This window comes from Nicotiana attenuata, unplaced genomic scaffold, assembly GCF_001879085.1.
Source record: "Nicotiana attenuata strain UT unplaced genomic scaffold, NIATTr2, whole genome shotgun sequence".
Lineage (NCBI taxonomy): Eukaryota > Viridiplantae > Streptophyta > Magnoliopsida > Solanales > Solanaceae > Nicotiana > Nicotiana attenuata.
The window spans coordinates 280,754-352,842 of record NW_017670572.1 but is presented as its reverse complement, the minus strand read 5'-3'; the positions used below and the strand labels follow the sequence as shown (position 1 = coordinate 352,842).

At 39.6% G+C, this 72,089-nt stretch overlaps 2 protein-coding genes across 2 annotated transcripts; both read right to left on the bottom strand.

Moving 5' to 3' along the window:
* Positions 1–20,037: 20,037 nt before the first annotated feature.
* LOC109241116 (kinesin-like protein KIN-5C) lies at positions 20,038–28,688 on the bottom strand. The gene is made up of 23 exons (XM_019407837.1): positions 28,484–28,688; positions 28,210–28,339; positions 27,448–27,606; positions 27,011–27,360; positions 26,710–26,848; positions 26,399–26,496; positions 26,146–26,302; positions 25,272–25,341; positions 25,075–25,151; positions 24,693–24,746; positions 24,523–24,603; positions 24,334–24,445; positions 24,176–24,262; positions 23,913–24,088; positions 23,581–23,742; positions 23,363–23,470; positions 23,047–23,205; positions 22,894–22,977; positions 22,617–22,822; positions 22,299–22,400; positions 21,220–21,329; positions 20,852–21,003; positions 20,038–20,570 (listed from the first exon to the last, which is right to left on the bottom strand). Exons 1-23 carry the CDS (start codon positions 28,540–28,542, stop codon positions 20,370–20,372), a joined length of 3,033 nt encoding a protein of 1,010 aa, XP_019263382.1. The 5' UTR covers positions 28,543–28,688; the 3' UTR covers positions 20,038–20,369.
* A 23,118-nt stretch (positions 28,689–51,806) lies between these two features.
* Positions 51,807–52,612, bottom strand: LOC109241114 (auxin-induced protein 15A-like). The gene has a single exon (XM_019407834.1). It carries the CDS (start codon positions 52,514–52,516, stop codon positions 52,118–52,120), a length of 399 nt encoding a protein of 132 aa, XP_019263379.1. The 5' UTR covers positions 52,517–52,612; the 3' UTR covers positions 51,807–52,117.
* Between the last annotated feature and the right edge of the window lie 19,477 nt (positions 52,613–72,089).

The following is a 72,089-nucleotide window of genomic DNA, read 5'->3' as shown; positions in this document are numbered from 1 at the left end:
CAGTAGCTTTGTATGTTCAAAACTTGACCTAATTTTTTTAAACTAATCTATTTATACAAGGCTGAAAATCGCGAACGAAAATGCCCCTTGGGAGGTTTTGCGGCCGCACAATTCCATGTGCGGTTCACAGATTTCTTCAGTTGGCAGGAAAGTGAGTTCTGCGGCCGCACATTTCTAGACTACATCCGGAAGGCAATCTTCTACGGCCGCACAATTCTTGTGTGGTCCGCACTTCACAAAGGCTCCTGGACTTGGTCTTTTTGCATACTCTCTAATCTTTGACTCTTAAGCCTAGTTTTGTGGCCACACAATTCATGTGCAGTCCGTACAATTCATGTGCAGTCCGCACAGTTCATGTGCAGTCCTGTTGAAATTTTCTTCTTGGTTTACGGACGCATATGGAATTCTACGGTCCGCAATTTCTTCTGCAGACCGCACATTTGTGCTTCTGCGCTCTTTATTGCCTTGTGCTTCGAGACACTCCTTTTGAGTTGGATTTCATCTTGACAGACCAAACTTCCAGCATTCCTACAATTTGCACAATTTCATTAGTTTCGGGAACACAATTCAATATTTTCCGACTAAACCAAAAGCTAAAAGGTTCTAATAAGCAGTCAAAATCCCCACTTATCACCCGCTCACATAGCAATTCCCAAAGATGCCCATTGTTTAATAGACGAGCTACTTCTTCCCTTAGCTGTCGACAATCTTTGGTCCTGTGACTGTGAGTACCGTGGTATTTACAGACCAAGTTGTGATCCCTCTGTGCGGGATCGGATTGAAGTGGCCTTGGTCATTTGGTCTCCTTGATGTGACCAATGTCCGACACTATACTCGCAGCATCCGTGTTGAAGTTATATTTTGATAGTCTCGAGGCTCCCGTACCCCCAAGTGATCTGTTGAAACCGTTCTTACTCATCAGAACTCGGTTGCTAGGTCCATGGTTGCTTCTCCTGTCGTTCCTAGCTGGGTGGCGACCGGGTCTGTTCCCCCTTCTATCCGAGTTGTATGGCTGATACTGATCTGAGGCCGGCCTTGGCTCCCGGTCCATAATTCATTTAGACATGTCGTTCACTCTATTGGGGTAAACAGACCCCCAGGGGCCCCGAGCTGGTCGTCCTCGACTCTGATCTATGATTGGTACCTGTTATAAACATCAGCCCAAGTAACCGCCGGGTACTCCACCAAGTTTTGCTTCAGTTGTTGAGGAGCAATGGAACTTCGGGGGTGAACGCCTGAACGGCCCAATCATCTGCGATAGGGGGCAGGTCCATCCGTTCTATCTGGAACCTTGACACGAACTCCCTAAGATTCTCATATTCTGTTTGCTTGACTTTAAAGAGGTCCAATTTCCTCGTCTTAACCTTGATAGCGGCGGCATGTGATTTAGCAAAGGCATCTACGAGTAGGGGTATGCATTCGATTTATCGATTCGATTTTGACCCTTATCGATAATTACTTATCGATTATCAATTTGTACATATGCTTATCGTTATCGTTTCAATAAGGTTTCGATTTTTTCGATTTGATTTATCGATTTTGGGGGCTTATCGATTCGGTTATCGATTACACCAATAAGAAAATTTGCGGGATTCCACGGAAAGTATATCGCTATAAACGCGCCTAACTAATATGGACAAAAAGAAGCTAAAATAAGACGAACACCATTTATAATATAAAAATTGTGCCAACAAGCACATGCAACAAAACTAAAGTAAGGGATCAAATGTATGCCACCAACACTCCAACGGTATAAAAAAAATAAAACAAAACAAAATACATCATCACGGCTAATTCTGTTTTCCATTAATTTGAACTCCATTCCCTTGATCTTTAAATATGATCATTCCTTAAATGTGGTAGAGGAAATAATAGGGTAAGGGACTTAGGGTAAAGGAAAGGGTATAGATTAGGGAAAATAATATTGTATAGCCGCTTTCAAAATAGTAGCGGAATATATATACATTCTGTATGTTATATTAATCTACACAAATAGGTAATTACTCATTTAACAAGTGTCTACAGTCTAGGGGTGTGCATTCGATTTATCGATTCGATTTTGACCCTTATCGATAATTACTTATCGATTATCGATTTGTACGTATGTTTATCGTTATCGTTTCAATAAGGTTTCGATTTTTTCGATTTCGATTTCGATAACAAATAATCGATTCGATTTATCGATAAACCGATTCGAATGCACACCCTTATCTACAAGCATAGCAAATGAATCAATAGAATTTGAAGGTAAGTTATGGTACCATATCATCGCCCATTTGGATAAGGTTTCCCCAAATTTCTTCAACAACATTGACTTGATCTCCTCGTCTTTTAGGTCGTTGCGTTTTATTACGCACGTGTAGGAGGTTACATGTTTGTTTGGATCTGGGGTCCCGTTATATTTAGGAATACAGACATTCAAAATCTCTTCAGAATTGGCTTCGATGCCGCATTCGGGGGGGAGGTTTCTGAATGAACTTTTCGAAATTCGGCCCTATCAGTATTGGAGGCGCTCCCGGGATCTGATCGACCCCTCGAACTGTAAGTTTCCACCTTATTGTCATTTGTCTCTATCTTCTTCACACCAGACTCCACCCGCTTTGTTAGCGCTTCAAGCATTTTCAATATCTCGGAAGTTTCTCCAGGTCCGAACTCATCCGGTTCTGCGACAATCCATTCATCTCTCCGAGCGTCTTCTCTAACCCACTCGGGTTCGGTCGTGTTATGGGCGTGATTTTGAGTCTGTAGTTGTGCTATTGCCACCTACTGAGCTTGTAGCATTTCCAAAATCAATTGTAATCTAACTCCATCACCTTCCCCTTTGGGTGCTTCTCGAGCCGATGGCCGGGGTGCCCTGCGAACGCTATTTTTGAGATCAGTTAGGTTGATATTGATGGCAACTTGTGAGTTAGCGTCGACTGGGTCAGCCATTGGGACACTGTTTAGATCAACAGGGGTACGTTGTTGCTTGGTACCACGTTATTGTTTTCTCCATGGTGGCCTGACTCGGCGTCAACGTTCAAGTGAGCAGACTGAGAATTTGAAATTTTAAATAAACTTGAAATCAAACTTCAAAGAGCAAGTGTAAAATAGGGTGTGTTATAGAGATTCATATTAAATCACCACTATTATCCTTAGCCTCACGGTGGGAGCCAAACTGTTTGCCCTTAAAATGAGTAATAATTGAATTTATACGCGGTTTAAAGGATATGTGATTTAATTTAACACGAATGATCTAAGAACAGTAAATAATTGAGTTAAAGGAAAACAAAATAAGCAAACCAAATATGATGGATGATTAAGTCTAACTTTATGATAGATGCTAGAAATTGGTCCAGATCCATCCCCCGGAATGGGCTCGGTTACAACTCAATAAACAAATTAAACAATATCTAAAGAACAAAAATTAACTTCATTGGTATGCGTGCCAACAGTGGTCCTCAAAATAAAAAAGTTCTCCACATTATATAGTAGGAGAGTTTTAATCCTAGTACAAGTCTAAGTAAGGTAAAGATCTTTTTCTTCCAGTAAACGTTATTACGCAGTTGATATCGGGAGAGATTTGCGCCGTAATATCCAGTTGAGGGCAGATATTTTGGCCCCTTGTTTTTCCTGTCTAACCGTCTTTCCCTTAGCCTCGGTTCTTCACTTTCCTCGAGCTCAATGCTTGGCCGTGTCTGGTTCTGGGCACACCATTCGTCCTCCCCGGGCTCTGGTCTGTGGAAGCCCTCGGCTTTACCCGAGGCCATATCAGGTCGTGCTATCCTCTCGTTCCTTTACCGAAAAATCAGAGGTAATTTTATCCTCGACTTTACCCGCTCACAGATAGAAAGAATAATATTCTATTTCAGATCAAATTGACCTCTCGTTTAGAACATGAATTTGAGCGTGGAACAATTTAAACTCACTTTAAAACTAAGTCCTACATATTTATGACCAATAGAGATAGTGGATTTTCGTAGACAAAGCGGATTCGGAATTGTCTTTCATTCCAAGGCATAACTTGTATCCATGCGCTTCATATTCGCCCGGAGTTCGCTCCCAGAAATATAGCCATCCCTGCCCCCTCACGTCAATCCCACGAGCCTCTTATCCATTCTCATTGAACGACGGCGGGGGAGCAAATCCAACTAGAAAAACTCACATGTCGGATTCCAACACAAGTGACTCTTGATAGGTTTTTTTATTATTGTTTGAATAATATCTTTTTTTAAGCTATTATTTACTTATTCGAATATAATTAATTGTTGCATTTTTCTTTAAAGGGTGTGAATGGGAAATGGAAGAGGCACCTTTTGGATTGCACCTCTCCATCTCACCCTTCCTTTGTCTATAAATTTAGAGGCTTGGCCTCAGTTCTCATACATGGAAAATCTGAAAAACTTCTCCCCTCTTTTCCATTGTTGCATTATTTTCTAAATAAACATAAGTGTCAAGTGTGATTTGCTCCGTTGTTGAGTTACTGAAGTTCTGTGATTTGAAGTGCCGCTATCACAGAATAGTTATTCCGTTCTATCCTGGGAGGAATTAATCCGTATACCTTGGGCAACAGTGAGGGGATTAAATTCCTTAAGTACACACTGTGCATTCAGTGGACTCGGAATTATTTTACGATTTGTTTATCGAACTAACGTTTGATTGCTTCTCTGATTTTTTGATTTTGAACACAGTAATACCAACAATCTTAAGGGATTTAATATTTTCGGATGATTTATAGAGAAAAGAAGCGGAGCGGAAATCTTGTTTTGTGATGACTAAACCAACAGTATTGTTAAAATTGTTGTCTTAGTTTTCTGGAGTCAAAACAACTGCCATCGTTTCATTTTGATATAATGAAAGAGAAAGTAAATTGCAATATTTTCTGTACTGAACCATTTTCCAACAGAAACTTTGGAAATGCAATTTGCAAAAGGTTAAACATTACGGAGAAAAGAAGAATTGCAAAAAAAACTTCATGTTGATGAAGAAGTTAAAGCAGTCGATGCTTCAAAAAGACTGGAAACGCCAACTATTGGAGTACCATGGTCACGGAAAAATTTGAAGTCGGAGTATAATTGTCTTTCTGGCAGGGAACTAAGAAGTATTATACTTCTAAATTTAAGATGAAAGATCAGAAAAAGAAGTTGCACCGGGATGTCTTCTGAAATAGAGGTGTTAATATGGGGCATAATTAGGCAACTCCTTTAGATGCTGTATCTCTCTAGAATTGAAAGAAGAGAAAATTTGCACTCAAAGTCAAAAGTGGTACTTTCATGACTTCTTCTATTTTAACATTCTCGTGGGCTAAGAGTCTTTGTCTTCGATTTCCGTGTTCGATGCTTAACTTTTATGGAAGTTGACGACATCGAGAACTAAAACATGAAAAAGGCAAAATTCAAGGTGCTGAAGGACGCTCTATATAAAGGAACCAATATAGCAGAATGGTTGTTCGTTAAACTACTAATGGAAATCAATTCAGGAAACAAGAAATGTTTTCCTTTTGACATTGAGTATGGTCACGGCCAAAGCCACAATGTCATAGCAATGAATTTTGAAGAAAGTGATAAAATAGGTTCTACTTTCTTAACTTCACCTATCATTTATTTTTACAAATGTTAGGATAAAAGTTAATTTTGTGATGATCTCAAAGTATATTCTATTTGCATGCCATAAAATATATTACTTAGTTGGTATATAATTTGGTAGCATGTATGAAATTATATGACATTATTTTCAAGATTGTAAGACATGAGTTAGGCTTACAGTAATACTTCAAATATTCTTGAGATCATGAATATAATACATGTAAAGATGAACATATATGTGTTTGATTAGAAAAAGAGATTAATTTATTTAAAGTGTTAATGGTTTAGTTGGAAAAAATAATTTGGAAATGGAAACTTTATACTCGTTTTGGAGATTAAAATCTTAGTGATTTTCTACTCCAATTTATTATTCGGTTTGAAGACTAAAAACTTCACCGTTTATTTAATTTGATTGTGTCACATATTATTCGTTTTGAAGATTAAAAACTTCACCGTTTATTAGATCTAGTTGTATCAGATGTTACTCGGTTTGAAGATTAAAAACTTCACCGTTTATTAATTCTGGTTCTGTCGTGACACAAATAACAGTTCTTGTGGTTGGCTCTACAACGTAATAGGGGCATCGAATATGAATCTCCTTTTGAAGAATTGTTTAAAATGTGAAATTATTCACCAAATGACCGCCCGTTAGTCACCGCAATCTAATGGAATTGCGGAAAGAAAAAATAGATTGTCAAAGGAGACGATGAATGCCTAGTTGATAAGTTCTGGTTTACCCAAAACTTGTGGGGGAGGAAGCTATATACTTACAGCTAACTGAATACTCATTCGCGTTCCCCATAGCAAGACACAATTCATTCCATATGAAAAATGGAAAAGAAGAAAACCCAACTTGAAATATTTCCAAGTGTGGGGGGGGGGGGGGGGGGTATTTGGGTAAATTGCAAGTTCTTAAACCCAAAAGGATTAAAATCAGATCGAAAATTGTTGATTTCATTTTCATAAGATATGCAACAAATAATAAGGCATATCATTTTTTGATTCATAAATCAGAAAATCCCCACATTCATATTAATACGGTAACGAATCAGATAATGCTAAAATCTTTGAGAATATTTAACCATATAAAAAGGAATGTGAGTCGTCTAGTAAAATATCTAAGCGAACTCAAAAAGAAGCAGTCAATAGTGAGATAGAATCCATATTAAGTAATCATACTTGGTAATTGGTTGATCTTCCTCCAGGAAATAAACCTTTTGGTTCTAAGTGAATTTTCAGAAGGAAAATAAAAGTTGATGGTACTATTGACAAACATAAGGCAAGATTAATTAAGGGTTAAGACAACGAGAAGGTCTTGATTACTTTGACACATTCTCACCGGTAACAAGAATTACATCTATTCGGATGGTAATAGCGTTAGCCGCCGTGTATGGCCTTGAAATCCATCAGATGGACGTCAAGACGACCTTCTTAAATGGATATTTGGAGGAAGAAATTTATATGAAACAACCTGAAGGGTTCGTGGTTCCTAGAAAAGAAAGAAAAGTCACTTTACGGACTAAAACAAGCACCCAAACAATGACATGTGAAATTTGACTAGAAAATGTTGTCAAATGGTTTCAAACTAGTGTATTTACATTAAGAATACTCTAAATTATGTAGTCATTGTTTATTTATACACGGATTATATGTTGATAGAAAGGCACATGAAACATGTGAAATGTGGGAGCATTTAGTTTATGCATAACAAAAGCTAATGTTAGACGAGATGTATATTATCTAGAAGAATTAGATGATATAATTCTTCGAACCCCAGGAATCCTTAGGGATATTGATATGGTAGTCGGTGAATTCATTAATTGTTCAGTCTTAGTGATGACTAGTGATGACACTACAACTTCGAAAGTTGTTTAAGTGTCGTTCCAGAAATGATTTGTTCTTTCTTGAACATTTATAATTTTTAGCTCTTCTATGAAAGGGTGTCACCTGGAAGGCTGTGACTTTTCATGAAAAGTGCGTTTACATGTTTTGTAATAACTATGACCGTTCATGAACAATGTATTAATACATTGGTTATAATGGGTGAACCAACGATGAACATGACCAAAATCCATTCCAAGTTGGATTTTTTCATGAATGAAGGTGCTATAATATGCATATCATATAGACGTATGAATAAATANTGATTGCGAAATGTATTTATATTAAAAGGTTGTGGCCACAACTGATGCCAATCATTCCAGCTGTTGTTATAATATACTATTACTACATTAAGTGTCGTCAATAATTTGATATGCAATCGAAAGCCGAGACGTATTACTCAGAGCTGAGGTTCCTCCTATTGAGTCTGTGCCTGTTGTTCGTGAGTTTCCTGAGGTATTCCCTTCAGACCTGCCGGGTATGCCACCCGACAGGGATATTGATTTTTGCATAGATTTGGCTCCGGGCACTCAGCCCATTTCTATCCCGCCGTATCGTATGGCCTCACCTGAGTTGAAAGAGTTTAAGGAGCAGTTGCAAGACTTGCTTGAAAAGAGTTTCATTAGACCCAGTGTTTCGCCTTGGGGTGCGCCGGTGTTGTTTGTTAAGAAGAAGGATGGATCGATGAGGATGTGTATTGATTACCGGCAATTGAACAAGGTTACAATCAAGAATAAGTATCCGCTGCCGAGGATTGATGATTTATTCGATCAGCTTCAGGGTGCCAAGGTATTTTCAAAGATTAACTTGAGATCTGGCTACCATCAGTTGAGGATTAGGGCATCCGATGTCCCTAAGACAGCTTTCCGCACTCGGTACGGGCATTATGAGTTCTTGGTGATGTCATTCGGGTTGACAAATGCCCCAGCAGCTTTTATGGACTTGATGAACTGAGTGTTCAGGCCTTACTTGGGTTCGTTCGTGATAGTCTTCATTGATGATATTTTGATATATTCCCGCAGCCGGGAGGAGCACGAGCAGCATCTTAGAGTGGTTCTTCAGACTTTGAGGGATAGTCAGTTGTATGCTAAGTTTTCGAAGTGTGAGTTCTGGTTGAGTTCGGTTGCATTCCTGGGTCATGTTGTGTCAGCAGAGGGTATTTAGGTTGATCCGAAGAAGATTGAGGCAGTCAAGAACTGGCCTAGACCAGCATCAGCTACAGAGATCCGGAGTTTCTTGGGTTTGGCAGGCTACTATCGTCGGTTCGTAGAGGGGTTTTCATCTATTGCAGCCCCGATGACCAGATTAACCCAGAAGGGTGCCCAGTTCAGATGGTCGGACGAGTGTGAGGCGAGCTTTCAGAGGCTCAAGACAGCTCTGACTACGGCACCGGTGTTGGTTTTGCCCACAGGTTCAGGGCCTTATACAGTTTATTGTGATGCATATCGCACTGGACTTGGTGCAGTGTTGATGCAGGATGGCAAGGTCATTGTCTATGCTTCGCGGAAGTTGAAGATTCATGAGAAGAACTATCCGGTTCATGATCTGGAGTTGGCAGCCATTGTTCATGCGTTGAAGATTTGGAGGCATTATCTGTATGGCGTGGCATGTGAGGTGTTCACGAACCACAAGAGTCTTTAGTATTTGTTCAAGCAAAAGGAGTTGAATTTGAGGCAGAGGAGGTGGTTGGAGTTGTTGAAGGATTATGATATCACCATCTTATACCATCTGGGAAAGGCCAATGTGGAGGTTGATGCTTTGAGTAGGAAGTCAGCCAGTATGGGCAGTCTTGCTTATATTCCGGTCGGTGAGAGACCGCTTGCTTTGGATGTTCAGGCTTTGGCCAATCAGTTCGTGAGGTTGGATGTTTCTGAGCCCAGTCGTGTGTTAGCTTGCACAGTCGCTCGTTCTTCATTATTTGAGCGTATCCGAGAGGCAATATGATGATCCCCATTTGTGTGTCCTTAGAGACACGGTGCAGCACGGAGGTGCCAAGCAGGTTACCCTAGGTGATGATGGAGTTTTGAGATTGCAGGGTCGAGTTTTTGTGCCTGATGTGGATGGTCTTCGAGAGTTGATTTTAGAGGAGGCCCACAGCTCCCGGTACTCTATTCATCCGGGCGCCACAAAGATATATCAGGACTTGCGGCAGCATTATTGGTGGAGAAGAATGAAGAAGGATTATGTGGCTTGGTGTTTAAATTGTCAGCAGGTTAAGTACGAGCATCAGAGGCCCGGTAGTTCATTTCAGAGGATTGAGCTTCCCGAGTGGAAGTGGGAGCGTATCACTATGGACTTTGTTACTGGACTCCCACGGACTCAGAAGAAGTTTGATGCAGTATGGGTCATTGTTGATAGGCTGACCAAGTCAGCGCATTTCATTCCTGTGGCAGTCTCCTATTCTTCCGAGAGGTTAGCTGAGATTTATATCCGGGAGATTGTTCGTCTTCATGGTGTGCCCGTGTCTATCATTTCGGATCGAGGTACACAGTTTACCTCACATTTCTGGAGAGCAGTTCAGCTAGAGTTGGGCACACGGGTCGAGTTGAGCACAGCATTTCATCCTCAGACGGACGGGCAGTCCGAGCGGACTATTTAGATTTTGGAGGATATGCTCCGAGCTTGTGTCAACGACTTTGGAGGCTCGTGGGATCAGTTTTTGCCTTTAGCGGAGTTTGCCTACAACAGCAGCTACCAGTCGAGTATTCAGATGGCTCCTTATGAGGCTTTATATGGTAGGCGGTGTCGGTCTCCGGTTGGATGGTTTGTGCCGGGAGAGGCTCGGTTGTTGGGTACGGATATGGTTCGGGATGCCTTGGACAAGGTCAGGATTATTCAGGATAGGCTTCGTACAGCTCAGTCCAGGCAAAAGAGTTATGCCGACCGCAAGGTTCGAGATTTGGCTTTCATGGTTGGTGAGCGGGTATTGCTTCGAGTTTCGCCTATGAAGGGCGTGATGAGATTTGGGAAGAAGGGCAAGCTTAGCCCTAGGTTCATTGGTCCATTTGAGATTCTTGATCGAGTGGGAGAGGTGGCTTATAGACTTGCATTGTCGCCGAGCTTATCAGTCGTGCATCCAGTGTTTCATGTGTCCATGCTTCGGAAATATCACGGCGATCCATCCCACGTGTTAGATTTCAGCACTGTCCAGTTGGACAAGGACTTGTCTTATGAGGAGGAGCCGGTAGCCATTCTAGACCGGCAGGTTCGTCGGTTGAGATCGAAGAGTTTTCCTTCTGTTCGTGTTCAGTGGAGAGGTCAGCCTCCTGAGGCATCGACCTGGGAGTCCGAGTCCGATATGCGGAGCCGTTATCCCCATCTTTTCCCCAACTCAGGTACTTCCTTCTTCTGTCCGTTCGAGGACGAGCGGTTGTTATAGAGGTGGAGAATGTGATGACCTAGAAGGTCATTACTTGTTTTTAAAATGAAATTCTACGTTTCGAGGCCTTAAAAACCTCTCTTAGCATCACCTCAATTTGCGTGCACAGTCCGGACGCGTAGCCGGAAAGCCTAAATGTGAAAATCTGTAAAAAAATGATAAGTTTTGACTATAAAATGAATTAATTTGACTTCGGTCAATATTTTGGATAAACGGACCCGGAGCCGGACCCGTGATTGACGGTCCCGGAGGGTCCGTAGGAAAATATGGTACTTGGGCGTACGCCCGAAATCGAATTCCGAGGTCCCCAAGCCCGAGAAATGAATTTTTGAAAGAAATTTTTTTCTGAAATTGTTTATAAGGTCTGGAAATGAATTTTGATTAGAATATATTGGTATCGGGCCCGTATTTTGGCTTCGACATCCGGTATAGGTCTTATATATGATTTAAGATAATTCTGTGAAGTTTGGTAAGAAACGGAATCCATTTGACATGATTCGGACCTTAAATGCAAATTTGATGTCTAAAGAAGTTTTGAGAAATTTCATTGATCTTGAGGTTTAATTCGATGTTCATGATGTTATTTTGGTGATTTGAGTACACGAATAAGTCCGTATGATGTTTTTGAGGTTGTGTGTATATTTGGTTTGGAGTCCCGAGGGCTCGGGTGAGTTTTGGATAGGCCACGGGGTGAAATTTTGGACTTAAGGAATTGCAGGCTTCGCATTTCCCAAACCTCCCTTCACAATTCCCAAACCCATGTTCGCAATTCCCAGGCTTCGCAGTTCCCAAACCCATGTTCGCAATTCCCAGGCTTCGCAATTCCTAAACCCATGTTCGCAATTCCCAAGCTTCGCAATTCTCAAACCCATGTTCGCAATTCCCACATCTAAGACCTGCAACTTTTATACTTAGCCGAATTTTTAACCCATTTTCATATTCTCTCAAAACATAAACACACTTAGGCAATTTTTCAAGGATTTCTTCTTCTCCAAATCAATTGTAAGTCAATTTCAACTAACTTCCTTCAATTCTTAACATCTTTTAACATGATTTTAACTTCAAATCAATGATTTTCATGGGGGAAATTGGGTGTTTTAGGTAGAACCTAGGTTTTTCAAAAAATTGGGGATTTGGACCTCGATTTGAGGTCCGATTTCAAAACAAACTATATATTTGAGTTCGTGGGGGAATGGGTGATCGGGTTTTGGTTCGAACCTCGGGTTTTGACCATGTGGGCCCGGGGGCGATTTTTGACTTTTTGGGTAAAACTTTGGAAAACTCATTTTCATGCATTGGGGTTGATTCATTTAGCGTTTATTGATGTACTTAAGTAACTTGTGACTAGATACGAGCGAATTGGTGGTGGAATCAAGGGGTAAAGCTATAATTGAATCGTGAATTGTGTTCGCGGCATCGAGGTAAGTGTTTGGTCTAACCTTAGCTTGAGGGATTAGGAGTTGTGTCTATTTGCTACGTGTTAATTGTGGAGTACGACGTATAGGCATGGTGACGAGTATCTATACGTCGGTGTCAAGAATGCCCGTGAGTCTTGTGTTATACATTGTTATGACTCCGTTTTGGTTTATTGTGCCTCACATGTTATTATTACTATTGTTCCCTTGTCGGGATATTATTGAGATATCATTGTTCCCTTGCCGGGATGTTTGTTTGATATTATTGTTCCCTTGCCGGGATTCCTTGTGATTATTGTTGATAATAAAATGGGAGCGGGTGGTACGCCTACCACAAGATATAATAAAATGGGAGCGGGTAGTACGCCTACCACAAGATACATGAAATGGGAGCAGGTGGCACGCCTGCCACGAGATATATGAAATGGGAGCGGGTGGTACGCCTACCACGAGATACATGAAATGGGAGCGGGTGGCACGCCTGCCACGAGATACATGAAATGGGAGCGGGTGGCACGCCTGCCACAAGATATGAGAAATGGGATCGGGTTGTACGCCTGCAACAAGATGTGAAAAGAAAGTGAAATCTGCTTTTGTTTCCTTATTCTTGTTAGTGGTTGGATTTTGATCCCTTTATAGTTCTCTTGATATTCTATTTTTACCTGTTATTCCCCGAAGCATGTTTCCCCCTCCCATCTTTACTTGTTTACTTCTGTATTTCTTTTCCGCTGTATATATTTGAACTGCACAGGTTTATGTGGGTAGTATGGTCTAGCCTCGTCACTACCTCACCGGGGTTAGGCTAGACACTTACCAGCACATGGGGTCGGTTGTGCTGATGCTACACTCTGCACTCTTTTGTGCAGATCCCAGTGATGTTGACTTCGGACAGTAGATCAGTTGGCTACCTTCAGTCCACGCGGAGATCCAAGGTAGACCTGCAGGCGTCCGCAGGCCCTGGCGTCTCCTCTATCTTCTATTCCCTGTTTCATTTTCCTTATTTCAGAAACAGTGTACTGTTATTTCTTCAGACCTTGTATGTAGCAATCTTAGACCGTCTGTGACACTGTGACACCAGGTTTTGGGTGGTTAAGGCTTAAGTATTTGTAATAGTTACAGTTTTCATAAATGTTATTGTTGTCTGCCGCTTAAATTTGAATTTCCGCTGTTATCACGTTATCGCCTTATATTTGTTAAAAGGAAATAATTGGTTAATGAAGTATTTAGATTAAAAGTTTGGCTTGCCTAGCTCACATTAGTAGGCGCCATCACGACTCCCGAGGGTGAAAAATCCAGATCGTGACAATTGACAAATATAAGGCAAGATTAATTAAGGGTTAAGACAACGAGAAGGTCTTGATTACTTTGACACATGCTCACCGGTAACAAGAATTACATCTATTCGGATGGTAATAGCGTTAGCCGCCGTGTATGGCCTTGAAATCCATCAGATGGACGTAAAGACAACCTTCTTAAATGGATATTTGGAGGAAGAAATTTATATGGAACAACCTGAAGGGTTCGTGGTTCCTAGAAAAGAAAGAAGGTGTGTCGACTTGTTAAGTCACTTTACGGACTAAAACAAGCACCCAAACAATGACATGTGAAATTTGACTAGAAAATGTTGTCAAATGGTTTCAAACTAGTGTATTTACATTAAGAATACTCTAAATTATGTAGTCATTGTTTATTTATACACGGATTATATGTTGATAGAAAGGCACATGAAACATGTGAAATGTGGGAGCATTTAGCTTATGCATAACAAAAGCTAACGTTAGACGAGATGTATATTATCTAGAAGAATTAGATGATATAATTCTTCGAACCCCACGAATCCTTAGGGATATTGATATGGTAGTCGGTGAATGCATTACTTGTTCAGTCTTAGTGATGACTAGTGATGAAACTACAACTTCGAAAGTTGTTTAAGTGTCGTTCCAGAAATGATTTGTTCTTTCTTGAACATTTATAATTTTTAGCTCTTCTATGAAAGGGTGTCACCTGGAAGGCTGTGACTTTTCATGAAAAGTGCGTTTACATGTTTTGTATAAACATGACCGTTCATGAACAAATGTATTAATACATTGGTCTATAATGAGGTGAACCAACCGATGAACATGACCAAAATCCATTTCAAGTTGGATTTGTTTCATTAATGAAGGTGCTATAATATGCATATCATATAGACGTATGAATAAATATCATGCAATTGCTTGAAAATGGCAGTGTGATTGCAAAATGTGTTTATATTAAAAGGTTGTGGCCACAATGATGCCAATCATTCCAGCTGTTGTTATAATATACTATTACTACATTAAGTATCGTCAATAATTTGATATGCAATCGAAAGCCGAGACGTATTAGTCTACGACATAAGAAAGTTTGCATTGAACTTTCATGACAATGAGACAAGTTTTGAAGTATTTGGAATATACTCCAAATTATGCTTTGCACTACAATAAGTATCCGCGATAATAGAGGGGTATAGTGATGCAAATTAGATCACCGGTTCAACCGATTCTAAACAGTCGGTGGAGGAGCGATGTCTTGAAAATTGTCCAAACAAATGTGCATTGACTGCTCTACAGTGGAGGCTGAGTTTATAGCTTTAGACAAGGCCAGTGAAGAAGTTGAATGGCTCCGGAATTTCTTAAAAGATATTCCATTTTGGACCAAACCTTTGGCACATATATGTATACATTGTGATAGTCAAGCAGCAATAGGCAGGGCAGGGAGCGTTATGTATAACTGAAAATCTCGTCACATTTGACGGAGACACAGTACTGTTAGACAACTACTCTCTAGTGGTGTTATCATGATTGACTACGTAAAGTCAAGAGATAACGTGTTGGATCCACTTACAAAAGCCCTATCTGAGAGGCAGTTGAAAAATCATCGAAGGGAATGGGGCTAAGGCCTAGGACAAGTCATCATGGCAGTATCTCTACCTAGAAGACTGGAGATCCCAAGAGCTAGGTTCAAAGAGATCAAACAAAGTTATGAATGACGGTTCAACATTGTCAAATAACTCAACCCATTCTCATGATGAAGACAGTATTCAGAAATCAAGGTAAAGTACTAAGGCTTTTTGATGAGTCAATAAAGCTTAAAGCTTTTTAATGATTTGCTAAGTCTGGCAGGATATGACCAGATAGTGTGTCTATAGGATTACACGTTTAGAAATACCTATGTGAGTGTGAAGTGTAAGCCGCTTTAAGGGGAATGAAAGTAAAGGCCCATTCTCTAAGCACTCATGAAACCAGGCGGTGTTCATGGCTGAAACGAATACAACCGTGAGAACCAAAGACGGTTAAGGATTGATTGTGTGACTTATGGTTGTCTAGGTATACACCAAAGCTCAAAGGTTCAAAGATATCAAATCTACCGATTGACCGAGTATATCCGACATAATTTCACTACGGAAAGTTCAAAGGGAAACCTACTTATCCAGATGCGATTAATCCTTACTTGTGAATCACACAGTATTTTCATGCATGTTTTTTCGCATATGTCCATTCCCCATTCATGTGGGAGATTGTTGCGTTTTTCTTTAAAGGGTGTGAATGGGAAATGGAAGAGGCACCTTTTGGATTGCACCTCTCCATCTCACCCTTCCTTTGTCTATAAATTTAGAGGCTTGGCCTCATTTTTCATACATGAAAAATCTGAAAAACTTCTCCCATCTTTTCTACATTGTTGCATTATTTTCTAAATAAACATAAGTGTCAAGTGTGACTTGCTCGGTTTGTTGAGTTCGCTGAAGTTCTGTGATTTGAAGTGCCGCTATCAGAGAATATTTATTCCGTTCTATCCTGGGAGGAATTAATCCCTATACCTTGGGCAACAGTGAGGGGATTAAATTCATTAAGGACACACTGTGCATTCAGTGGGCGCGAAATTATTTTACGATTTGTTTATTGAACTAACGTTTGATTGCTTCTCTGATTTTTTTGATTTTGAATACAGCAATACCAACATTAATTGGGTCATATCTATAGAGAACGTAAATACATGACACAATGTGACAATGACCGGTCACTTACTTGAATAAAAGAATTAATATACATTTACCAATTGTAAATACTACAACATTGAAGAAATGAACATGTGCTCTTTAATTATTTCGGAGTCTCTAAATTAGATCTCATCTGAAAAGTCAATGGATGCGTGAATCATTTGAAGGGGACAGAATACTTATCTGAAGAAAAGAAGTAACATATAAGACTTTATCTGTTACAACATTCAAATAAAGAAGCATGGGGTCTATGTATTAATAAATTCATGGCAACTTTCTGAAACAAGAAAAAGGAGAACTCTATATGCGCTTGAAAGTTTGTATTTTACTTTGATTAATTAGAAAACAATACTGAAATCGAAAAAGGGTCAATACTATCGATATCATTTAATAAATGGTTTACAGATGCCCTTCGTCCACTTATTCGTCCAAGAAAGCACATGATGTTAATTTTATTAACAAAATTACCCCCGCAACTAATGGCAGAACTTGTGGGCCTTCTATTTAATGAGGTGGCATATTTTTATTGTGCCACGTGGCATTTTGGATCAGACAGCACATATGGGTTTAGTACCCGCCCCATAAGAACCTGCCCCAATTCTTTTACAATCCGGCTTAAAGAATAACCTTTCCGGCTTCTTCTTCCTCCTCTGGTTCATCCTTCCATGACTTCTATGGTCTACCCCTTTTCCTCACAGGTATCTTTTCTTCTTCGCTATTTCCAAGATCATCGCGAACAGATCGTAGTACAAAAGATGAGGGCATAAAGCATTGAAACTATAAATTTAATTTGATACTTGAAGAGATCTGAATTATACAAATAGACATATGAATCAAATTGATGCGTGATTTGTGTCTAAAAAACAATCAGATGCCGTTCTACATCGAAGATGAACATCTAAGATCATAGAATACCACATACAGGCACCAACCTTAACTTCAAATTTTCCCCAACCCTCTTCCTATACTTCAAAAGAAAGATTAAAAAAAATGAAACATTATTGCAGTAAATGGTTCAAACTTCAAAACATAAAATCTGAAAGTTAAAGTAATATATTAATAAATAAATCAAGAACATCAAACCACACAAGATAAGAAGAACCACTTTACATTCAAACAACACACTAAACGCAAAAAAAGATTGAAAAAATCGTAATTGATCGGCCTATACTTCCGGTCATGTCCGCTCCTTCTTAGTTTTATCAAAATCCTAACAATAATATGATAAATTCATAAGTCAAATCTGCTTAGCAGAAACTCTTTTTCCGTAATGGGGTAAAAGAATGTTGTTTAATGTAATTTTAACCCAAATAAAAAAACCTAGGGTCGGATACTGTTAGTAAGTCAGTTCGACCCATTTACCTTATCCAAAATAAAACCCATCAGTTCAGATTTGAATTGCCATGTGGCCCAGTAAAAAATCATCATGTCACTAATTAGAACGCTCAGAGGTTCCGCCGTTAGTTGCGTGCTTAATTTTATTAATAAAATTAACGTCGTATATATTTTTGGACGAATAGGTGAACGGAGGACATTTGTAAACCATTTAGTAAACGATAGCAGTAGTTTAGGCTCTTTTTCCGTATTGAAATTATCAGTCATTACCCAAATAAACAATGAAATTATTATCTATTTTCTAGCTAGAAAATATCTGTCAGAATCTGTTCTCTACTCAAATAGTCATGATTGATTTGCTCAGCTTATAAGCCTCAAAATGGATAAGCTCATTATTTATTGACAATAGAAATTACTTAGAAAGGAAAAGATGAATAGATGCTGAATAAGCACATGAAGTGCACAGCACATCTTAATTACATATTAAACTTCCCACGATTCAGACGAATATAATCAACACAAAGTTTAAATACTTAACTATTTGTTATAAACGTTTTGATAAATTTTGGCAAAACCTTATCGCGAGGACTGAGTGGGTCGTCTAAATGTACAAAAATATAGTTTAGTTTTGCGTATACCAATTCTCGTGAATCACGTCAAGAAAAGAATATCACATATGTGATATGACACAAATTTGAGGACTTGAATAGAATAGTAGTAATAATAAATACAGTCAAATTTCTCTATAACAGTCTCGTTTGTTCCAAATATTTTTGGAAGTTATAGCGAGTTGCTGTTATAGAAAACATATATTATAACAGAACATGAAATTTGAATTCGGAAAATCTTGGCTTTTATAATAAAGTTATATAAGGATGTTGTTATAGAGACGTCTTACTGTAGTTAGGGGCGTTCAAAGCCGATCTGAAACCGAAAACCGAACCGAAACCGAAGCTTAATGGCTTATTGGTATCGGGTTAACGGTTTAACGGACGGGGAACGGATTGAAATTTTATATATATATATATATATATATTAAATATCAAAAACCCTTCCACTTCCAGAGTTCCAGTGCTTTATCTCTAAGACTCTAACGCTTAAGTCGTAACGCCTAATTCCTAAATAATCAAAAAGACAGAAACGTGTTCAGTTTTGGAATTTAATGTGTTCTGTTTAGAGGAGGCATTAGTGTGTTCCCAAGCTAGATAAGAAATCTTCTTTCTGAGTTCTCACAACTTAACAGACATGTGTAATTTCGATTTCTGAATGTGTAATTTCGATTTCTGAATTTGTAAGCTGAAATTTCTGAATGTGTAATATAGATTGAATTAGGTCGATAACCCGCCCGATAACCGCCCGATAAGAGCTAAACCGATACCAATCCACCCGATATCTTATCAGGTGGCTAGCGGATTAATATATTTAAAAGCCGATAACCGATAAGCCAAACCTTTAAGAATAAATAACCGCCCAATCCGCCCGATAAGCAGCCCTAACTGTAGTAACATGTTTTTGGCTAATAAGGGAATTCGGCGAAAACTCATCATAATTGAAACTATTTACCAATTTACTGCGGAAATGATGTATCCCTACCCTCCCCCCTCCATATAACACATATCTCCAGAAGTTTACATTAGACCAGTAAATGTAAGCACTTGAAATTTGAAAATATCACAGTGAAAGGTGAATTATTGTTACTTAGAGTATTTTACGAAAATAGCACAGTTTACATTAATGCATGACCATTTATTTATGTAGATACATAATTATTGGATTGGCAAAAGTGATTTGAAATTTGTTGGTAATTTACTGTAAAAACCAACATAATGCTATGGCCAAATGCCTTAATCTGCATTTCTGCAACTAAGAAATTGTTTACGATATGTACAGAAGTCTTCCACTATATTCCCTTTCATGCTGACCCCAAATTTTTCTGTACAATCTTGTAGAAAAAGGGAGCAAAACATACTACTGTGAAACAAAATTCTAAGTTTTCCCATATGAGAACATAATCCCAGAGGTTGCTTTGAAACAATAATCTGAATCACTCTTATGTTTTCCTAACTGCTAAATCACTTTTTTCTTTGTGGTGGGGATGCCCCAAGGTAGGGGAATGAAAGAGAAGACCGAGCAAGAATATAAGATTCATCATTCTGGTAACCGGTAAAGTTGCCTCCACGTGACCAGGAGGTCACGGATTCGAGCCGTGTAAACCTCTTGCAGAAATGCAGGGTAAGACTGCTTACAATAGACCCTTGTGCTCCGGCCTTTCTTCGGACCCCGCACATAGCAGGAGCTTCGTGCACTCGAACCCCGCGCATAGCAGAAGCTTAGTGCACCGGGCTGCCATTTAAACATCATAATCTAAATATTTTCTCAAGGCAGAGATGCTATGGAAAGCAAAAACTGTTATTGTGCAAAGATTTCATCATCTTTAGACATGACTAGAGTTGGCAAAATAGAAACATATCTGGCATTGAGCTCCAAAGTCATTACAGAACTATTTCAAAATGGAACTGCAACTCCTTGAGTAGCGAAGAGCCATTTTACAATAAATAGAGGATTGCCTCACTAAACCAAATTTTCGAATACCGTGATCAAGCTTTCCTCACTTACAGCCATTCTAAATCCCAAGGTGGGAGTTATCTTTTATCTGCATTAATTACCAACATGCTACATTTACGGTATTACTCATATTTCTGCCGAGGGTAGTACAAGTACACAGGGAAATTACAGATACAGATCAGAGGATTACACACAAGAAAGAAACCAATCTGCTACTGGTTAATCTGCGATAGAGGAGATCGTGGGATTAGTGATGGATTTACTTCCTTTACTTGAAATGACTCCGAAGAATTATTCTCCCGAAATTCCTCCACGAGAGCTTCCATAGGCATGGCGCGCAAAGATTCAATAGTCCCCTTGCTTGGAACATCTGGCTCAGACCTAATTGGTGTTGATCCAGTTGGCTCGTAAACCTGGGAGTCATTAAGTAAAAGACATCTCCATTCAAAGTCCTTTCTGTAAACTAACTCCAAGATCCATGGATAAAACCAAATACAAGTTTCATACAGAGTTTTATTTTGTAAAAAAAAAGGCAATATAAGATGCAAATGGCAGCATTTGCTTTTCTGTTCTTTTCAGCAAGAGGAAAACAAACTGACAGGCGAAGAGTAGACATTTTATGAATTGGAGAAGCCAACATGTACATGGTAGCTCCTAAATGTAATAATGGATTATGATTACTTAACCAACATACCATATATTTCTGCTGGAAAGTTTCAAGGGCCTTCTGTTCTATGGAAGTACACTGAGTAGCGTGATCGTGCTCAAGTACTCCAAGGGTCTCTGAATGAATATTGGCAGTATCCAAAATGCCAGATATAGAAGCTCTTTCTTTCTCCGACAAGCCTGTTAGATTTAAACCGGAAGAAAATTATGCAAACAGCAGCTGTAGGTATTAACTGTAAAATGCTCCTTTAGTAATTGTACTAACTGTTGGCTTTCCCGTAAATCGTACAAACTGGTTAGGACAAAAGAAAGATTTCCTAGGAGATAGCTTTAATCAGAATGGGGAAAAATAAAATTTTGAGAGAGAGAGAGAGCAAGAATAACATACGAACTTACCGTCAAAAGACTGAATGGCATCTTCACTATTCCTTGTTACATCTTCTTCAGCTGCATCTTTTGTAGAGTCAAATTCAGTTACGTGTTGGTCATTACTGTCACATATACTCCTGTCACCAGCATAAAATATTAAAAGATTGTACTAAGGAAATTCGATGTAGTCCTCAACTTTCTCTGCAATGAAACAGCAAAAGCTCATATTGGTAATAACCTGAAAGTTCCGTAAATGCATATTCGATGTTCAGTATAGTCCTGTCTCACTGAATATGATACATTTTCCTTTATGGAGTTATAGAAATGTTTAACACATTTTATGTTACAAATTTAATCACCTCTCACAAATTTAAAGAAATCAAATTCACAAGTCTACAAAAAGACAACTATCAACAAACAAAGTACATTTCCAGATACAAGTTTATTTGAATTCTGAGCATCTGCCAACATTAAAACCAACTTAAACACAGGATCACTGACAAACTCATTGAACATCTTTTACCGCAGGGAAATGATACTGAGCAAGATGGACAACCAAGCACATAAAGGAACTAAGGAAGAAAATACATCCCATCTCCCCGTGAGAATCTTTTGCTAGATGTGTAATTGGACACAGATGGAACTTCGACTTCGGTAATACTTGAAAAATTTTAACAACTTATCACTCTGATGTTTGTAGAAAATTTATAAGATGTGTGAAAATCCAGGAGTTGAGCAAAGATGCTTATAGATATTTATTTGTAAAAATGGGAAGAAAACAAAACTAACAAACAAAAAACACCGTGTCATGCTAAATAGAATGTCCTGACTTTCAAAATCAAACCGGATACCTGATCCTTAGGGACTTCGAAATAATACTACTAGTCTACTACTATGATTTTCATCTTCTTAAGAATATCAAAACCAAATAAAATGTTAAAGTAGCTTTAACCAAGTCTCTTCAGTACAAACGGACAGTAGCTCTTATCCATTAACAAAAACAGAAGGCAATACATTCAACTTCCGCTAACTTTATAGCTACCAGTACATTACTTATTTGCTCTTCAGCATCATGAAATCAGGCATTAAGCGTATTCAAAACTAACCTGACAACTGAATGCATTGTCAAGACATGTTGACTGCCCATGTCATTAAATGATTCATTTGTACTTTGCCACCGCTTGCGAGCTGTTTCAGCAGTGCTTACACTGGATATGAAAAATAAAAGCATTGTAACACAAATACAGAAACAAAGAGAAGCTAAATAATAGAAAGAAGAAAAAAAGAAAAAGGAGACAAAGATAGAGATCCAAACAAAAACAACGGACTGAAATATGAGAAGAAAAGGAAAATTCCATAGAGATAAGATATTTAAACAATACAAAAGGCTGAAACTTGAAACAATAGCAAGATCAGATCCTTACCACTTCTGCATAAGTAATTCCATCCGACAATGTTTAGCAGCTGAGAAATCAGCATTTTCTTTGGTGCCACAGCCTGCTTGCATAGAATAATCCTGCCATTTTCTTTTTGCAACTGTTGTAATACCCTCCATAGAGGATACATGTCCATCCAAGAATGCCTTATTTCCAGTAACAGTTTCTCTAAGATCAACAAGCCTTGTACCTACCTGTCAACTACACTATGAGGAACCCAAAGGAAGAGATACCACACAATGATCACATGATTAAAGTGACGAACCAGCTCTTTTTGGCGATGCAGGTGATTGGAGACCAAGGTAGTAACATCAGCAATAAGCTTCTCCGCTTCTGCTCTTGATTGTTCCTGAAACAAACTAAAACATCAGCCACAGTATAAACTTTTATTTATTCGGGTAGAATTTCAAAAGTATACCTCATAAGCTGTCTCAAATTCAGCAATACACTTTGTCTGGATCTCATCAACTGTTGATGCGTGTCTTTCAAGTCCTTTTGATTCTTCCATAAGCTTATCAAAAAATCCTTGAATGGTCTCAGAGATATTCGTCAAATGCTCTGTACTATCATGAAATCTCTACACAATGAGAAATCTAAAAATTAAAACATGAAAGAAACCTAAAAAGAATAAATAAAAGGCAGAACTACTCCCAAAGATCAAGAAATACTAAGTTCTCTGTGCAATATAGTGTTGACAATCAATTAAACTCTACAGGTAAAGTAAATATTGAAACCTGACGAAGTTCGCCAGCAAAATGGGCCATTTCTCCTTGGTGAGTTGACAGAGTGTTTTGGAGTTCATCAAATAGGGAATTTTCTTCCACACCTTCTGCATCTAAAAACTGCTCACGCAAGGGAAAAGGTAAGTGTTCAATCCCACTACTGCATTGATCAGAACAATACAACCAAAATGAAACACATACACAGGAGGAACAAAACCATCATTTCGTACTTCTTTAATGGAAATTGAATTAGAAGAAGCCAAAGCAGAAATCTCCTCCAGGGCAGCAGTAGAACTAGCTTTATGCAATCTCACCACATTTTGCATGTCCTCTAAATGAGATACATACAAGGCCCTTGAAGCTCTAAATTTCCTCTTCAAATCTACCACAGCCTACAAGAAAACTTTTTGCAGTTTATGAAATCTGGATCTTCAACTAATCTAAAATTAGGAGAGAAACAATGTGAAGCCCGGTATCAGTAGTAGAACAAAGCAAACAAATAGAGATCTTATAACTAAGGAAATAGAAAAAGGAAAATTTGCCACTGGAATATGGTTGTCACCTTATCATGTGATTCAAGAAAGTTGTGACACAATTTCTCAACACACTGGAGGTGTTCATTTTGTCGACACACTGATGTTGCCACTGAGTTAGAAAGAAAACCAAGTTGCTTCGCGAGGTCAGTTTGGAAGTTGTTCACCACTGACCTATTATCAGCACTCAACTTGTCTTCTCTTGCTGCAGAAAAAACATATTAGAAGGAAATAGTAACAGATTCCAACAAATCATTTCTACAGTTCTACAGATTGTGATTAGATGCCTTACCAAGTTTCAGAAACAATGAAGCATTGTCTTGAAGTGATTTCTCCAACTGAGCTCGTAAACTACATGCTTGTTGAGTAAGGGCATTTTCTGTGAATATCAATAAGAAATTAAGACCTAATTCAAGGCTACAGTTAAAACCAAAGGTCAGATCACTATACCAGCTTTTTTCTGTTCACAGATAATAAAATCACGCTCCTTGAGAGTGTACTGACATTGTCTTAGTTCTTCCTCAGCATTCGCCAACATTGAGGTAGTTTGGTTCAAGTGTTTCTGCAAGAACCTTCAATAGTAAGAGCTTTTGAACAGGTTTTAAAACATGATATTAGAATAAAAGGCTAGAAATTCACCTGTGTGGCATCAAGTTTACATGTCAAATCTGAGCACTGACGAGCCTGGTGATCATATCTACTTCGCAACTCCTCAATTTGCTGATTGTAACAAACCAAAATCCAAATCATTCATTCTACAACTGGAATACATAGGCACTTTTCAACTACAAGAGTTTCAGCAAGCAGACCTTCAGTTGGTTTTCTAATGTCATTCCCATTTGTTCAATTTGATCTGTCATAGCCTAAACATGGAAAAGATAAGTATTGCTCCCAAAGGAACAGTGAGACAAAAATTGAATACTAGGAAAATCATACAATAAACTAAATGAAGCTATAATTTCACTACTCAAGCAAAATTTCAAAATGGTAAAACACAGTGAATTTAGACATATGACACACTGCACTCAGCAAGATACGATAGGCAAAAGAGGGCACACTTAACAGCTGATGATATAGTATCACTTATAGACAGCAAAGAAAATAAAAGGCGGGCAAAAACTAAGATGCACTACCTTTATCTTTCATAGAAGCAAACAAGACAAAATGTGGGGAAAATCAAAGATGCACTACCTTTCTCTCATTCTCCTCCTGATAATATCGCTCCTTTGGCATGTATACGCCATTCTTTTCACGAGCAGCATACACCTCTGGAAAATGAGAAGAACAAAAAGATGAACAATTTGTTACTCCAGTTTCCACAAAAAAAAATTGATAAATGCTTTGAATATATCTCACATCACAAGTGGCTCGAATATAAAAGCACTCACCTGCTTTTAGCCTTTCAATTTCACCATACAGATCCTTGATGAGGGTGGATTTCATCATTTTTTGATTCACCTACAGATTTAACCCAAAAAAAAAAAGATACAGAGACAAAGGACAATCAAAAAATTTGAGTCCTCGTAGTTCAAATTAATTAACATTATGAGGTTATCCGGAAAATTAGATTTGGATAAGGTGAGGTTGAAAGAGAGCAGTCATCTCATAAAGATTAAGTGAATAAATGCTGAAACTTTGGTTGCTCAAGCGAATTTACTTTGACTAACAAACTTTTACATATTAGCGCTGAAGTCTTCTTTATGCAAAAGTCAAAACCTGATAAACCATATCCACTATGTAGTTATATGCCAGTGAACGTGAAACATCTCAATGTATGGCCATCTAGTGGTACTGTTCTCATCGAAAAAGAAAATATGTCTATATTCTTTAGAGGAAGATGGCATATTCAATAAGCAAATTCATACTTTGGGGAAACAGCTTCATTCTAAAAAAAAAAAGGAATTTTCAGCCCAAAACCACTAGGTGGGCTTGCTCAATACTTTCCTAAAGCTGTTATACTAAACCATAAAATAGATGACAAAAACAACATTGATTGACAAAAACGACACATAAACCATCTAGCAAGTGGAATCCAGTGAGAACATGAATACTATGAAATGATTTACATTTGGAAGATACTAATGGAAATTTAACATATTTAATAAATCATTCATGCAAACAAAAGATGGACAGAGAAATTGCATGTGAATTCCAACAGTACAAACAATCAAAGAATTATTGACTTGTTTTTGAGATAATTAAGAGTGGGAAAATCATGAGATGATTCCAAGAAGAAACTGTTTGCTTATTCAAGCATATTACCTCAGGCTTATTCTTAATATTCTTAGCCCTGTGGGCATAATCCAGCGTACTCAAGGTCTCCTCCAGACAGTGAACAGCAGGTGACACTGTGGCAATAATACAGGTTTTTGTTCTTCCTCCCAATGAATCACGGAGCAAACGTGTGAGTTTGCTATCCCTAAATTTCACAGAAAGCATCAGAGAGAAGTGGCTTAACAATAGACAGATCTAAAAGACTAAAAATAAATGAGAAAACAACTGGAATAGTAACTACCTGTAAGGAACATGCCCAAGATGCTCAACAAGAGCACTGATTACTCTTCCTAGTGTAAGCAGACTTTTGTTTATTTCTCCAGCTTCCCTTGCACGACCCTGACAATGGTATAATAGAGATAGGGAGTCAGTACACAGAATGAAGAAGTTTCAAGTACAGCTGGATGGCAAAACAAAAGGAGGAAAAACAATTTAACCAACAATGCCTGAACTATAAAGAGAGAAGGAACAAATGAAACGTATGTGTTTGATCAAACAAGATCAAGAAACAACCTTCTCAAAGAGTCTGTAGAAGATAAGAAAACATATTACCTCCCTAGCCCCAGAACGTGAAATGTTTTCTGAACCAGCCAAATCGACTAAATTTAGCTTGCCACATTTTATGAGTTCTTCGCCTTCAGGGGTTGCTTCCTTAATGTGTATTGTTATGGAGAAAAGAGAATGTGAACGACTGAAAAGAAAAAATTGTTTCTAGCAGATTGAATGTAACATAATAATAATAATAATAATAGTAATAATAATAACAATTAACAACAACAACAACAATAACAATAATAATAATAACAACAACAACAACAACAATGATGAATTCTAAAACAAGAAAAAGTCATACCTTGATTGCTTGTTCAGCAAGGTTTCTGCAGTCCGACGTTTTGCTGATCCCCTCTCAAGTAAAGTAAATATCTCGCTGGCACTTGTAACGATTTCCTCTTCAAGCCCTCTCACTAGAACTCCACCTTTGCCATCTTCCATAAGTGGCAGTTGTTTCTTTTGCCTGTCTTCTGCTGAAACTTTTGATAAATCTTCAGGGGCTAACAAGTCAGTGATCTCTTCATTGTACAACTCTAAGAAAGTGACTTTCACACTATATTCTGCATTTTGACTCTCCAGCATATCAAATATTTGCTTCACTGCTCTAGGTATAACTCCTGCTCCTGGGGGAAGCTCACCATTATGTCCACTCTGTTACATCAGACAATCTCAAGTTAGAAACATAAACCGTTACATAAGCTTTTTGTAGAATTGAAGCAAAAGGCTCATGGCTAGTACCTTGGACCTCTTACATTCACCTTCCATGGTGTAAGTTTTCCCCGTACCGGTTTGACCATAAGCGAAAATAGTACAGTTAAATCCCTCTAAAACTTCATTGACAATGGGTATAATTGCCTGATCATAAAGATCCCTTTGCTGAGCAGATGGGCCAAAAACCTGAATAGAACAGAACATGAGAAGCATGAAACACCATGACTTAAAACTGAAACCAAATTATAGCCAAAAATTGACAACGAACATCTCACGACCCTAATGTTTACAGCAGTTTGGATCAGAACAGAAATTCTGCAAGATAATGCTTTCTGGTAAAGCGTATTTTAGGAGGGCATCTCCATATATTAGCACTATGAACAATATCCAAGTTTCTAATAATAACAGAAACCCCCACCACAAGGAAGGGGGTTAGGCAATTCTCTACAATAAACATAAAACAACTGGGATGACATCATCTTTCACCATGACTAAAGAATCACTACTTATTTCAGACAAGCAATAAAGCCAGAACTCAGCTCTAATTTAAGGATACTACCAAAAAAATGAGATATCAATAACAAACATCTCCTTTATTTAACATAAGAGGTGACACACAATATATGGAAACAGGATACTCAGCATTAGTTATCCATCTTTTAAGAAACTTGAACTATTATAGATGCTCGAAAAAGATACAATAAATTTGAGCCCAATATATGAATTAGGTTACAAAAACTATTTCGTAATCAACAGTGGAAGCTAACCATTTTTGGTGTTAGTAATTACCTTATCGAACATAAAAACCCTATCTATGTGCTTCCCAGCAATGTTCTGTGAAACAGCTACTTCTCTTTGGTACTCATTACAAGTCACCACCTGCGGAGCATTGTTCCGTACTTCATCTTCGCTAAACGGCCTGTAACAATATTTAAAAAAAAAAAAAAAAAATCAAATGCAACTAACAAAAGGAATGTAGAACTCTAACAATTTAGCAATTGAGTATTAAATGATTAATATTAAAAGTAATTAGCAAATTTTTCAAAGCCAAAACAATTAGTACCTGCAACGAAGCAGAACTTGAACGTTTACGCTTTTTTCCTTCTCGTGACGATTCGACATTGTTAAGCACTATAGATTTATTTGTTAAAGGCAGTGTGTGTGTTTTGTGTTACTGTAAGTGTGTGTGAGAGAAAGTGAGAGAGAGAATAGCCGTATGTGTTAGGGAGATCTGAAATTAGGAGCGGGATGAAAAGGAGAATTTGAATTTTGGTCAGATGGACGGTTGATGAAGTTATCCACCGGGTCATATTGGAGCGGGTTTGGGAGGAAGAAATATGGGCTTCTTACTTTAACAAAAGCCCAACTCAAGAAGAAGGTTGATTGAAAATGTTTCTTTTTTGAAAAACTTACATGCCATAGCTAAATCTAAGAGCTATTACTGGATCATAACTACCTTTTAATTTAATTATTTTTCATAGCTACAACGGATTTTCAATTTACCTATCATAGTTAATACCAAATACACAGAATTATTCCACTGTGTAATCTTTTCTCTCAACCATCTTTCTCTTTTCTCAACTCTCTCTCTCCTTTTCCCTCTCCTTCTCCGTCGAAAGTAAAGAAGTCACCGCTTGTCGTCTTCTCCGGCGGAGTTCTACGAAGCCCAACTAAACAGTCACCTCTTTCTCTCTTCCCCACACATCATCACCCTCCGTCGTATACCCCTTCACCGTGAATCACCCTTAACACCGTCGCCGCCCACCATCAGATCCAGATATGAAATCACGAAGTTGTGATCAATCCATTATCGGCGGCAAAATAATAGAGGAGGAAGGTCGGAGGTGTCACCGGATCTGGATCTAATGGAGATGCCGAAATCCATGGCTTCTCTCCTTCTTTGTGTCTCACATCTAAGTGTATTCATCTAACCTTAGACTTATTCCTCCACTACTACTTTTCACACCGGAAAAAGAAGTTTCCTCTTTCTTCTACACTGCCTTTCATGTCGGAAAATTATTGTATAAATATAGTGTATTTTGTATTTTCGTCAAAGATCTAAAGTGTATTTTGGATTTTCGTCGGAGATCCGACGGGATTTAATTATATTCTTCATTTTTAAATATAGTGTATTTTATATTTTCGCCGGAGATATTACTGTATTCTTTATTTTTTAGTTAAATACAGTTAATTTTTAAAAGGATTTGAATGTATTCTTTATTCTTCTAGTGTAAATACAGTGGAATCTTATATTTCGTCGGAGATCCGTCTAGGCTTGATTGTATTCTCCCTTTTTAAATATAGTGTATTTTGTATTTTTGTCGGAGATTTGACTGTATTCTTCATTTCGTCATTTTTGTAGTGTAAATACATTCAAATACAGTCGAATATATTCAACCTTGACACATCAAATAATGTTGTGTGCAACTGAACAATGTATTCAAATACACGCCAAAAAAATTAAAAATTAAAGAAAATACTACTTAACAGTGTATTCAAATACACTCAAATACAACGAATTGTCCAAAACTAGCTACAAAACGTAAATACATAAAATGTAGTTAGAGATTGTTAAAAGCTCCTTAAAATGTAGTAATTTCTGAAAGTTCCTCTTCTTTTTTCTGATTTTCTTTTATGGAGAAGGGCCAAATATACTCTTGTACTATGAGAAAAGATTTAAATATACCTCTCATTATACTTTCTGTCCAAATATGTTTCTGACGTTATACTATTGGTTTAAATATACCCTTCATCCATTAAGATTGTCCAAAGTGGACATTCGATCCTACATGATACACTCACATTTAATGAGGTGAATGCCACGTGGCATACCACCTCAGCGTCCCTAAGCCATTTTACCCCTCCTCCCTATTTGTTCTTCCACCACTAAAATTTCCTCCTCACTCCCCTCCCCCACCCCCACCCCCACACCATCATTATCACCATTACCGCCACCATGACCATCTCTAATCTAAAAAAGACCACTTTGTACACTTGAGACAAAGGGAAAGTTAGTGCTACCTAAGATATTGACTACGAACAAGCTTTAACTCGTACCCCTCAATCATAATTGTAAGGTATTTAATGACTTCATTGTGTGCGCTAATCAAAACGAGGCCCTACCATTAATCCCTAAAAATTCATTGTCTGAATCAACACATTATTAAGCTTATAAATTTATTTGGCTATATTGGCATAATTTACTCTTTTCTATTTTTCCTAATAAATCTTTTTCCCTCGTTGTCCCCAAAGGAGCTTACTTTCAAGTTTCTTGCGTATTGTATATGTATCTAATCTAATATTAAAACAATTAGGTACACTATTATAATCGGAAACCCTTTTAGCTCATTACTTTCTTGCCTAAAAATCACCAGCTTTTCTGGGAATAAGCTTGCGTATTTTTCTCGCAAATCAATCACAAAAACTAGGTCATGGTAGAGGTAATAGTGGTGGAGGGGCAGAAAATTTTAATGGTGAAAGAACAAATGAACATGAGGGGTAAAATGGGTTAAGGGTGCTGAGGTGGCATGCCACGCGGCATCCACCTCATCAAATGTCAGTGTCATGTAGGGCTGGATGTCCACTGTGGACAACCTTAACGGATGAAGCGTATATTTGAACCAATAGTATAATATCAGGGTGATATTTGGTCTGAAAGTATAACGAAGGGTATATTTAAATCTTTTCTCATAATACATGGCTATATTTGGCCCTTCTCCGTTTCTTTTAAAACGATTCCCTCCGTTCCAAGTAGGAAATAATTTCTGTATTATCTAACTCTAATTTTTATTCAATTTCTCGTCTTTAGCTCCCTTCTAAGTAAATGCTACGATTCTATTGCACAGTCAACAATATTTCACAAGCAGTGGCTAAGTTCATCTTTACGTGTTTAATTAAAAAATAAAACAAAATAAATAAACATCAATTTAGAATATGAACTAAAAAATTTAAATCCCAAATAAAAAATTTATATATACAAGTATACCTATGATACCAAATCGACACCACTTGCATACAATCCAATGCTCTATTGGAGTCAAAGTGTGGTGGCCAACTAGTCTAATAAGTTGGAAGGTTGAGGCATTCGGTGCATGGAATCATAGACTAAAGTTACCTTCAACTAACAACTTTACTACTTTCTTTTTTCCTTTTAATGCTAAACCTATTAACACGGAGTCTAACGTTTGACCAATTCATAAAAAATACTCATATGTTGCACGTCTTGATTATAAGCAAAGTGAAATAATTTATTTTGTACTTTTAAATATTTGAAAACCCTTAAACTGGATTACGTACTATCATAGATACTTTGCTAATGCACGTGTCACCCAAGGAGAAAAGAAGAAGAAAAAGAAAAAGATGAGATTAACCTTTCTCATTCACTTGTTTGTCACTATAAGTTTGCATGTAACCAGTTGACACTAACTAAGTAAAAGTTATACTCTCTCGAGACTTTTCACATCTCCAAATTGACAAAGAGAGAGATAATATAAATTTAAAACTCTTCTTATAGTTACAAGTTAGGGACACTAGTTGTGTCTGCGATTCGCAATATACAAGTTACATTCGTCCCTAAACACTAAAACAAGGCGACCTTTAGAAAATATTATTTGAAGCTGTATATATTTAGAGTTATCATATTGCAACTTACAACAATAATAACAATAAAAATTACGACTAATACTTATTCGAGATATTTTTGTCGTATGCAAGGAGATTGTAGATCATAATTAATGTTGTTCTATTCTCAATAGATAATTTTGGGGAATTCGGAATTTTCTCAAGAAGCTAGGTGGACAAACAATGTAGAAGTTATCTTTAGGGGACTTCTAAAAATCACAGAAAACTTGCTTTACTAGCCTGGGACAAAGTCTGTGTGCCAAAAAAGTATGGTGGGTTGAACATTAAAGGGTGTAGGAATTGGAATGTGTGGGGTCCATTCCATGAATATGAAAGGAAGACAAATTTCCTTTGGCATAAAGTACCATGCTGCCAAATTTACAGGAAATGTGATTTGGGTTGTCAGATTTTTTCATTGCTTTCACAAGGTGAAGCTTTAACATTTACATTATGATGATGTCATCCATGATGCAATCAAGGAGTATTGGACGTCAATAAATAGATAGATCCTGACTTAGTTGAAGACACACCAAAACAGACAGAATAAGAGAGAGTTGAAAGAGTAAGAAGAAAAATACTCTGTGAGGAAAAATATAGAGAGTTTGAGTGGTGTTGTAGGTGGAAAAATCAAAAGAGGGTTACTTATTTTGAGTGAGTGATCTTGGAGTATTTTACTCGGTACCATAAATTGTAAAATTCTTGCTATAGTGAAATCAGTTGCTGCTCTCGGGCCGTGGTTTTTCCCTTATTCAAAAGGATTTTTCCACGTAAACACATGGTGCCTTTGTTTCTCTTATTATTGTTATTGATTACTGTATTTTAGTAATTTGCATTTATTACAATCATATACCGTAAATATTATTTCTGTGGAGGTTAATTTTCCCAACAACTGGTATCAGAGCACAAGTTCTGCTCATTCACAAAAATATTATTTACTATCAATTTTACTCTGTGACAATAAAAATATCAGGAATAAAGTATGAAGTAACAAGATTCAACGGTAATGACGGTTTCTCCACATGGCAAAGAAGGCTGAAGGACCTAATCATCCAACAAGGGTTAGACATTGCACTAGATGGAAAAGAGGCAAAATCGGAAACCATAAAAGTCAAGGATTGGGCAGACATGGATAAGAAAGCGGCTAGTGCAATTAGAATGCACTTGTCCGATGAAGTACTCAATAATGGCGGGGATGAAAATAGTGCATGTGGTATTTGGAAAAGACTAAAAAGTCTATACATGTCCAAATCATTAACAAACAAGTTGTTTTTGAGAAAGCAACTTTATGCCATCCATATGAGTGAAGGTACAATTTTTTTCCCATTTAAATATATTCAATGGATTAATCAGCCACTGGCAAACCTCGGAGAAACAATCACTGAAGTAGATAAGGCTATCACGCATCTAAACTCGTTGCCATCTTCCTATGATAATTTGGCAACAACCATCCTGCATGGTAGAGATACCATTTATTTAAAGGAGGTCACATCAGCCATCCTACTCAATGATAAGATGAGGAAGAAGCCCCAAAATCAGGGGCATGCTCTTATCATGGAAAATAGAGGAAGAAGTTTTTATAGAGCATCGAGTAGCCGTGATAAATCTAAAGCCCGTGGAAAGTCCAAGAACCGATCAAAGGGTAGGAATTGCTACAGTTGCGGTCAACCCGGTCACTTCAAAAGAGAGTACCCAAAGAAAGGTGGAGGCGAGAATAGTGGTCAGAATAGAATGATGACAACACAACTACTACAGTGCACAACGATGATTCGGTGGTTCTCTTCATTCATGAGGAGGAGGAATGCGTGCACCTAGCAAGCCAAGAGTCAGAATGGGTGGTTGACAGTGCAGCATCCTACCATGCTACACTGGTAAGAGAATTCTTCTGTAGGTACAAAGCAGGAGATTTTGGGATGATCAAGATGGAAAATACCAGTCACTCAAAGATTGTGGGGATTGGCAACATTTGTATCAAGACAAATGTCGGATGCACATTAGTTCTAAAAGTTGTACGACACGTACCAGATCTGCGAATGAATTTGATTTCAGGGATCTTTTAGATCGAGACGGATACGAGAATCACTTTGCCAGTAGGAAGTGGAGACTCACCAAGGGATCATTGGTGATTGCTAAAGGAGTTGTTGTATACACGTTGTAAAAAACAACCGCTAAGATATGTGAAAGTGGATCACATGCAGCTGTAAATGATACGCCTGCAGATTTATGGCACCGGAAATCGGGCCATATGAGTGAGAAGGGACTGCATATCATATCCAAGAAGTCACTCATCTCATTTGCAAGAGGTACAACTGTGAATTCTTGTGATTATTATTTATTTGGAAAACAACACAGGGTATCATTTCAAGCAACTCATGGAAGAAAATCGAATATACTTGATTTAGTATATTCTGATATTTGTGATCCAATGGATGTAGAACCAATGGAAGGTAACAAATGTTTTCTCACATTTATTGATGATGCTTCACGGAAATTGTGATTTTATTTCTTGAGAACAAAAGACCAGGTATTTCAAAATTTTCAGAAATTCCATGCTCTAGTGGAAAGGGAGACAGGTCAAATATTAAAGCATCTCAGGACAGACAATGGAGGAGAGTATACTTCAAAGTAGTTTGAAGACTACTGCCCAAGCCATGGAATCCGACACGAGAAGATATTTCCTGGAACCCCACAATACAATGATGTCCTCCATGATGCAAGGAAGGAGTATTGGACGTCTATAAATAGATAGATCCTTACCCGGTTGAAGACACACCAAAAAAGATAGAGCAAGAGAGAGTTCACAGAGTAAGAAGAAAAATACTCTGTATGAAAAAATATAGAGAGTTTGAGCGGTATTGTAGTGAGGTGAAAAAATTAAAAAAGGGTTATTTCTTTTGAGTGTGAGTGATCTTGGAGTATTTTACTCGGTACCATAAATTGTAAAATCCTTGTTATGGTAAAATCAGTTGCTCCTCTCGAGCCATGGTTTTTTCCTTATTCAGAAGGACTTTTCACATAAATTTTAGTGTCCTTGTTTCTCCTATCATTGCTGTTGGTTATTGTATTTTAGTAATTCGTATTTGTTACAGTCGTATACCGTGAATATTATTTCTGTGGAGGTTAATTTTTCTAACAGAATGTAGCTGCAGTGGAGAACTACTATGGCAATTGGCTAGGAAAAAAGTTGTGCTATGGGTAAAATGTGTGCATGGGATATACATGAAGCATGAACTGAACATCTGGAGCCACAAACCACCTCTTGATAGTAGTTGGTACCAGAGAAAACTGAATTCACTCAAAGACTTAATGGCACAGTACTGGTACAATGGTGGGAATTATCTGCTTACTCAAAATGGAGCTTATTCAATGACAAGAAGCTATAATGAACCGATAGGAGTACAAGTCCAAATGGAGGCAAACTTGATATGGAACATATTGTTACAACCTAAACACATATTCAGTGTCTGGTTAGCTAACCAAGACAGGATGCTAACCAAGGAAAGATTGATTAAAATGCACATTCTATGTAGGATCAATATGCAGTCTATCTAATCAAGGGAGAATAGAAACCCAAAGTCATTTGTTTGCATAATATACATAGATTACAACAGTAAGCGATGGATTATCCAACTGGATAGGTATTCAGCAGAGTATTTAGTGGAACAAAAGCATGCATTGAAGACAATTTAAGAAGGAATAGTGTTTGCAGCTTGGGGAGCCATGGTATAATACCCTTGGCAAGCCAGGAACTGGAAGATCTTTAGGAGCAAAGAAGTACAAATTTTGTAGTTGCACATGATATACAAAAGGAAACTAGAATTAGGTTATATGATATACAACATACAATAAGAGCTTATAGATGTCAACATTTGATCTCCAAGCTTTGTAATTAGTGTTTGCTGTGTTGGGCAGAGAGTAGAAAATAAGCAGAAGCAGAGAAGAAAGGAACTTAAAGCTGTCAACTTTGTTTTTAATATTGCTTGACTTGAATAGATAACAACATATGCCAACATATATATAGGCCGAAAAAAACAAAACAGACCTAATATCTAGGACCTGTAACCCACTACTGCACTTTATTAGCAAAGCTAACTTGACTTGAGTAAATAAAGGAAACTACTTAACAGAAATCAAAAGACTAGTTCAACCAAACTATCCATTCCCAATTTACTACACAGTAAAGTTTTGAATTACTCTTCAACATTCCCCCTTGATTCAAAACTGCACACACTAAGCAACAACAATAACAACAACAACCCAGTATAATCCCACAAGTGGGGTCTGGGGAGGGTAATATGTACGTAGACCTTACCTCTACCCCGAGGGGCAGAGAGGCTGTTTCCAGGAGACCCTCGACTCAAGAAGGCAACAAGAGACGATATATTAGTACTATCAATAGACTCATAATAAAATAACATAAAATAACATAGAATCCATAACATAACATAACATAAAATACCATAAAATAACAAAATACCAGCAGTATAAGAAATATAGGAAATACGAAAAGGATGTAAAGTATACTAATAACCAACAGAAGATGAGAAGAGAACAAAAATAGAAATTAACTATCAAAGATAAAGGAAAAATACCTAAACAAAAATCTCAGTCCAGTAAATAATTGAGAAGAAACTTCAAATCTCCGGTTGATTTTGATATTAATCGTGTGTTCTTGTCAAGAACACACGAATAAAGTCAAATTAGACCTTGAATTTTCAAGAAATCTCGAATCAGGGGCTTTGGGATNCTGCCTGATCACTTCTCCCCAATACTTTTTAGGTCTCCCTCTACCTCTCCTCGTGCCCACCACAGCCAGTCGCTCACACCTCCTCACCGGTGCATCAGTGCTCATCCTCTGAATGTGCCCGAACCATCTGAGTCTAGCTTCCCGCATCTTGTCCTCCATGTGGGCCACACCCACCTTCTCTCGAATATCTTCATTCCTAATCTTATCCATCCTTATATGCCCGCACATCCACCTCAACATCCTCATCTCTGCAACTTTCATCTTCTGGATGTGTGAGTTCTTAACCGGCCAACACTCGGTCCCGTACAACATGGAAGGCCTAACCACTGCTCTATAAAATTTACCTTTCAGTAACGGTGACACTTTCTTGTCACACAGGACTCCCGTTGCTAACCTCCACTTCATCCACCCCACCCCTATACGGTGTGTGACATCCTCATCGATCTCCCCGGTCCCCTGAATAACTGACCCAAGGTACTTGAAACTACCCCTCTTAGGGATGACTTGAGAGTCAAGCCTCACTTCCACTCCCGCTTCCGTCGGCTCGGCCCCAAATTTGCACTCGAGGTATTCCGTCTTCGTCCTGCTCAACCTGAAACCTTTTGACTCAAGGGCATGTCTCCAAACCTCTAGCCTCTCGTTGACGTCACGTCGTGTCTCGTCAATTAGGACTATGTCATCAGCAAATAGCATGCACCATGGCACCTCCCCTTGAATATGATGCGTTATGGCATCCATCACCAGGGCAAATAGGAAAGGGCTGAACGCAGACCCTTGGTGCAACCCCGTAACAACCGGAAAATGCCCGGAGTCACCTCCTACTGTCCTAACCCGAGTCTTAGCTCCATCATACATGTCTTTAATCACCCTAATGTAGGCAACCGGGATCCCTTTAGCCTCTAAGCAGCTCCATAAGACCTCCCTAGGAACCCTGTCGTACGTTTTTTCTAGGTCGATAAAACCATGTGGAGATCCTTCTTCTTATCCCTATATTGTTCCACCATCCTCCTAATAAGGTGGATAGCTTCTATGGTAGATCTCCCCGGCATGAACCCGAACTGGTTGTCTGAAATAGACACCGTCCTTCGCACTCTCACTTCTACCACTCTCTCCCAGACTTCATGGTATGACTTATTAATTTGATACCCCTATAGTTGTTACAGCTCTGGATATCGCCTTTGTTCTTATACACCAGAACCATAGTACTCCATCTCCACTCTTCAGGCATCCTGTTAGTCTTGAATATAACATTAAACAACCCAGTAAGCCATTCCAAGCCTGCTCTACCCACACACCTCCAAAGTTCAACCGGGATTTCATCTGGCCCGGTAGCTCTGCCCCTCCTCATCTTACGCATTGCCTCCATGACCTCATCAACCTCAATGTCCCTACAATAACTTAATTCATGGGGGCTGTCGGCATTCCTCAATTCACCCAGTACAATATCCTGATCCCCTTCTTCATTCAGAAGTTTAAGAAAGTAGGTATGCCATCTCCTCTTAATCTGGTCTTCCCCCATCAAAACTTTGCCGTCATCCTCTTTTATGCACCTCACTTGGTCCAGATCCCGAGCCGTCCTCTCTCTCACCTTAGCGAGTCGGAATAACTTCTTCTCCCCGCCTTTGTTCCCTAGTTCCTCATACAGATGAGTAAAAGCTGCCGTCTTAGCCTCCGTTACTTCCATCTTCGCCTCCTTCCTAGCTACCTTTATATCTCCCACTGTTCACTCTCTTCTCCTCCTCGCCAGTGCTCCCTACTAACCCTAGGTAAGCCGCCTTCTTCGCTTCCACTTTACCTTGGATAACTGCATTCCACCACCAGTCTCCTTTGTGGCCACCGGTGCGGCCCGAAGATATCCCTAATACCTCTCTCGCCGCCTTCCTTATATAGTCTGCCGTCGTCGACCACATAGTGTTTGCGTCCCCACTACTTCTCCAAGCTCCCATTTCCGACAACCTTCCTTCCAACTCCTGAGCTTTATCCTTAGTCAAGGCGCCCCACCTAATCCTCGGGCAGCCTCGTACTGACCTCTGCTTCCTCCTTATCATAATACTAATGTCCGTCACCAAAAGCCTATGTTGCGTTGCAAGGGTCTCACCTGGGATAACTTTGCAATCCTCTCACAACCTTCTATCGCATCTCCTGAGGAGGAGATAGTCAATCTGAGTCTTCACCACCGAACTTTGGTAAGTAACCAAATGCTCCTCCCGCTTCGGAAAACTTGAGTTCGCAATCACTAGATCAAATGCCTTGGCAAAGTCCAACAGCGAAGTGCCCCCTCCGTTCCGCTCCCCGAAACCAAAGCCGCCATGCACCTCAGTATAACCACCTGCAGACGACCAATATGACCATTGAAATCTCCTCCTATGAATAACTTCTCGGAAGGCGGAATACTACGAACGATGTCATCCAACCCCTCCCAAAAGCGCCTTTTAATCTCCTCATCCAGGCCTACTTGCGGCGCATACGCGCTAACGACATTTAAAGTACACTCATCCACCACCAATTTAATAGTCATTAATCTATCATTCACACGCCTGACCTCTACCACCGACTCTCTAAGATGGCTATCTACCAGGATACCCACTCCATTCTTACCCCTCACGACTCCAGAGTACCATAACTTATACCATCCACGTTTTTCGCCCTCGATCCGACCCACCTAGTCTCCTGGACACACGCTATATTAATTTCCTCTTCTGAAGGATCTTCGCCAACTCTATAGACTTAGTCGTTAGCGAACCTATGTTCCATGACCCGATTCTCAACCTATAGGCTCCCTTGCCCCCTCTACCTCCCCTGCCTCCCGACCCACACCCTGACCCTGACCCCACCCTCTGCCCCACACTCTGCCCCACCCGAGGACATGCCCTTAATCTATCATCCCAGACTGCAGCCACTACACCTACGGCAAATCTAAAGAAGACTCGCTAGTGCACAACGGACACGAATCAAACTAGAAGGAAACAAATGACTACCAGTACACTAGTTGAATGATTTAACTATTGTGAACTAAAGTAACATCAATTTAGCTAACGCCAAAAAGGGAAACAGTAGAACTGAAGGTACCAATTCCCGAGAACCAAGCCTGTGTTGATTTGCAGTACTCGATGTAGTTGTATGCTCACGCACCGCTTCCCACCGTCCTTTGCTGACGCTCGTCCAGGTTGCTCTCCTTTGCTAGTGCTCGTGCGCCCAACTTGTCTCCAACAACTTCGAGAATTTCCCTGAAAACACAGTAAATACCACGACCGAAAAAACAAAAAGGGCTGTCACGCTACCACTGGTGTAGCCCTGAAAGTAACTAATAGAGAATGGGTTAATATTCTTTGGACCAATAATGGTCAGCTCTGGTCAAAATAATGGAGAACTCAATTAAATGAATTAATGATAAAAATCGATGCAACGAGCCAAAATATTCGGCTGAAATGTTAAACACAGTAGATCTGAAAAAATGAAAAGGATGTAATTGAAGCAAAACAAAAACAAAAATGAAAGGAGTCGTCCAACCGGTCGGAGCAAATGCGCTGGGTTAACCGACCGGAGCACTAATTTGATGCAAGAGTGTAATTACAGAGGGCGTAGCTTATTACCGAGTGTTATTACTCTTTGGATTGGTTTCTCCAAATCAAACAAATGAATCAGTGAATATTTATATTTGTAGTAAAGTAAAGATTTGTTTTTGGTGATGAAATGCAAAAACAGAAAACGGGGGAAGGGGAGAGAAGGGATGGGGAAGAGGGAAGGGAGGGGGAGGGGAAAGGGGGAGAGAGAGAGGGAGAGAGGGTAACTTACCTGTGATTTTCGGCGCCGGCGGTCACGCCGGAGGGTTTACGGTAGGCAGAAAAGAGGGGCACTAGCGGGGAGAGAGAAAAGGGATTAGAGAGAGAAAGAGCCGTTTCTGTGTTTATAACAACAGAAAAACAAAAAACTAGCCCTGCACACACTAAGCAATCGTCTGAAATAGCAGAATTTCTCCTTTGATAAAGCCTTCGTCAATACATCAGCTAGCTGCTCCTGTGTGCTGCAATATCCAGTGATATCTCCTCCTTTGCTACCAAATCACGGATGAAATGATAACGAATATCAATATGCTTTGTTCTACTGTGGAATGTTGGGTTCTTTGTCATGGAGATAGTTGCTTTATTATCACAAAATATCTTCGTTGCTCCCTTCTGCTCTTGTTAAAGATCTGCTAACACTCTTCTTAGCTAAACGGCTTGACAAGCTACTGAAGTTGCTGCAATATACTCAGCTTCTGAGGTTGATAATGATGTTGTAGCTTGCTTCTTTGAACTCCAAGTCACCACACCTGAGCCTAGAGTAAAAATATTTGCCGAAACACTTCGTATATCATCCAATGAACTTGCCCAATCACTATGTGTGTACCCGTATAATCTGAAATTAGAAGTATTTGAGTACCAGATACCAAAGTCCAAAGTTCCAGCAATGTACCGCAAAACTCTCTTTGCTGCTCCATAATGAATCTTTGAAGGTTGCCGCATAAACCTGGAAATAACACCTACAGAAAATGCGATATCGGGTCTAGTGTGCGTCAAATAAATTAGACCTCCAACCAAGCTTCTGAACAATCTTGCATATGTCAACTCTTCTCCATCTTCCTGATGTATTTTTTCATTAATATTCATGGGTGTGGCTGCAGGCTTGCAATTAAGCATGCCAAATTTATTGAGTAGATCCCTGCCATATTTCTTTTGTGAAATAAAAATTCCATTTTCAACTTGATGGACTTCAAGACCAAGGAAATAGTGCAACAAACCCATATCCGACATCTCAAACTCATTCATCATTTGAGACTTAAACTCATCAACAAGAAATATAGAGGAACTAGTATAAATGATATCATCAACGTAAAGACAAACAACGATGAAATTATTTTTACCTTCCTTTTTCACATACAGGGTGGGCTTGTTCTCACTTTTCATGTACCCCTGTTGTTGAAAGTAGCTATCAATCCTGCTATACCATGCTCGAGGGGCTTGCTTCAAGCCATACAATGCCTTTTTCAGCTTGTACACCTTTGTTTCATTGCCTTCCTTTATGAAACCTTCAGGTTGTGCTACAAAGACTTCTTCTTGTAATTCTCCATTGAGGAACGCCGATTTGACATCAAATTGATAAACTGGCCATTACAATTGTGCATCCAATGCTAGAACCACCCTCACTGTCTATCGGAGAAAAGGTCTATTCAAAGTCAACACCATATTGTTGGGGATAACCTTTTGCTACAAGGCGAGCTTTGTGCTTCTGTAAACTTCCATCTGCAGCAAACTTTGTCTTGAATATCCATTTCAAGCCAATAGAATTTTTGCCTTATGATAGATCTACCATCTCCCATGTTCCATTCTTTTAAATGGATTTCATCTCTTCTACCATTGCTTTCCGCCATTCTTCTTTTTCAGCAGCTTCTTCATAAAATAACGGATCTGAAATAGCAAGAGCAAATTGACAAGAAGTATATATGTTATTTGGATATTTTGAATTCGATTTCTTGACTCTTGTCGATCTTCTTAGTGGAATTGGCTCAGCTGCAGTTTCTTCAAGTGTTACAGATGTGTCTGGTGCCATTGTTGAGCTACTGGAGGAACTTGTTGGAGCAGATTCTTGTCTTTTATCATGAGAGTCTTCAATGGACATAGGAATCTCATGTTGTCCTTGTTCTCTATCCCAATTCCAGCTAGTATTTTCATCAAATATAACATCCCTTCTAACTGAGATCTTGCCATTAAGAGGGTTATTGTGACGACCCAAAGGGGTCATCACTTATTTTCTTACCCATCCCGTACTTCCGAGGCCTTGAAAACCTCATCCAGGGTTGCCTCGATTTACGTGCGCAGTCCGGGCGCATAACCGGAAAGCGTAAATATAAATTATGTGAGAAAAATGCTAAATTTTGATATTAAATTGACTAAGTTTGACTTCGGTCAAAATTTTGGGTAAACGGACCCGGACCCGTGATTTGACGGTCCCGGAGGGTCCGTAGGAAAATATGGGACTTGGGCGTATGCCCGGAATCGAATTCCGAGGTCCCAAGCCCGAGAAATGAATTTTTGTGTGAAATTATTTTCTGGAAATAATTAAGAAAATTGGAAATGAAATTTGATTAGAAGACTTTGGTATCGGGCCCGTATTTTGGTTCCGGCGCCCGGTACAAGTCTTATATATGATTTAAGCACTTTCTGTAAAGTTCGGTTGAGAACGGACGTCGTTTGACGTGTTTCAGACTTAAAATGGGAATTTGATGTTCTATGAAAAATTTGGAAGAAATCATGAGCTTTGAGGCTTGATTTGATGTACATGATGTTATTTTGGCGATTTGATCGCACGGATAAGTCCGTAGGATGTTTTTGAGGTTGTGTATGTGTTCGGTTTGGACCCCGAGGGCTCGGGTGAGTTTCGAGTAGGTTCCGGGAGGCCTTAGGCTTAAAATACCAGATGTTGCAGGTTCAGGAAAATATTGCAGACTATGAACCCACCAGCGCGGCCGCGGTCGCCTTTGCGCGGTCCGCGGTTAGTGCTGTGCGGCCGCGGTCGCCTTGTGCGGTCCGCGGTGGGTGCTGCGCGGCCGCGGTCGTCTTCGCGCGGTCCGCACAGGGAACTTCAGAGATCCGCAAGTCCTCAGGCATGTCAGCGCGGCCGCGTTCCCTTTTTGCGCGGTTCGCGCTGGGGACTTCAGAGGGTATAAATACACGGGATTTTCAGTTATTTCTCACTTTTCAAAAACCCAAAACATAAGAGGCGATTTTCCAAGCAATTCTTCTTCTTCAAAACGATTGGTAAGTGATTTCTAACTCATTTTCTTCACTCCTTAACATCTTTTAACATAATTTCAACTTCAAATCAAAGATTTTAATGGGGAAATTTGGGTATGTTGGGTAGAACCTAGGTTTTGCTAAAATTAGGAATTTGGACCTCAATTTGAGGTCCGATTTCAAAACAAATTACATATTTGGGTTCGTGGGGGAATGGGTAACCGGGTTTTGGTTTGAACCTCGGGTTTTGACCACGTTGGCCTGAGGGGAATTTTGGTCATTTTACCTAAACTCGCGTCTTAGCTTTAAATTACATAGTGGAATCAGTTTCTTGAGATGTTATTTACGAGATGTAATTGAAATGAATAGATTTGGGCCATTTGGAGTAGGATACTCGTGGCAATGGTGTGGTTTCGAGTTGATTTTGGAGCCGGTTTGAGGTAAGTGGCTTGTCTAACCTTGTGTGGGGGACTTCTCCCCCTTAGGACATGATATTTGATATTTGAATGCCTCGTACGTAAGGTGACGAGCGCGTACTTGAGCTAATTGTTGGAAATCCGTTTTTACTTGAAGTATTTAAATTGAGTTTTCTTGCTTATCTGTTTATTTTAAATTGCAAGTTTATTCTATGCTAGTCTAGAGAAGCATGTTTATTTGACTTACTTGTCTAAGTGCTTAAACTGTCTTGTTTGTACTCCGTGCAGTATGTTAGGCTAGAATTTTCTATTACTTGTTCTGAGTTTAGCATTTATCCTTATGTTTGGGCTGTTATTGTGTGTTTTTAAATTGGGACTACGGGAAGGCATCCCGGGAGATCCCCCTGCACTTGATATGTTCTGGACTGAAGGTGCGGGATACCAAGAGATCCCTGACACATGCTATTACAAGTTTTGAGGATACCAAGAGATCCCTCGTGTATATGATGAGGATACCAAGAGATCCTCGGGATACCAAGAGATCCCTCGTGTATATGATGAGGATACCAAGAGATCCTCGGGATACCAAGAGATCCCCGGTTGTTGTTCCTGTTGTGAATAGTATTTACTGGTATTGTCCTGTTTCTGCTTTCTATTACGGTTTCCTTATTTATCCTGTTTAGATTCTCGCTGTAGACCTTATTTATTCTGTTTTTCCTCATCTTATTATATATTATGTTATATCTCAATAGGGCACTGACCTTTCCTCGTCACTACCCAACCGAGGTTAGGCTTGGCACTTACTGAGTACCGCTGTGGTGTACTCATGCCCTTCCTGCGCTTCATGTGCAGATCCAGGTACCTCCACTCAGGCGCACTATCCTTGAGGCGGGGAGAGCTACGGAGACTTCGAGGTATATCTGCAGCGTCCGCAGACCGAAGAGTCTCCTTTCTTATTCTATCTGTAGTAGTTAGTTTTCTATCGTACCCTTGATGTAGACACTCTGGAGATTAGAGCATTTACAGTACTTCTTTAGCTTGTGTTCCCGTGAGTTTTCGCGTTTTGGGATGGCGTTGTAGACTTTCGCATTTCTTTTGAGTTGCATATGCCGAGCGGCCTCTATATGCAGTTATTGTTTTAACTTGTTCAGTTTTAATTCAATTATTCCGCAAGTTAGGTTGTTATTCCGCATTGTTAGGCTTACCTAGTTATAGGGACTAGGTGCCATCACGATATGTTCACGGAGGGCGAACTGGGGTCGTGACAGTTATACAATCTATATGCTTTAGATTGAGTACAATAGCCAATAAAAATGCATTTTTTAGACTTTTCATCAAGCTTTTGACGAGCTTGTGAATTTACCAAAGCATAAGCGACACATCCAAAAACTTGTAAATGACTTACATTTGGTCTCCTTTCATGCCAAGCTTCATAAGGAGTTCTGTTCATAACAGCCCTTGTTGGTGACAGATTCAGCAAGTAAACAGATGCTGCCACAGCTTCTGCCTAGAACTCATTTGTGAGTCCGTTTGCTTGTAGCATACTTCTTGCCTTCTCTATAATGGTACGGTTCTTTCGCTCAGCGACACCATTTTGCTCTGGAGTATAAGGAGTTGTTAACTCCCTATGGTGCCATTTCTTCACAAAATAAATTGAATTCATTAGACACGAACTCTCCACCTCTATCTGTGCGAAGAACTTTGATACTGCAGCTACTTTGATTCTCCACCAAAGCCTTAAATTTTTGAAACTTCTCAAATGTTTCTGACTTGTTTTCCAGAAAGTACACCCAACTCATGCGACTATAATCGTCAGTAAATAACAAGAAATAACGACTTAGTTTGCATAGGGCCACATAAGTCAGCATGTATTAATTCTAAGCATTTAGAAATTAGAAGCTCTCCATACTTTTCCAGTGGGAAAAGATTTCCTGGTTTGTTTTCCATAAATACATCCTTCACATAAATTAAGAGAACCAACTTTTGGTAGTCCAAGAACCATACTTTTATCACTTACCAATTTCAGACCTTTGATATTGAGATGCCCATACCTCAAATGCCATAGCTTTGAGTCGTTCTCTACACTTGCAGCGAGAGCAAAATTTTCCATGTTAGAAATATCCAACGGAAACATCTTGTTCGGAGTCATGTTGATATGAACCTTTTTGCCTGACATTTTATTTGTAATAACACAAGCACCGTCATCAAATAAAAGAGAATATCCACTAGTCATTAGTTGTCCAACGCTCAACAAATTGTATCCTAAATCAGGTACAAATTGAACATTATCCAACTTTTTTACTTTGCCATGGCTAGCGTCAACTTCTACTCTGCCTTTTCCCTCAACTTGCATCTCCCCTTTGTTGCCAAGCTGCACCTTTATCTTTTGTGTCTCATCAAACTCATTGAACAAGGATTTAGTACCAGTCATGTGATTCGAACAACCGTTGTCCACAAACCATAAGTCGCTTGGCCTATGGTTGGTATCAATACAAGCCATAAAAAGATAATTGTCTTCCTCATTTTCTGTTGCTGCTAAATTCATTTTCTGGTCTTTATACCAACAATCAACCTTTATATGCCCGTATCGCTTGCAATGATGACATTGAATGCCATTCTTTGTGTTACCTTGTTCATTGGACTGCCTATACCCATCATTCCTTCCTTTGCCTCTTCCATAACCGCAACCACGACCTCGACCACCGCGAAATCCTCCTCTTCCTAGACCTCTGCTTGTTGGAAAATCATTTTCTCTATATTTGGTGGTTGTGTCTTTTACTTGGAATGCCTTATCTTCATTCTTCTCTATCGATCGATTGATTCTCACCTCATGAGCTTGAAGAGATCTTCATCAACAGAAAGAACTGATAGATCTGTTGCTTCCTCTATGGCAGCAACTACATGATCAAATTTTGATGTCAAGCTTCTAAAAATTTTAGCAACGATCGTTTCATTTGAAATCTGCTCACCATAGGAACGCATTTGACCGACTATTGCCATTGTTCGTGACAAAAAAATCAGCAACTGATTCACCATTCTTCATCATCAAGGTTTCAAAGTTACGCCTTAGTGATTGCAACTTCACTGCCATGACCTTTGAATCACCTTGAAATTCTTTTTGTAAGATTGACCATGCCTCTTTCGATGTGGTTGCTGCTGCAATCTGTGAGAAAATAGTCTCATGGACTGCTTGTTGAAGAATGAACAACGCCTTGGCATCTTTCTTCTTGATTTCTTTCGGATTCTCCTCCTCCTCTTCATTGGTTTCAAATATTTCTATGAACCCATACTCTACCAAGTCCCATAGCTCCTGCGATTTGAGCAATGTCTTCACCTTGATTCTCCACCCCTCATATTACTCACCATTAAAAATGGGTATGAGTGGTTGAGAAGAAGAAAATCCAACTAGTGCCGCCATTGTTGTATAGTTTTTTTTAAAAGCCAAAGTAACTCTCTACCTCTTTTTCTCTCGTGTTTCCCTGAAAGACCAAAAAAAAAAAATATCACTCAATACCCAATGAACCCAAGTTGTTCGCTCAAATGGCCACAAGACCACAATGGCTCTGATACCAAATTTGTTGGGCAGAGAGTAGAAAATAAGCAGAAACATAGAAGAAAGGAACTTAAAGCTGTCAACTTTGTTTTTAATATTGCTTGACTTGAATAGATAACAACATATGCCCACATACATATAGGCTGAAAGAAACAAAACAGACCTAATATCTAGGACCTGTAACCCACTACTGCACTTTATTAGCAAAGCTAACTTGACTTGAGTAAATAAAGGAAACTACTTAACAGAAACCAAAAGACTAGTTCAATCAAACTATCCATTCCCAATTTACTACACAGTAAAGTTTTGAATCACTCTTCGACATGCTGTTCTATTTAATTTGAGGCTTAGTGAACTATGACACCCTTCCTAAAATGTGGTTGTAGTCCTAGCCTCCTAGATGCTCTTTAAATGTATCGATTAATACGATTTATTTCAAAGTTATCTATATTATTATAAAAGTATGAATACAATGTCGTTTACAAAAATAATCTTATTATATTAAGCACAATAACTCATAAGGAAAGGACACAATTGGGAATATTACATATTAGAATAAAGACTTGTAGTAGAATAAGGAATTAACTCACGCTAATAATATGCTGCAAAATTAATATTGAGTATAGAGAAATAATTTTAAAAGGCTTACGAACCAAATTGCTGCAATGAGTAGTGATACATCTCCTGTCCTCTAGAAGCCTTAAAAAATCACGAATGATCTTTTCTATTCTTTCTTCATTCAATTGAATGTTTTCTTGATCTCCTACAATTTCAACTCTTAGTTACCTATTTTATAAATTAAATAAAAAATGAGCAAATTAAAATTCTAAGAATCTTTCGGGTCTTCGTGATCTCGAAGCTAATCAAAAGTTACAAGCATCCTTTATCCAAAAAAAAAAAAATTATTGGATCACAATCTAAAAGCTAACATGCATCCTTCATGATTTTTCTCATTCTGCAAGTACTTTGGCAAATAGACGTGTTTCGTCATGCCCTTAATCTCTCTAACCTTTTCTTTGTTTCTTTGCATATTGTGTACTCAATTTTTGAAAACCTTATAGGTACCCAAGAAGAATAAAGAGCAGCAGATTAGGAAAATTACCTAATCAATTACCTTAACGCATGATTGCAGGGTGATCAAATGGAGTTAAGCTATTTATATTTATCAATCTATATCTATATCTATCTATCTATATTTTATATTTATTATAAAATCATAATACAATGTCAGTTTACAAAAATAACCTAATAGTATTAAGTATAATAACTCATAATAAAAGGACATTACCGAAATTCTAGCTATTAGCATTATAATCCTATTAGTTTTAGTACATAATACAACATGTTAGGAATCTTACGTGATTACCTTTAGGATTCCTATTAGTATAATTACTTTCGGGTTGTCTAATTCATATAAAATTGAACAAGTAAATATCTTTAGTCATGTAATCCTATTACTTTTAGGATATAGCTCTTAAAAATTCCTATTACTAATTAATTTGAAAACGTATTATAATGTCCTATTACTAATTTAATTTGAGAATGTAAAATATTTTCCAAATTCATTTAGAAAAAAGAGAGCATATATTATTATAAAAGCTTAAATACAATATTAATATACCAAATTAACCCTAAAATATTAAATGGAAGAACTCATAGGGAAAGGACGTAACTGTAATTACCTATTTGTTTGGACTACAATACCTTCTCTGCTAATTTTTAATATTTAAGATTTTAAAATTAATAAAATTTTGTCTATTAAATTCTCATTAAAAATATTTAGGAAGGTTTAATAAAATTAATTTTATAAGAATCCTCTATATTGAGAATTCATTACCACTCCATAATGTCCAATATCAAAAAAATAAATAAAAATAATATTAAATGGACTGCATAAAGAGTTGAAATTGAGATGGGAAAAAATCCCCATGATAATATATTTCTATATTATATTGGAACTATTTTCCTACTCAAATAATATTTTTTTATCAATCTTTCATGTAATATTAAAAAATATTAAACAACAATTAAGAAAATATTTAAGAATATAAATGTGTGAGAAAGAGAAAAAAAATGGTTGATAAGAGTCAATACCACTAATGATTCTAAACATAAAGATCTAAAAGTGAAATGTTATATCAATCTTTTACTGTTTGAAAATAAAATTTTGTGGTGGATAAAAGTACAATTAAGATTAAATACTCAAAACAAGAGATGAACTAATATTAATATCTGAATCAACATAGAATAAATTATCTTTTATGTTAAAACTAAATTATTAAATCTTTTAATTAATTATTTTGTAAGAGAACCCAATTCAATTATTTTTTTTAATTCATCATATGAGTAAAATTCTTATTCGAGTTAAAAAAATCTTAGGGTACATAAATTTATTCCATAAAAATATCGTTAGAACACAAAGTAAAAATGTTAGTATATTATTAATAATCAAAATGCTATTCAAGTATCTGAGGAAGTACAATCAAAGCTAAATCCTAAATAAAAACAAACTTTCAAGACTATATTATAAAGAGTCAACTATGCTATAACGGGATTATTCTTTGTAGATGCCTCCGACGGTATCGAAATAATATTTCTACGTCATGTATTACTTGCAAATATCATATCAAGAGGCATGGCACTGTATAGCAATAATAGCAAGTGATGTACCAACAACGATTTTATTGTGAGAGCTCCCACTTTAAATTTGATATACCTCTTCAAACAACTTAAATAACCATCACAAATATATCAAAGCAGAGCAATGGTGCTAAATTTATAAGGAAAGCAAAACTGATAATATGGGATGAAGCACTTATGGCTAAGTGTCAAACGATCGAAATAATTGCCCGGAGTTCTAGAGATATATTGGATATTAATGAACCCTTTGGTGAAGATCAATGGTTCGTGAGGTAATTTTATGTCAATACTACCAGTAGTTCCAAAATCGACAAAAGCAGAAACTGTAAAAGCTAGCTTGCCAAAGTTATACTTCTGGCCTCAAATGAAAAAGATTTAGCTGACAAGAAATATAAAGTAAGAGCAAATCCAGTATTCAGTGTCTTGCTTCATGTAGGAAATGAAGAAGAGCATCCAATAGATTTGGTTCTTCCTGAACACTTGGTTATCAATCCCAATGGTAATAGTGGTGCATTTAATGAGAGAAATATTTATATCATTAGATTAAATGCAATTTGTGCAAATCGCATGATAGAATTAAAAAGATATCTTAGCTAGCAGAAATGAATATGTTGATCAACTAAATAAAACATCGGTTGCAAAATTTTATAGTAAAAACAAAATATTTTTCTGTTTTTGACTCAGCAGAAAATGATACTAATAATTGCTATCAAGAAGAATACTTAAATACTTGAATACCAAATGGCCTTCTACCATACATGTTTGTTGTCAAGTTTATTATTTCTTACGTATGTTAGTGTTACCGTGTATATAATAGACTATGTAAAATTGATCTTCCATTGTATGTAGGTTGATTTTGAAGAAAAATATGCCCATCGTGCTACTGCAAAACTTAGATACGTCGAATGGCTTATGTAATAGCACACAGATGGTATATAGATATTTTGACAATAACGTCATACATGCAAAAATTATAATACTGGTCAATGTGCTTCTACGTATATTCTTATCCCTGAATTCAACTTTCATCTTTGAAAACTAAGGAATATCTGATTTAATTTAAGTGAAAATAATTTTTAGTATGTTTATGTTTTGCAAATATAATAAATAAAAATAAGGACAAACACACTAAATATTATACTATATTTACCGCAATATGTTTTCTTGCACGAACAACTGTATGTTGCACTTTCAAGAGGGATATCAAGATCGACAACAAGAGTTTTGGTTAAGGCATAGCAACCAAAGCATTAGGAGGAAACATACAAAAAAAAAAAAGATATTGTCCACAAAGAAGTGTTCGTTAAGGTACCATCACATTAAATATTTTTAAACTATAATACATAATTATCTAACTAAAATGATAAAATTGATCATTTGTGTAAGTTTTGATGATGTCCTTTTATTTTAAATTCAAGTATTATGCTAATGTAATAATATTTTTCGGCATTTACTGATTGTTGTATTATTATAATATAAAATTTCTCTCATTAATTAAATTTTATTGTTCCTACATATAAATAAATATTTAAATCGCCACGTGCTATTATTAACGTGCAACGCACGTTCATAAATACTAGTTACCAAAAAAATAAAAAAATACGAATCGATCTCAAGCAATATAGATTGAGGATGATTTCATATATATGAATCTTCATAGCAGTAATAATAGTAACAATAATAATGCAATAGGTTTTGCCACTCTATCTAACTCACTCGTTTTATAGTCTACATCATGGGGTAAACAAATGGGAACCTACTAAGAATATTGAGATATCAAATTACACAGAATCTTACCCTACCAAATTTCAATCAAGTTCTAAAGAATAATTTGAATTAAGTAATTAATTAATGTCTCTTCTACCAAGCTCGGGATCCATTTCTTCATGCTGTATGCTCGCACTAGAAATGTAATCTAAAGTTACAAATCATTCTATATTACCTATGATATCTACAAAAACTCCCCCACCAACTCACCAAAATCAAACTTCCCATTGCAGCACTCCACAGCATTGACTACTTCTTGAAATGCATTAACACTGCATGGCACCACCAGTCCACTTGTTTGCTCAAAGCCAAACTCATTGTACGTTTTCTCCAACAAAATCTTGAATAATGGATGGGAAAGATAGCTCGTTGGCACGACGAATCGTTCTCTTTCTTCCCCTACGTAGATAGCTAAGTTTCCTGTTGGTGTTGAGGACTTAGAATTTGTAAGAGACCATTCTTCATTGTCTTTAATAAGCAAGTATTCAACTTGTTGTGATCGCTCACGACAAATAGTACTGGTTATGAACTTAGCCTTCTCGGCTAGTTTCTTCACTGAAACTAACTTCTTGATCCCTAGCATTTTCCCCTTTGGATTTTGGCAAGAATTTGGATTGGAAAAGAAGAGGTGAAGAGGAAAATGGAGAGAAGAAAGCGTAAGGGAAAGAAGTTTAATTTCTTGACTATTCACTCAAAGAAAGGCATGGTTTTTATTTGTAGTGTGGTAGGTTACGTTGCTGAGAATTTGTCAAACAAAACTATATATGATTGTCGTCATTCATTTATTTCTAGAGATATACTTTTTAAATATTTTTGAATTGTCAATAGTTAAAAGAAATTAATAGATAATTAGAAATCAACACCTAGCCAATTTAAACGAAGAAGGCCTATTGTTTATTTGGACGGTATCACTCGACAATATAAAATTCGCTAGAAAAATAAACCTTTGTTAGGTATATAAATGGATGGAGGAGATCAAGAAGAGTTGCTTCTATAAAAAAATGCTTGCAACCATTAAAAATAGATTTGTTTAAATCAAATACCAAGTACCGACAACTACTTAACTGATGGGTTAGTTTACAACAAATTTTGGATTAGCTATAACCAACCTATTCAACCCAAAAACAAAAATATGTACCTTTGAATGATTGAAGCAATAATCATGGTTTAGTTGAAGGGCTGAACTTAATTCCTTGCTAACCATAAAAAGAAATGAGGGTTTTCTATATACATAAACTAGAAAAATCATTTATCACCAACTCATCAATTTGTTGGACGGCTTAACGTCCACTCTATAAGCCCTACGAAAAGTATTTATTATAATAAACTCTTTCAATTTAATTAGTCACTTAATTAGGTAAATAAAATTAGTCAAACTACCGAACTTAAAAGATGTAAAGGACAAGAAAATCTTAAATGTGGAGACCCCATAACGTGTGGAGAGAGCAAAATAGAGAATTGGGCAGATTAATGAGAGATTTAAATTATACATATATGGACAATATAAGTTTTTTTGTTTACATTACCGAAATAGTTTAACCTGTTATTATAGATAACTTATGCTTAAATATTGTGGGGTTAGCAATCAATACTAATCAACGACTTAGTGGTCGTTTACCCAGAATTGAAGGTATGAGAGAAACAAGGAAAACAGCTGTTTTGAGATTTTTTAAGAAATAGCTGATCGCGACTTCAACATCGTCACAAGATCAGAACATTCCTTGTGATTTTTTGACTTTATTTGATTGTATATTATTTCCTAACTTAGCTGCATAAAATGATTAGTACAAAAAATCGTACCTGCTGATTCTCGGAAAGGAGCATTGCAGAATTTTAATTCAAGCATATGTGAAGATGCTTCGATTAAGATTCTTCTTCACAAATCAAAAATTCAATATCACTTTGTTAATTCTATTATTATATTTATTTTTCCTTTATTTTGAAGTGATAGAAGATTTTCCAGACGTATTCCTGTCTACTTGTCAAGCTGGATGAATTTTCATAAATACACAAGATTAAAAGAGGTTTGGAATTCCCAAGTAGTCAAGCTTTGGAAATTTTATAAAGGACGCAAGAGAAAGTGCGATATTTGATTTATAATGTTACTATTCCTATATTATTATTATTATTATTATTATTTATTGCATAATAATCCTTACAATATTATATAGGAGTATTATCGTATAACACCTGAGCTTCTACATTATTATTCATCGTAGAAAATTCTTATATCATAATCTCCACCTAATTCTATGTGTGAAATTTGATTTTCTTGTTGTTTTTGGCTAAAATAAGGATCTAGTGGTGAAAAGCATAGACGGCACTCTTGGGTTTATCATATTAGCTTTTTTCTTAAATATATGTCAATGTTATAAATAGAATTTTATTTATGGTGAATGTTGCAATCTTAGTTCCTATTAGTTTATCCACAGTATTAGTGCGCCTTTAGTTGCAGCCTGTCTTTGTCTAGCTTGGTTTGTTGCCTTGTGTGTGTTAGTGATTTCCCTTAGTCTGCTGTAGGTATAGTGGCTGTGGTCTGGGATGGTCGAGTGAGGTCATGTCCTCGGGGGGAGCGGGGGGTGGGGCGGGAGGTAGGGCAGGGGTTAGGGGGTGGGTCGGGAGGCGAGGGAGGCAAAGGAAACAGGGGTGTCTATAGGTTAAGAATTGGGTCATGGAATGTGGGTACACTGACGAGTAAGTCTATAGAGTTGGCGAAGATTCTCCAGAAGAGGGGGGTCAATATAGCGTGTGTCCAGGAGACAAGGTGGGTAGGGTCGAGGGCGAAGGATACAGACGGGTATAAACTTTGGTACTCAGTAGTCCAGAGAGGTAAGAATGGAGTGGGTATCTTGGTGGATAGGGAACTTAGAGAGTCTGTGGTTGAGGTTAGACGAGTGAATGATAGATTGATGGTTATTAAGTTGGTGGTTGGAGAGTACACCCTGAACGTTTTTAGTGCCTATATGCCGCATGCGGGCCTAGATGAGGAGGTTAAACGACGCTTCTGGAAGGGGTTAGATGAGATTGTGCTCCAGGTTCCGCCTACAGAGAAGCTATTCATATGAGGGGATTTCAATGGTCATATTGGGGCGACCGCAGGTGGTTATGGCGAGGTGCATGGAGGCTTTGGTTTTGGAGAGAGGAACGGAAGAGGTACATCGCTGTTGGACTTCACTGAGGCTTTTGGGTTGGTGATTGCGAACTCTAGATTTCTGAAGAGGAAAGAGCATTTGATTACTTTTCAAAATGCGGTAGCGAAGACCTAGATTGACTATCTCCTTCTCAGGAGGTGTGACAGCGGGTTGTGCAAGGACTGCAAGGTGATTCCGAGTGAGACACTCGCGTCGCAGCATAGACTTTTGGTGATAGACATTGGTACTAGGTTAAAGAGGAGGAAAAGGTCTGCTCGGGGAAAACCAAGAATCAGGTAGGGAGCCTTGACTAAGGATAAAGCCCAAGAGTTGGAGTGCCGGTTGTCGGCTATGGGAGCTTGGAGGAGCAGTGGGGATGCGAACACTATGTGGACAGCGATAGCAGACTGCATAAGGGAGTCTGCGAGAGAGGTGTTAGGGGTCTCGACCGGTGTCTCTGGTGGGCACAAAGGAGACTGGTGGTGGAATGAAGTGGTCCAAGGTAAAGTGGAAGCGAAGAAGGCGGCATACCTGAAGTTAGTTGGGAGCATAGGTGAGGAGGAGAGGCGAGCGTGCATGGAGAGATATAAGGTAGCTAGGAAGGAAGCTAAAATGTCGGTCACGGAGGCTAAGACTGCGGCTTATGGTCGTATGTACGAGGAACTGGGGGAAAAAGGCGGGGAGAAGAAGTTATTCCGGCTGGCCAAGAGGAAGGCTCGAGATTTGGACCAAGTGAGATGCATCAAGGACGAAGATGGTAGAGTACTGGTGGAAGATGCCCAGATTAAGAGGAGATGGCAAACTTACTTTTATAAACTTCTGAATGAAAAAAGGGATCGTGATATTGTGCTAGGCAAATTGGAGCATTCTGAAAGTCACCGTGACTTTGGGCACTGCAGGAGTATCGAGCTCGAGGAGGTCTGGGGGCTATGCGTAAGATGAGTAGGGGCAGAGCGACCGGGCCAGACGAGATTCCAGTGGAATTTTGGAAGTGTGTAGGAAGAGCAGGTGTGGAGTGGTTGACTGGGTTGTTTAATGTTATTTTTAAGGCCAAGAAGATGCCGGATGAGTGGAGGTGGAGTACGGTGATTCCATTATATAAGAACAAAGGTGATATCCAGAGTTGTAACAATTATAGGGGTATCAAATTACTGAGTCATACCATGAAAGTATGAAGAGGGTGGTTGAAGCGAGGGTGAGGATGACAATTTATGTATCCGACAACCAGTTCGGGTTCATGCCGGGCCGTTCCACCACAGAAGCTATACACCTTTTTAGGAGGTTGGTGGAACTGTACAGAGAGAGAAAGAGGGATCTGCACATGGTGTTTATTGACCTAGAGAAAGCGTATGACAAGGTTCCTAGAGAATTTCTCTGGAGATGCTTGGAGGCAAAAGGTTTGTCGGTTCCTTATATTATGGCAATTAAGGACATGTGTGATGGGGCTAAGACTCGGGTTAGGACAGTAGGAGGCGACTCTGAGCATTTTCCGGTTGAAATGGGGTTACACTAAGGATCTACGCTCAGTCCATTCTTATTTGCCCTGGTGATGGATGCGATAACAAACCATATTCAAGGGGAGGTGCCATGGTGCATGCTATTCACCAATGACATAGTTCTGATTGATGAGTCACGAGTCGGTGTTAACGAGATATTGGAAGTTTGGAGACAGACTCTTGATTCTAAGGGTTTCAAGCTAAGCAGAACGAAGACAGAATACCTCGAGTGTAAGTTCAGCGCTGAGCCAGGGGAAGTGGACATCGATGTGAGGCTTGAGTCACAGGTTATCCCAAGTAGAGGCAGCTACAAGTACCTTGGTTCGGTATCCACGGGGGATGGGAGATCGACGAGGATGTCACACACCGTATTGGGTTAGGGTGGTGAAGTGGAGGTTAGCATCTGGAGTCTTGTATGATAAGAGAGTGCCAATGATACTCAAAGGTAAGTTCTACAAAGCGGTGGTTAGACCGGCCATGATGTATGGGGCTGAGTGTTGGCCTGTTAAGAACTCACATATCCAAAAGACGAAAGTAGCAGAAATGAGGATGTTGAGGTGGATGTGCGGGCACACTAGGATGGATAAGATTAGGAATGATGATATTCGGGAGAAGGTGCACGTGGCTCCTGATAACTAGGGATTTTGACGTGTTTCATGCTCCTTCTTGCATACGCTTTGATTATAAATTCTTATAAAATAGTCCCAAAAGGCTCATAAGTTGTGCTTGATTGCAGGTTTGATCAACAAAGTGACGAGATGTAAAAGATCGGCTCAAAAAGGAGTGAAACCTGCACAAGTACCAAAGACAAGACAACTCAGGACAAACAGGCCTAGTGCGGCCGCACTACACTTTGTGCGGTCCGCACTAGGGAGATTCAGAGACCTGGATTTTAAGGCATCAAAGCAGTGCGGCCGCAGTAGATATTGTGCGGCCCGCACTGAAGACACCGCGGCCGCACTACCATTTTATGCGGTCCGCGGAAGCAAACTTCAGAGAGATGTCAAGTGCCAAGGTTCAAGCCTGTGCGGTCCGCGGTCGTGTTTGTGCGGACCGCGCTAGATGCCTCCGCGGCCGCAGTCCATTCTGTGCGGTCCACGGAGCCTGGGTTTAGAGAGTTGATTTTTCAGAGTCAAGAGCCTAGTGCGGCCGCACACCATTTTGTGCGGTCCGCACTGCCCCCGCAGGGGCAATTTTGTCCAGTTTTTCCAGCTTAGTATAAATAGAACATTTTTCCATTTTTTAGGGTATCAGATATTAGAATACTGTAGCTGCGCTCGTGAGACGATATTTCTTAGCCATTTTTGGCATCTTTACGTGGTTTTAATCATTGCAACGTTGTATTTACTTTAGTAATTAATTAATATGTCTTTCTCTTCATCTATTTCTCTGATTTTATCTTCAAGCATGAGTAGCTAGACCCATTTCCTAGGGTTGTGGCTCAACCCTAGTGTGGGTAATTGATAGGTTTTGTGATTTAAGGTTAGATTGACTATTGGGTGTTTGTTATTTGAGTCAATTTTATGATGTAATTTATGAATTAGTGGTTGCAAACACTAGTTTGTGCTAAGTTGACTTAGGCTCTTCTTGAGAAAGAGAACCTAAGTCTCCAAAATTGACTCAACAAGGAATTGGGATGGACTCAAGAGATTCGATAGTCCCAATTAAAGGGATAAACCTCGAGAGAGTAATTACCCGACTTGAACCCTAGTTGCTTGGGCAAATATGCATACCTAATTGGTCTTGAGAGAGTCAATTGGGCAAAATCACTCTTTCTACCGAGAGGTGTAGAGTGGGTAGTATTGAGCAAGGGTTATAACATGTTTCCCCAATCATGTCAATCGTGCCTTAGATGCAATTAGCCGTCAATTAGCCACCTAGATGAAAGTCACTACCCTAGTGCCTTTTAAACCATTAGATACAACTTGTAGCAATTTACTCTTAGTCTAATTTAGTTGCAATTATAATTTGTAGTTTGATCATAGTAGAATATAAAAAAAACCCCAAAAATTATGAGAAGTGCAATTAAGAACACATACGCGATCCTAAGCTAAATAGATACTCGACTCCAATCCTAGCTCTCTGTGGATTCGATCTCGACCCACAAATCAGGTAAAAGCTATTGCGATCCTCTCTCGCTACTTTTTAGTGGTGCGGAGTTGGAAGCGATCACTTTTTGGCGCCGTTGCCGGGGAGCTAACGGTTTTGGCTATCTATTTAGTTAGTTTTGTGTGTTGTTCTTCTTTTCTTCTTTGTTACTAATTTGTGTGTGTCAATACTACAGGTACCAAAATGGCTTTAAATGCAAATGACCCTCTTGGAAATGTGCTTGCGGGGAAGAGGTAGATGACATTGGAGATGACGAGGTGCCTCTTGTACCTCCCGGACCACGACGAGGCCACCAGGCCAATGTTAATGACAATGCTCCAGACCCTCCTCCGCCACCTCCAGAGCGGTTCCTCGGGTGCTACCGAACCAAGGCTATGCAAGTGCTATTGTCCCTCCCAGAGTCCGGGCGGGCAATTTTTAGATAACCAATGTGATGTTGACTTTACTTGAGCAGCGTGGGTATTTCACGGGCGTTGCGGATCAAAATGCCTACAAACATCTCAAGGGGTTCATGGATACATGTTGGGGTAGCAAGCAGCCGAATGTGTCCGAGGATGCTCTTAGGTTGAGGCTTTTCCCCTTCTCACTTTGGGGGAAAGCATTGGATTGGATAGAAAGACTCCCCAACCATTCCATCACAACTTGGGAAGAGTTGGCGGATAAGTTTATTGCTAAATTTTTCTCACCCGGGCACATGGCGGCACTTCGAGACGAGATATTGGCTTTCAAGTAAGAACCCACAGAACCTTTGCATGAGATTTGGGAGCGGTTTAGGACGATGGTGAAGGAATGCCCCAATAATGATATGACGGAGGCCATGATACAACAAACCTTCTATCGGGGCATCAATACTACAAATCAATGCATAGTCAATCAATTGGCTGGGGGTAATTTCATGAAGTTGCCTTATGACAAAGCTTGTGCGATTCTTGATGAGATGGCGGATATGTCCTCCGCATGGCAAAGTAGAGCCAATGTTCCCTAAGGTGACCCTACGGTTATTCATTTGCATAAGGAACTACATGACCATGGGCAGGCTATAGCGGAGTTGACAACTACTATGAACCAATTGGCTAAGGCACAGTTGCAACAAGTCCAAAATCCTCGCCAAGTGAATGCCATGGAGGGTGTGAATATGCTTGTTAACAAGAGAAGGCAACGAAGGCAACAAAACCAAGGGAATTCTGAGCAATTCGATGATGATTGTGATGGGTTTCAAAATGACGGCTATGACGAGCATAATGAAGAGGTACAATATGTAAACAATTTTCAGGGCCCACGGGGCAACTCTTCCAACCAACAACAGTGGCGACCCCAGGGCAATTGAGGCAATCAACAACAAAACAATGGTAATTGGGGGAACAATAATCAAAACAACAACTGGGGCAATCAGAACAACAATCAAGGTAACCAAGGGCATTGGAATGGTAATAACAACAACTGGGGCAACAATAACAAGCAAGGTGGATGGAACAATGAGAACCAAGGAAACCGGGGGCAAGGCTTTCAAAGGCCCCCAATGTACCAACAACCGAACAATCCACCCCCTTTCCCTTCTCAAAGTCCTAGTTCTTCGGGTAATGAAATTGGTAGAATTGAAATGATGTTTGAACAAATGATGAAAAAGAATGCGGATTCCGATGCGCAATTGGCTTCTCACAATACTTCAATTAGGAATTTGGAGGTGCAAATAGGCCAAATCTCTCAATCATTGAATACTCGCCCGAAGGGTGCTCTACCAAGTGATACGGTAGTGAACCCAAAGGGTGGGAACAACCATGTCATGGCGGTTACAACACGAAGTGGGAGAGGCGGTGATGTGAATGCCTCGAAACAAAAGCAAGTTGTTGATGATGATGTTGAGTTGCAAGAAGATGTGGTTCCTTTGGTAGTTGAAGAGGTGGTTGATGACAATGTGAACAATGAAGTGAGGATTGAAATTAATGAAACTGAGGTGGAAACTTAAGCGGTCGTGAACCCGTCTAGGGAGCACATAATTAACATGCAGGAGCCGGTTGTGCCAAAAGCCAAGGCACCTTTGTCTAGGCCACCTCCCCCTATCCTCAGAGGCTAGCCAAGCAGAAAAGTGAGAATCAATTCAAAAAGTTCATTGACATAATGAAGAGCTTATCCATCAACGTGCCTTTGGTGGAGGCTTTAGAGCAAATGCCTGGTTATGCTAAAATCATGAAAGATTTGGTTACAAAGAAAAGATCAATGGACTGTGAAACTATCAAGATGACCCACCAAGTTAGTGCTATAGTACACTTAATGGCCCCGAAATTAGAGGATCCCGGTGCTTTCACTATCCCCTGCACTATTGGTAGTGCAGATTTTGCCAAAGCTTTATGTGATCTTGGGGCGAGCATCAATTTAATGCCCTTCTCAGTTTTCAAGACTTTGGGTATTGGACCTCCACGACCAACTTCCATCCGACTACAAATGGCAGACCGATCTATGAAGCGACCATTGGGTATTGTTGATGATGTGCTCGTCCGGGTGGACAAATTCATCTTGCTAGCTGAATTTGTGATATTGGATTGTGAGGTAGATTATGAGGTCCCGATCATATTAGGGAGACCTTTCCTTGCTACGAGGAAGGCTCTGGTTGATGTGGAAGCAGGGAAACTCACTTTCCGAGTGGGTGATGAGAAGGTAGTATTTCATGTGTGCAAGTCGATGAAGCATCCCAATTGTACCGAAGTGTGTTCATTTGTGGACATTATCACAGCTGTGATCGTGGATGACACAAGTTCTATGATTAACGTGGAGGATCCCCTTGAGGCTGTGCTATTAAATCTTGATGTTAATGATGATGCAAGTAGAGTGGAGTGTGTCAATGCCTTACATGGGATGGGCTCTTAGTCCTATGAGCCCAGAAAATTGTCTTTGGATCTTGAAAATCGGAAAACTCCACCAACCAAACCATCAATTGAGGAGCCACCGGTGTTGGAGTTGAAGCCACTACCTCCACACCTCAAGTATGAATTCTTGGGCTCTAATTCAACTTTACCAGTTATTCTTTCTTCTTGCCTTACTAACATGCAGGTTGAGGCCACTTTGGAGGTGCTTCAAAGGCGTAAAAGGGCAATTGGATGGACTATGGCTGATTGCATTTTGCATGCACAAGATTATTTTGGAGGATGATTCAAGGCCCTCCTTGGAACATCAAAGGAGGCTCAATGAGGCAATGCAAGAGGTGGTGAAGAAAGAAGTGATCAAGTGGCTAGATGCAGGTGCGGTGTATCCAATCTCCGATAGCTCATGGACTTCTCCAGTGCAATGTGTACCGAAGAAGGGTGGGATGACTGTGGTGACAAATGATAACAATGAACTTATTCCCACTCGGACGGTTACCGGATGGCGGGTATGCATGGACTATCGGAAACTGAACAAGGTGACCAGCAAGGATCATTTCCCATTGCCATTCCTTGACCAAATGCTTGATCGCCTAGCGGGGCGTGCCTTTTATTGTTTTTGGATGGATATTCGGGTTATAATCAAATCTTAATCGCTCCGGAGGATCGAGAGAAGACAACATTCACTTGCCCATATGGCACATTTGCTTTCTCTCGGATGTCATTCGGGTTGTGCAATGCTCCGGCGACCTTCCAACGATACATGATGGCTATTTTCACCGATATGGTGGAAGACATTTTGGAGGTCTTTATGGATGATTTTAGTGTGGTTGGTGATTCATTTGAAGAATGTATGGGTAATTTGGATAGAGTGTTGGCCCGGTGTGAAGACACCAATCTAGTTCTTAATTGGGAAAAATGCCACTTCATGGTTGAAGAGGGTATAGTGTTGGGTCACAAAATTTCTAAGCATGGGATTGAAGTAGACAAAGCCAAGATTGAGGTGATTTCAAGGCTCCCTCCCCCCACTTCCGTCAAAGGGGTGAGGAGTTTCCTTGGGCATGCAGGGTTCTACCGGCGGTTTATCAAGGACTTCTCGAAGGTAGTGAATCCTCTTTGCAAGTTGCTAGAGAAAGATGCTAAGTTTGTGTTTGATGAGAAATGCATGGAGGCCTTTGAACTTCTCAAGCATAAGTTGACCACCACCCCGATCATTATCGCACCCAATTGGAGCCTGCCTTTCGAGCTCATGTGCGATGCAAGTGATGTTGCGGTTGAGGTAGTGTTGGGCCAAAGAGCGAACAAAATGTTTCATCCAGTGTACTATGCGAGCAAGACTATGAATGAGGCTCAAAGGAACTACACGGTGACGGAAAAGGAATTGTTGGCTATTGTGTTTGCCATGGAAAATTTTTGGCCATATCTTATGGGAGCCAAAGCATAATGCACACCGACCATGCCGCCCTTAGGTATTTGATGACAAAGAAAGACTCCAAGGCAAGGTTGATGCGATGGGTGTTACTTCTTCAAGAATTTGATTTGGAGATAGTGGACCGGAAAGGTAGTGAGAACTAAGTGGCGGATCATTTGTCCTGCTTGGAGGAGGAAGGAAGGTTGTGTGATGGCCTAGAGATCAATGATACATTCCCCGATGAGCAACTACTTTCTGTGTTGATGTGTGATATGCCATGGTTTGCGGACATTGCTAATTTCCTTGTGACTGGCATCATCCCATGTGAGCTCTCTTCTAACCAAAGGAAGAAGCTCAAACGGGATAGTTTGGACTTCTATTGGGATGAGCCATACTTGTTCAAGATTTGCACCGACGGCGTCATCCAGAGGTGTGTACCTGAGGAGGAGCAATTTAGTATTCTAGAGGCTTATCATTCCCCCCCTATGGTGGCCATCATGGAGGGGTGAGGACGGCTTCGAAAGTTCTGAGTTGTGGTTTTTATTGGCCAACCTTGTTCAAAGATGCTAGTGATCTAGTAAAAAGATGTGATCAATGTCAACGAGCGGGTGGGATTTCCCAGAAAGATGAGATGCCTCTAAACACCATTCTTGAAGTTGATGTCTTTGATGTATGGGGTATCGATTTTATGGGCCCTTTTGTAAGCTCGTGTGGAAACACTTACATTCTTGTAGCGGTTGATTATCTGTCAAAATGGGTTGAGGCCGTGGCCTTGCCCAATAATGAAGCTAGGAGTGTGGTGGCATTTCTGAAGAAGAGCATTTTCACATGGTTTGGTACACGGGCAATTATTAGTGATGGAGGATCGCATTTTTGTAATAGAGCTTTTGATGCCTTGCTTTCCAAGTATGGTGTCAACCACAAAGTGTCTACGCCTTATCATCCTCAAGCAAGTGGCCAGGTGGAAGTGTCTAACAGGGAGATCAAGAGCATTTTGTCCAAGACCGTCAATGCCAATAGGACCGATTGGTCTAAAAAGTTAGATGATGCTCTATGGGCTTACCGGACCGCTTACAATACCCCAATTGGTATGTCGCCGTACCGGTTGGTGTTTGGGAAAGCATGTCATTTACCTGTGGAGTTGGAGCATAAGGCCATGTGGGCTTTGAGGAAGCTTAATCTTGAGTGGGATGTTGCGGCCAATCTTCGTGTTGAACAACTCAATGAACATGATGAATTCCGGTTCCATGCCTACTCTAGTTCGTCCTTGTATAAGGACAAGATGAAGTACCTTCATGATAAATATGCTCGTGGAAAGGAGTTCAAGGTTGGTGATTTGGTTCTCTTGTTCAATTCTCGGTTACGTCTGTTTCCGGGAAAGCTTAAATCAAAATGGAGTGTACCGTTTGAACTTGTGTTGGTAACCCCTTTTGGTGCTCTTGATTTGAACAACAAAAATGGTGAAGTCTTTAGAGTGAATGGGCACCGTGTCAAGCATTATCTTGGGAAGTTTGATGATAGCCATGTGGCTGTTGTTCATTTCAAATGATTGAATGGTAACATACGTCGTGCCGCAACGTTAAATCAGGCGCTTCTTGGGAGGCAACCCATGTGTTTTTTTTGTTTCATTTGATTTTCTTTGTAGTATAGGATTGATTTTTGGGCTAACTGGTTGTGAGATGTTACAGGATTTAGTTGACGCAGTGCAGGACATAACTGAAAAATTACACAGGTCTCTGAAGTTTCCAGTGCGGCCGTACTACCATTTTATGCGGTCCGCACTGGTACAGGGTGACAAAAATTGCTCTCTGAAGTCTGCCACCGCGGCCGCGGTCGATTTGGTGCGGCCCGCGGTGGACCACCGCGGCCGGAGTCCATTTTGTGAGGACCGCGGTGGGTTACTGAGTTGGAATTGATCATAACAACCCAGTACGGACCGCTGTCCATTTTGTGCGGTCCGCACTGGTAGGTGAGAATGGGCCCCAGGGGTTTTTCTATAAATAGACCCTGAGGGCCTCCTTTACCCTTTTCGCACAATCGAACCTCAGAGCTACTTTTTACTGTTCATCTTTTGCATCTTCATTGTAATTCTTGCTTGACATTGATTAGTTGCACTTCATCTCTATATCTGGTAACATTTCCCTCAATTCTTCCTTGTTTAATTGTCTAATTTCATTTTTATTTTCATTTTTCTTAGATTATAGTTCTTTTTTTTTTCTTTTTTTTCCCCGTAATTAGTTAGACTTTTAGGTTAAGTTAGTTTAAATGATGATTCATGTGGATTTAGTGAGTATAATGGACTGGGAAAACATTTAGGGACCCTAATTAGGTAAATATTTGGACTTAAAAGCAAAATCTGATGAACCCTAACTCAGTGCCATGTTTGGGCACGTAGCACCGACCGCGGTCATTGTTGTGCGGTCCGCGGTGCCATCTTGTGTCCAGGTGATCTTTGCCCAGTGCGGCCGCACTATATTTTGTACGGTCCGCACTGGCCCAGTGCGGCCGCGGTTGGTTTTGTGCGGTCCGCACTGGTGAGATTCAGAGACCAGGTTTTTGGTACCCCATACCTGTGCGGACCGCGGTTATTTTTGTGCGGTCCGCGATGGTCCCTATGCGGCCGCACTACCATTTTGTGCGGTCCGTACTGGGCAATTTCTGCAACTGTTTGCAACACTGTGTTTCTGTTCTGCAATTTGTTCTGCTGCAATAACTTGACTTGCCTTGATTGATACTAACAAATACATTGGATGATGTTTGTAGACAATGGTGAGAAAAGGCTCAAAACAACCGAGAAAAGGAGAACCCTCTCGGGGAGGGAAGAAGAAGATGATAAAACTCACTCCCCAAGCTCGGGAAAACATAAAAAAGACCAGGAAACTAATCAAAGCTGCAGACAGAGCTGCTTCCCATTCCTCGGGGAGTGAGTATCAACCATCCAGGGAAATTTCTTCAGACTCCGTGCCAGAATATGTTGAAGACTGGCTGGAGAGATTTAGGCTAAGAGATACCCCTCCACCACCACCCACTGCCCAAGCACCAGAGCATGTTCCCACTGAGTCATCTGAGGGCTCAGCAGCCGGCAGTGGTGAATACTCCACCTCCCCCACAGCTTCATTATCCGGGGAGAGTGCAGAAAGAGGTGAGGAGGAGGTACAGGGGGATGAGGAGATAGCTGGGGGTGGTGAGCCTCAGGTTGGAGGCATTGCCCGAACTAGAAAGCCTGATGTTTGGGAGGATAGGTTTGTGAGCCAGGTGGCGTACCACAAGTTTAGGGAGTGGTGGCCGGTGAGAAAGTTGATACCGGAGCGGAGTTTCATTGACAGAGATCTATTACCNTAATTTCGTCCTAGTTTTCCAGTCTTAGTATAAATAGTAACTATTTTCCTAGTTTTTAGGTATCAGATATTAGTAATACTGTAGCTGCGCTCGTGAGACGATATTTCTTAGCCATTTTTGGCATCTTTACGTGGTTTTAATCATTGCAACGTTGTATTTACTTTAGTAATTAATTAATATGTCTTTCTCTTCATCTATTTCTCTGATTTTATCTTCAAGCATGAGTAGCTAGACCCATTTCCTAGGGTTGTGGCTCAACCCTAGTGTGGGTAATTGATAGGTTTTGTGATTTAAGGTTAGATTGACTATTGGGTGTTTGTTATTTGAGTCAATTTTATGATGTAATTTATGAATTAGTGGTTGCAAACACTAGTTTGTGCTAAGTTGACTTAGGCTCTTCTTGAGAAAGAGAACCTAAGTCTCCAAAATTGACTCAACAAGGAATTGGGATGGACTCAAGAGATTCGATAGTCCCAATTAAAGGGATAAACCTCGAGAGAGTAATTACCCGACTTGAACCCTAGTTGCTTGGGCAAATATGCATACCTAATTGGTCTTGAGAGAGTCAATTGGGCAAAATCACTCTTTCTACCGAGAGGTGTAGAGTGGGTAGTATTGAGCAAGGGTTATAACATGTTTCCCCAATCATGTCAATCGTGCCTTAGATGCAATTAGCCGTCAATTAGCCACCTAGATGAAAGTCACTACCCTAGTGCCTTTTAAACCATTAGATACAACTTGTAGCAATTTACTCTTAGTCTAATTTAGTTGCAATTATAATTTGTAGTTTGATCATAGTAGNCCAGAGCATGTTCCCACTGAGTTGTCAGAGGGCTCAGCAGCCGGCAGTGGTGAATACTCCACCTCCCCCACAGCTTCATTATCCGGGGAGAGTGCAGACAGAGGTGAGGAGGAGGTACAAGGGGATGAGGAGATAGCTGGGGGTGTTGAGCCTCAGGTGGGAGGCATTGCCCGAACTAGAAAGCCTGATGTTTGGGAGGATAGGTTTGTGAGCCAGGTGGCGTACCACAAGTTTAGGGAGTAGTGGCCGGTGAGAAAGTTGATACCAGAGCGGAGTTTCATTGACAGAGATCTATTACCCCACAACCCTGACGTGCAGAGACAGTTCAGAACTAGAGTGGGTTGGGAGTACTTTTTAGATGACTGTGTGGACGCCAACGAACACATGGTCAAAGAGTTCTATTGCAATGTAGCCCACATCAAAAAGGGCTCCAAAGTGACCAAGGTTCGCAACAAGACAGTGTTGTTTGATGGGAAATACCTCAACGAATACTTGGGTTTCAATGAGGAGGATGAAGCTTTGTACATGGCGAAGTTGGAGATGGGCGAGGAGGTCCGTCCATGGTTAGCTCAGTACCTGGCAATCCCAGGTACTGTTCCTGATTGGTTGACTGCTGGGGTCAAAATATTGCGGAGGACCTTGAACTTTGAGGCGAGGGGTTGGGAGACATTTGTTTGCAGCCGGTTGGATCCTACTACACATGACCAGACCCTTCTCTCCACCGGGCTGTTTTGGTTGCTTCGATTATGGCAGGATACCCCATAAATGTGGGAAATGTGATGTCCCGCATTATCTCATTAGTGGGAGCAGAGCATGACCGGAACTACCCTTTCCTGAGCACCCTCACTATGTACTTTCGGGACTTGGAGGTGGACAAGAAGCCCTACGACGTCAAGGTCAAGGCGACAGCCCCGTTCTCCTGGTATTGCTTGAAGGGGAATGACAACCCCAAGGACAAGAACTACAAAGCCCATACTTCTGCCCCAACTGGCCAGTCTGAAGAGCAGTTGTGGTAGAGGTCCTTGCTGAGCCTACCTCCATTTCTGCTGATATGCCTCCCGGACCTTCCACATCTTCAGCCATTCCTCCTGGCCCTTCCACATCAGTAGGCCCCGAGATCCCATCTAGCCGGGCCCATCCCATCACTGCCCACCGGCTGTGCCAGGCCCTGCTAAGTATAAACAACTGGATGCAGACTGCCTCGTCCAAGTTGTCCACATTGACTACTACTGTAGCGGCTCAGTCAACTCTCCCAGCCCCACAGGTACCCCAGTAGATCGAGGATGCGCTCAAAGAGATACTTAAGAACCAGAAGAAGATCCTCACCACTCAGGCTGCGCTCTCAAAGGCAATGGATTCACATAGCAAGGCTCTCAAGGAGCTTGCTAAGGAGCATAGGAAGTTGCGGAAGTCACGGGCCTCCAAGGAGTCCGTGAAGGAGCTGCGGGCAGACATTGATAGATTGAAGGCAGACCAACTGCCTTTGGACTTGTTGCTTTATGATCCAGTCCCAGCAACTCATCCACAGCCGGAGCAGACCCAGAGGCCTCCGAAGAGGAGGAGGACGATCCCTAGAGCAGATGATGCCATCATCCAGTTGGCGGACCCACCGGAGGCTTCCTCCAGTCAGCCACAGGATGTACCAGTTCCAAAGCCTGTCCAGGTCCAGGCCCAGGTCCCAGTAGCAGCAGAGCAGACCACCGGGAACCAGTCTGAGGTTCCCGAGCACACAGAGGACCCAGGGACCACCCATGATCCTATGCAGACAGACACAGCTTAGGGAGCCTTCTATATCCTTTTTTATATAATTTTGGTGCTTATTTAGACTAGTTGGCATTGGGGACAATGCCAGCTTTCATTTGAGGGGGTGAGCCCTACATTTTGGATGACTGTATATATTGATATTTTTATGCTTTCTTGACTTTTCACATTTGGTCTGTATATAATTTGATATTATCACACTTTTATTTCACTTTTGGTCTGTATATAAAGCTATATCATATTGTATATATTCATCCCCCGTTGTATATTCAAATCCCCTCTTGTATATATTTATTTGTTTTCCACAAAATTTTTCGTTTTTAGCTTCTTATTTGTTATTCGTAGCTTCTTGTTTTCGGAGTTTTGAATAAACCTTTGGTTTTCTTAATTCCACGGTTCTTTCAAAAGGTGGAATATTGTGTGAACCGGGTGTCTCTTTCCAATGATGGATGGCGTGACAACCTTCTTAAGGGTTTGAGTCCGTTTTTCTTTTTCTTTTTAGTTTTTAGTAGTTAGTAGTTAAGGGTACCTCAAGCAAAGCTTCACTTGGGCCTATCACATTTGCCTTTGATCTTATGGTCAAAAACAAATTGTTGTGTTTAGGATGGTGAAAGTTGTGACCTTGAGACTCTTGCATTGGCCGATAATCATCAAGTGGTTTTTCGGGACCATTGTGAGCTCAAATCGCATCTAAGGTCGTTGTGGGTCCCCGACTCTATGTCTTTAGCAATCCGTTAGCTTGTGTGGTGAGTAATTGAATTGCAAGTCCAAGTCCCGAGCCATTGGTCTAGAACTTGCCCTGAATGTTTGTTGAGGCGAAATCCTAGGTGAATTTTGACTTAAGACATGATTGGCTCTCCTTGATCCAACTGATAGTTTGAACAATTCCATAGCCTACCAGTGATATGATCCCTAGTTAACCCTTTTGAGCCTTAGACCTTTTTCTTTCAAGAACCATGACACAAGCCTATACCCGTTCTAAAAGATATCCTCTCTTGGCACCCGATCTTTCCTTTAGCACATGGCAAAAGTATAAGTTTGGGGGGAGAGACGAGGATTGCAACAAAGTGGCAAAAAGGCACAAAAATGAAGAAAAGGAAAGGCAATGAAGAAGAAAAAAAAGCAAAAAGTCAAAAAGAATGTTCAATGTGAAAAAGAATAAAAAGGGATTCAAGAAAAGCAAAGAATGAAAGGTGTGGAAACTTGAAAAAAAAGGAGAAAAGGTTTGAAATGCATAAGAAAGAGTGATAATGTGTCTCTCTACCACCTTAGAAAGAAGTGAAATGACTCAAAGAGTCAAGTGAAATTATGCCAATTGAATCAAAAGAAGTGCTTAAGGGAAGATGGAACCCACTTGAACAAAAACATGACCTACCCTGGACCAAAAACCTTCATAATGACTCCACAAAAGTCCTATATGATATTGAGTCGAATGAAGCTTACATTAGTGGATACTTACATAAGGGGCAAGCATATGGTACTTAGAGCCCGACTTGTGACCTTTCCTTGAGAGAGATGAGTGAATTTCCAATAACCTCGTTTTGTGCGCCAATATTCTAAAGGTGAGGTTTGCTTAGGGAGAGTTAAGGATGTGTGAGTTTAGGTTCCACAAGGACCAAAGTAATTGAAAAGTGTTCTTTGATGTGTTGAGTCAACTCTTGATGCTCTTGTGTCGCATTTGATCCATGTTTTTTCAAAGGTTAAATATTGTTAACGACTCATGTGTGTCGAGGGCATTTGTTAGTCCCAATTGATGCTAGTTGAGGTTGCTTTAGGAAAGCTGAAAATTTCTTGGATTTTCCCTTAAGGGGTGAGTCTTATTTTGTTTGCTTGAGGACAAGCAAAAGCTTAAGTTTGGGGGAGTTGATAACTAGGGATTTTGACGTGTTTCATGCTCCTTCTTGCTTACGCTTTGATTATAAATTCTTACAAAATAGTCCCAAAAGGCTCATAAGTTGTGCTTGATTGCAGGTTTGATCAACAAAGTAACGAGATGTCAAAGATCGGCTCAAAAAGGAGTGAAACCTGCACAAGTACCAAAGACAAGACAACTCAGGACAAACAGGCCTAGTGCGGCCGCACTACACTTTGTGCGGTCCGCACTAGGGAGATTTAGAGACCTGGATTTTAAGGCATCAAAGCAGTGCGGCCGCAATAGATATTGTGCGGCCCGCACTGAAGACACCGCGGCCGCACTACCATTTTATGCGGACCGCGGAAGCAAACTTCAAAGAGATGTCAAGTGCCAAGGTTCAAGCCTGTGCGGTCCGCGATCGTGTTTGTGCGGACCGCGCTAGATGCCTCCGCGGCCGCAGTCCATTCTCTGTGGTCCGCGGAGCCTAGGTTCAGAGAGTTGATTTTTCAGAGTCAAGAGCCTAGTGCGGCCGCACACCAGTTTGTGCGGTCCGCACTGCCCCCGCGGGGGAAATTTTGTCCAGTTTTTCTAGCTTAGTATAAATAGAACATCTTTCCATTTTTTAGGGTATCAGATATTAGAATACTGTAGCTGCGCTCGTGAGACAATATTTCTTAGCCATTTTTGGCATCTTTACGTGGTTTTAATCATTGCAACGTTGTATTTACTTTAGTAATTAATTAATATGTCTTTCTCTTCATCTATTTCTCTGATTTTATCTTCAAGCATGAGTAGCTAGACCCATTAGCTAGGGTTGTGGCTCAATCCTAGTGTGGGTAATTGATGGGTGTTGTGATTTAAGGTTAGATTGACTATGGGTATTTGTTATTTGAGTCAATTTTATGATGTAATTTATGAATTAGTGGTTGCAAACACTAGTTTGTGCTAGGTTGACTTAGGCTCTTCTTGAGAAAGAGAACCTAAGTCTCCAAAATTGACTCAACAAGGAATTAGGATGGACTCAAGAGATTTGATAGTCCCAATTAAAGGGTTAAACCTCGAGAGAGTAATTACCCGACTTGAACCCTAGTTGCTTGGGCAAATATGCATACCTAATTGGTCTTGAGAGAGTCAATTGGGCAAAACCACTCTTTCTACCGAGAGGTATAGAGTGGGTAGTATTGAGCAACGGTAATAACATATTTCCCCAATCATGTCAATCGTGCCTTAGATGCAATTACCCGTCAATTAGCCACCTAGGTGAAAGTCACTACCCTAGTGCCTTTTAAACCATTATATACAACTTGTAGCAATTTACTCTTAGTCTAATTTAGTTGCAATTATAATTTGTAGTTTGATCATAGTAGAATATAAAGAAAACCCCAAAAATTATA

Bases quoted from the DNA above. Each gene is read 5' to 3' on its own strand.
- LOC109241116 (XM_019407837.1), bottom strand. From the start codon at position 28,542: ATGTCGAATCGTCACGAGAAGGAAAAAAGCGTAAACGTTCAAGTTCTG. The intron at 24,747-25,074 runs GTAGTGCATCTT...TTCCATGTTTAG, and splicing joins AGGAGGAGAATGAGAGAAAG to GCTATGACAGATCAAATTGA. The intron at 24,604-24,692 runs GTCTGCTTGCTG...TGTTACAATCAG, and splicing joins CATTAGAAAACCAACTGAAG to CAAATTGAGGAGTTGCGAAG.
- LOC109241114 (XM_019407834.1), bottom strand. From the start codon at position 52,516: ATGCTAGGGATCAAGAAGTTAGTTTCAGTGAAGAAACTAGCCGAGAAG.